Raw genomic sequence first — 72,089 nt, 5'->3', positions numbered from 1 at the left:
GTTTTTCCATCCGAGCTATGGATTTTTTTACATGAATTTCCAAAGTTTTATTGCATTTACTGAATTTATTAACAAATTGGAAATAATAGCAAAAAGCTAGATGCACCCATTGGGTACACAGCTAGAGAGGCTGACAGGTGGGTCTGGTAAACTGTTGACTCAGCAGTCAATAGTTGACCAGTCAACAGTCAACAGAACATGGTGGATCCCGCATGTCATAGGCCCGGTCTTTAGTTAGAGTTAACTTAAACATATTAGTTAGACCCGGGGCCACTGTCATTTTCTATTTGATCTAATCTAACAGTTTAATTAATTAAATAGTAGGTTAATTAGTGTTAAGTTAATTAAGAAAACATAATTAAGTTAATTAATTCATTTTTAATTAATTACTATTTGTTATTTATTTCTAATTCTATTTTGTTTGTTCTTATCCAGAGAAAGGGGCGTGGGGCCCGATCGTCATCGGCCCATCTGGCCATCGGTGTGGCCATGCACGCACGCGCGCACACGGTGGGGTGTCAAGGCCGTGGCCGTGCCTGGGGCATGCACGGGCACGCTCCGGCGCCGGCGGCCCAGTCACAACCCGCAGCGGCGGCGGCTGGACGACGACACCGGGCGGCGGGAGGCAGGGGCGTAGGTGGCGCGGGGCCGCAGAGGAGGAAGCGAGGCGGAGCTGGTGTGGCGTGCGGCGGAGCGAGGAGGCGCGGTAGCGGGGCGGTCGGGAGCAGGAGGGCGCAGGCAAGGAGCAGCTGCGCGGCGGGGAGCGGGCCTAGCGCGGTCCCGGCAGAGCGGCACGATGGCATGGGTGAGGAGGGGCGTGAAGTGCGGGGCTAGTGCTAGCAGGGGCGCGATGGGGCATGGTTGAAGGCGGCGCCCAGGGCGAGCGCGAGCACGGCGGGCGCAGGCACACACGCGCGCAGGCGATGGCACTTGCGCTGGGCGAGGCCATAGCGGCCCGGGGCGTCTGCCGAACGTGAGTGGGAAGGAAGGGGGGTGTTGCTCACCCCCGCTGTAGATGTTCGCCGGTGTCCAGCGGGGTGGAGGTCGGGGAAGCGAGCATCGGCGACGAGGGTCACGGATACGAGGAAGCGATGGTGTAGATGTGGTGGCGTCGGGGAGGCTCCGACGAGGGGGGGGGGCTCCGGGCGATAGTGGCATCGGGGCCGAACCCCAGTTCAATATTGGGCGGAGGGGACGGTCCTCGGGCGCGGGGCGCACGACATGCGGCGACGTCGGGGCGGCGCTGCGCCCAGATCGGGCCGTGGTGAACAGGGGGGTCGAGGGGGAGAAGAGACGAGGGAGTGGGGAATCGTGGGGAGTGGGGAGTGGGGGTCGAGCGTGGGGCTCTCACCTGGCGGCGCGGTAGGGAGAGGGTGGGGGTTCGGGGCGTCTAGGGTTAGGCCGCGGGCTGGGGGAGTTATATGGGGCGGTTGGGCTGGTTAGATCGGGGTGGGCCGGTTGGCCCAGCGCGAGGGGAGGGGTTGTTTTTTGTCCTTTCCCTTTTCTTATTTTCCTCTTCTGTTTTGCAATTAGTTAGAGCACAAAAATGGAAGTTCCCAAGATTGAAACTTGGCACATAATTCATGCACCAAATTGTCGTGTTGCACAAAAGTTTTAGAGCCAATGGATTGTTCAAGCATTTTTTTGGAGATTGAAAAGGCCAATTAATATGATGTTGGACCACTAAATAATTTCCAGTGGCACTTTCGGAATCCAAAAGAGGTTGGTTCCAACATGATAAATACCCGGGGATTATATGTCACACTTTGAACATTTTAGTTTTCAGGTTTGGCAAAATTTGAATTTTTGACTTTAAATTTGAGTTTGAATATGAACAGTGATTTGGATCAAGTGAGGATCGGCAACAGTAACATGATGACAAGGCACCATTAACAGGGGGTTACTGTAGCATGACACTAGGGGTGTTACAAATCTCCTCCACTACAAGAAATCTCGTCCCGAGATTTAAGTGGGGAAATAAAGAGTAACTTCGGGAGAACTGACCCATATAGGGTTAATTGTCTGGTGAACAATTCAGGGAATGAGGCAGAAGTATCTCTCGAGTTGAAACTTAATTAACATCGAGAGCAAGTATGAAGGTACCATAGGAAGTTTCAAGCGAATAGACAAACGATTGATACCTGAACAATGGGTGAGGAAGGGGTTCAGAGCATCGGGGACAGATCATCTCTTGAAAGGTGGCTCGTGACAAGATACTAAGCCAAATGCAAGAATATTTCGGAATCAAAGATATACAGGAGAGTCAGGTTTCGATCGTGTGGACCTGTGGGTTATGGGCCCACCATGTGGGTTAAAATAGGAGGAGCGATGACATCTTGCACGGTCATGATAGCAAGGCATGTCAATGGGTAGCCTATCAGTTATGTCGGTTAACAACGTCGGTACCAAGGGCGAGGGACGAAGAGAACCATTTTCCTGCTCGTTGAACGAGGCGGACCATTAGGCAAAGTTCTCGTCCATCAATGGCTATCGGAATGTCATCAACAATAGTAACATGGTCTTACTGACAGAGTGATACAACAAGGTGTTTACATAAGCAGGGAAATATTACTGCTTATATAATATAGATCATAATAAGGTTTAAACAAACCAATGGAAAGGAAAATGTAATTGTCACATTAAACAGAACAATGGAAAGGAAAATGTAATTGTCACATTAAACAGAACAATGGAAAGGAAAATGTGTTTGAACACATATTTCAGGGGTATATCCTCCCCAAGGATAAGCAGACCATGATATCCATGACAGGATAGAAGTATAAAACCATTTAGGTAAGGGGAAAGGAATTTCATGACATTACCCATACAATAATGTTTGGATAACTGATAAAGAAAATTTTAGTATCGTGATTCAAATGTTCTTATTGGAGATCGGATTACCACAGACATGCTTCGAGATAGCATTGACATGGTTTCAAGCAAAGGTCAGACTTTGGATACACCAAGAATCCATCGGATACAACTTAGAAAATAAGTCATACAATTTTAGCAGTGAAAATATGAGGGTGTGGCCGACGGGCTCAGCCACAATCTATCAACATGCCAAAAACGATGTATTTCCAAAATTATATGAACAAGTTTGTGTCGGGGAAGGCAAGAATGTTGTCGATGATGATATAAATCATCGAGGGGAAGGATTGTATTTCTCACCATGAATCCGATTGATATCCTGGCCAAAACTCAGAATGTTGATGATGATCACGACACATTTGTCGAGAGATTTCATGAAGATGTCACCGAGCAGAAAAGGAAGGATGAAGTGAAAGGCTATGAGAACCACGGATTCGACACAAGCTCAAAGTCAAGCTTGTTGTTCGAGGTGAAATGATAAGATGAGGAAAATCGACAGAAGCTTAGCTCATCGTCGGAAGTTGCTCCGGGCATAAGGACCAGGTAGCACAGTTAAAAAGTTGTCATGATAAAAATATAGCTGATCAGGCTAGGAATGATGTGATGGGGTATAAAGCTTCCTAGTATCCAGTACTAGGTGTAATGCCAGAAGGTAAATCGGAGTGGAGGTTGGACAGGGGAATGATTTACAGAGGATAAGTAATTGTACTTACCCAGTAAATGGGATCAAGGAGGAAATATGGTCGGGACCATAACTGCAAGGGATCCAATTTACGATACTGGAAGAATATTCAAAAGATTAAATATCCTTGCAAGAAGCTTTCATGATAAGTCCCACACCGTGTCCGTGGGCATGAACACAAGGTTCAGGGTCGACTCCCACTTCTACAATGCATAACCTTTCATTTTACTTCTCGCTCTTGATGAAGCTGTAGTATTGAAATTTTATCTGACGAAGATCCAGTAGGGTATAACCCGCATAACTTTTGAGTTCACACAGATTAGGGAAGGCATAGTTCCAACCCATCGGGGCATCTTAGGAACATATGTCATAAATTTCAAGAATAAATAACACAAACTCGGTAGTAGAGCATGCTTGAGAAAGCGGAGGATACAATTTACCAAAAGCATTATGTATCCGAGAAAAGGCTCACAAGCTTATTGAATATGAAGAACGTTGTTGGATAAAATCCGAAAAGGGGGTCTGGTGGTCCACAAGGGATCTAATGTGAGCATCAATATTCAACCAGAGGAAGAAACAATGCAAGGAGATCAGATTATAGAAACAACTGACTAACTCAAAGCTCAAATGCAAAGTAATTATGAATTCCAAGACAAGGGATCAGAAGCAATGCTCTGATTAGGGATAGATAGGTAGAATAGCCTTAGGAGTACAATCGATGGCGATTTGATTGGTCGAGATCCAACTCATGTTAAAAATGACGTCTGAGCCGGAAGGATGAATTCTAGGATCTGATTGAGGATTGCGAGCAATTCGCAACATATTGTATCAACGGACTCAAAATGATAAAGACAAAGGATGAGAACATGGTATTAACCAGAATGCAAGCCAGCAAGAAATTCAAGAACAATAGGCTGTTGAGGATTTTCACAAGAATGAATGGTATTACAAAGACTTTTGTGAAGTATATGAATCAACTGAGGATGAGCGGATACTCGATAGGTGCACAAAGTTATCCGTAGGGGTATTCAGATGACAAGGAACTGCAAGGCAGTAAGCTCAGGGATTCTCGGAAAAAGGGGAGCAGTTCAGGGCATCTTGTAATAACAAGATCAATGGGATAGAATGTAAGATTGGCAAGTGTGCGTAGTTATTCATAAGGATATTTCGGTGGTAGGGAATTGCAAAGGCATCAGGCAGAAAGTCTCGAGAGAATATCATAGAGTATCTTCGGAATCTTCTGATGCAGCAGGCGATCATATGAAATAAGGGGCTCTCCGGGCGGATGTGATCACGAGATCCTAATGTTTGAGTTAGTAAAACCATTTAACCCGAATAGAAGAGAGATCAGAGTCCCACAGTATAGACGAGAAATAAAAGATCCTAATACCACCCATATGGCGACGTGGGCCCGTAAGCCACACAGCCATGTTAGTAAAAGTTTTTTAGTGACTAGACTCAACTTCGACCAAGGAGATGGAAAGGGGGCTACCCACAGGCAGTCGGCTCTGATACCAACTTGTGACGCCCTCAATTCAATCATACAATAATCATACACGCAAATGTGTACGATCAAGATCAAGGACTAACGGGAAGATATCACAACACAACTCTAGACACAAATTAAAATAATACAAGCTTTATATTACAAGCCAGGGGCCTCGAGGGCTCGAATACATAAGCTCGAATACACAAGAGTCGGCGGAAGCAACAATATCTGAGTACAGACATAAGTTAAACAAGTTTGCCTTAAGAAGGCTAGCACAAAAGCAACAATGATCGAAAAGGCAAGGCCTCCTGCCTGGGAGCCTCCTAACTACTCCAAGTCGTCAGCGGTCTTCACGTAGTAGTAGGAATCCTCCGGGTAGTAGTAGTCATCAGTGGCGTCGTCTGGCTCCTGGGATCCATCATCTGGTCGCAACAATCGGGTATGGGGGAAAAGAAGTAGCAAAGCAACCGTGAGTACTCATCCAAAGTACTCGCAAGACTTACATCAGATCTAAACTAAGTATGCATCTGTATCAAAGGAATGGGTTGTATATGTGGACTAAACTGCAGAATGCCAGAAGGGAAGGGGAAAGCCTAGCCTATCAAAGACTAGCATCTTCTGGAAACCACCATCTTGCAGCAACAGGAGGGAGTAGAGTAACATAAAGTAAAGTAGCAGTAGTGTTATCAACCTCGGCCAGAGATCCTTTCTCGACTCCCTGCGATAAAGCAATCCCAGAGCCATACTATCCAGTTATCATCTCATAACCAAGTCTCATCTCCATGTCTCATCTCAAGTATCCAGTTCTAGTTGTATCGATCGGGATACAACTCCAAGTGTCCGTTACCGTAGGACAGGCTATCGATAGATGTTTTCTTCCCTGCAGGGGTGCACCAACTTACCCACCACGCTCGATTAACTCCGTCCGGACACACTTTCCTGGGTCATGCCCGGCCTCGGCCAAACAATACGTCGCAACCCGACCTAGGCTTAATAGAGAGGCCAGCACGCCGGACTAAACCTATGCCCCCAGGGGTCATGGGACATCTCCCCGGGAACTCCTGCACGTTACATGGGCGGCCGGTGAGCAGACCTAGCTACCTCCTTCAACAAGGCAGGAGCTTACGCAGTCCAACCCGGCGCGCGCCGCTTAGTTGCTGACGTCTATTAAGATTCGGCTGATGTATACGACGCAGAACGCCCATACTATGCCCACGTGATGGTTAGTGCTATCAGGCCAGAGGCCCCTCGGATCAAATATCCAAATCGTAGTGGATTAGGAACGCGCGGTAACGAGCAGAGACTCACGATCGATGTGACCCCGTCGCCCCGTCTCGAGTACTTGCGGCAAGGGCTAAGAATGCCCGGCCACGCCTCGTAAGTATCTCGCGGGCACCCTCCAGGTCAACCCGACTCCACATCACTCACTATTAAGCTCGCGCGGGTACCCCTCAGGGTCGAGCCGTCTTTAGTAACATGGCTCAGTGCAAAGTCATAGTAACCATAGTAACCGGGTGTCTAACACCAAGGGGAAAACCCGAGGAATCACCCCCAGTGAATTCCGCTCGATGTTCTCATCAAGGTGAACGTAAGAGGATTCACCCTTGAGGTTCACACTTGAGGGGTTGCACGACAGAGCGGTAACGGAAGTGGTTAAGGAGGAAATCACCCTTGATGACCTCGACCGTATAGCTACACTACAGAGATCTCATCAGGAGTGATGTAAGAGGTTCCACCCTCGGCACTCGATGGTAACTCTGCAGAGTTGTACAACTAGGGGGAGTGATGGGCGGTGTCGGGGCCTGGTCTTTGATCCCGTTGATCGGGTCTTCAATGATGAAGCAGGGGCAACAAGGACAAGGCGGGGGTCACTGGTGGATCTCTAACCAACCTATACTAAGCAGTTTAGGATAAGCAGGTAAGGTATGAAAGCAGGTAACAAAAGCAGGCTATGCATCAGACTAGGATCATACATAAAGCAGTAGCAGTTCTAATGCAAGCATGAGAGGGAAAGAAATGGGCGATATCGGAATGCTCAAGGGGGGTTTGCTTGCCTGGTTGCTTAGACAAGAAGGAGGGGTCGTCGGTGCTGTAGTCGATCACAGGGGCATCAGCATCGTCACGGGGTCTACCGAAGAGAGGGAGGAGAAACAGTAAATACTTAGCAAGCAAGTGCATAATAGGACAACAGGCAGAGCTAGAAGTGTTCTAGCGCGGTGCTACATGATACCGGAGAAGGGGAGAACATCCGGGAATGTTTCCCCGAAGTTTGGCATTTTTGGACAGTCGAACCGGAGGGGAGACGGTTGCAGGTTCGCTATGCTAGGGATGTGTGGCGGACAAACGGACTGCGTATTCAGATTCGTCTCGTCGTTCTGAGCAACTTTCATGTACAAAGTTTTTCCATCCGAGCTACGGATTTTTTTACATGAATTTCCAAAGTTTTATTGCATTTACTGAATTTATCAACAAATTGGAAATAATAGCAAAAAGCTAGATGCACCCATTGGGTACACAGCTAGAGAGGCTGACAGGTGGGTCTGGTAAACTGTTGACTCAGCAGTCAACAGTTGACCAGTCAACAGTCAACAGAACATGGTGGATCCCGCATGTCATAGGCCCGGTCTTTAGTTAGAGTTAACTTAAACGTATTAGTTAGACCCGGGGCCACTTTCATTTTCTATTTGATCTAATCTAACAGTTTAATTAATTAAATAGTAGGTTAACTAGTGTTAAGTTAATTAAGAAAACATAATTAAGTTAATTAATTCATTTTTAATTAATTACTATTTGTTATTTATTTCTAATTCTTTTTTTTGTTCTTATCCAGAGAAAGGGGCGTGGGGCCCGATCGTCATCGGCCCATCTGGCCATCGGTGTGGCCATGCACGCACGCGCGCACACGGTGGGGTGTCGAGGCCGTGGCCGTGCCTGGGGCACGCACGGGCGCGCTCTGGCGCCGGCGGCCCAGTCACAACCCGCAGCGGCGGCGGCTGGACGACGACATCGGGCGGCGGGAGGCAGGGGCGTAGGTGGTGCGGGGCCGCAGAGGAGGAAGCGAGGCGGAGCTGGTGTGGCGTGCGGCGGAGCGAGGAGGCGCGGTAGCGGGGCGGTCGGGAGCAGGAGGGCGCAGGCAAGGAGCAGCTGCGCGGCGGGGAGCGGGCCTAGCGCGGTCCCGGCAGAGCAGCACGATGGCATGGGTGAGGAGGGGCGTGAAGTGCGGGGCTAGTGCTAGCAGGGGCGCGAGGGGGCGTGGTTGAAGGCGGCGCCCAGGGCGAGCGCGAGCACGGCGGGCGCAGGCACACGCGCGCGCAGGCGATGGCACTTGCGCTGGGCGAGGCCATAGCGGCCCGGGGCGTCGGCCGAACGTGAGTGGGAAGGAAGGGGGGTGTTGCTCACCCCCGCTGTAGATGTTCGCCGGCGTCCAGCGGGGTGGAGGTCGGGGAAGCGAGCATCGGCGACGAGGGTCACGGATACGAGGAAGCGATGGTGTAGATGTGGTGGCGTCGGGGAGGCTCCGACGAGGGGGGGGGGCTCCGGGCGATAGTGGCATCGGGGCCGAACCCCAGTTCCAAATCGGGCGGAGGGGACGGTCCTCGGGCGCGGGGCGCACGACATGCGATGACGTCGGGGCGGCGCTGCGCCCAGATCGGGCCGTGGTGAACTGGAGGGTCGAGGGGGAGAAGAGACGAGGGAGAGGGGAATCGTGGGGAGTGGGGAGTGGGGGGTCGAGCGTGGGGCTCTCACCTGGTGGCGCAGTAGGGAGAGGGTGGGGGTTCGGGGCAGTCTAGGGTTAGGCCGCGGGCTGGGGGAGTTATATGGGGCGGCTGGGCTGGTTAGATCGGGGTGGGCCGGTTGGCCCAGCACGAGGGGAGGGGTTGTTTTTTTTGTCCTTTCCCTTTTCTTATTTTCCTCTTCTGTTTTGCAATTAGTTAGAGCACAAAAATGGAAGTTCCCAAGATTGAAACTTGGCACATAATTCATGCACCAAATTTTGGTGTTGCACAAAAGTTTTAGAGCCAACGGAATTGTTCAAGCATTTTTTTGGAAATTGAAAAGGCCAGTTAATATGATGTTGGAGCACTAAATAATTTCCAGGGGCACTTTCAGAATCCAAAAGAGGTTGGTTCCAACATGATAAATACCCGGGGATTATATGCCACACTTTGAACATTTTAGTTTTCAGGTTTGGCAAAATTTGAATTTTTGACTTTAAATTTGAGTTTGAATATGAACAGTGATTTGGATCAAGTGAGGATTAGCAACAGTAACATGATGACAAGGCACCATTAACAGGAGGTTACTGTAGCATGACACTAGGGGTGTTACACTGTGCACCGTTGCGAAGGTTCGTTGTTTCGAAGCACCACGTGATGATCGGGTGTGATAGATTCTAACGTTCGAATACAACGGGTGTAAGCCAGATTTACACACGCAATACACTTAGGTTGACTTGACGAGCCTAGCATGTACAGACATGGCCTCGAAACACGGAAGACCGAAAGGTCGAGCATGAGTCGTATAGAAGATACGATCAACATGAAGATGTTCACCGATGTTGACTAGTCCGTCTCACGTGATGATCGGACACGGCCTAATTGACTCGGATCATGTTTCACTTAGATGACTAGAGGGATGTCTATCTGAGTGGGAGTTCATTGAATAATTTGATTAGATGAACTTAATTATCATGAACTTAGTCTAAAATCTTTACACTATGTCTTGTAGATCAAATGGCCCACGCTAATGTTGCCCTCAACTTCAACGCATTCCTAGAGAAAACCAAGCTGAAAGACGATGGCAGCAACTATACGGACTGGGTCCGGAACCTGAGGATCATCCTCATAGCTGCCAAGAAAGATTATGTCCTAGAAGCACCGCTAGGTGTCGCACCCATCCCAGAGAACCAAGACGTTATGAACGCTTGGCAGTCACGTGCTGATGATTACTCCCTCGTTCAGTGCGGCATGCTTTACAGCTTAGAACCGGGGCTCCAAAAGCGTTTTGAGAGACACAGAGCATATGAGATGTTCAAAGAGCTGAAAATGGTTTTCCAAGATCATGCCCGGGTCGAGAGATATAAAGTCTCCGACAAGTTCTTCAGTTGTAAGATGGAGGAAAATAGTTCTGTGAGTGAGCACATACTCAAAATGTCTGGGTTGCATAACCGCTTGACTCAGCTGGGAGTTAATCTCCCGGATGATGCGGTCATTGACAAAATCCTTCAGTTGCTTCCACCGAGCTACAAGAGCTTTGTGATGAACTTCAATATGCAGGGGATGGAAAAGACCATTCCTGAGGTATATTCAATGCTGAAATCAGCGGAGGTGGAGATCAAAAAGGAACATCAAGTGTTGATGGTTAATAAAACCACTAAGTTTAAGAAAGGCAAGGGTAAGAAGAACTTCAAGAAGGACGGCAAGGGGGTTGCCGCGCCCGGTAAGCAAGCTGCCGGGAAGAATTCAAAGAATGAACTCAAGCCTGAGACTGAGTGTTTTTATTGCAAGGGAAGTTGTCACTGGAAGCAGAACTGCCCCAAATACTTAGCGGACAAGAAGGCCAGCAACACTAAAGGTATATGTGATATACATGTAATTGATGTGTACCTTACCAGTACTCGTAGTAGCTCCTGAGTATTTGATACCGGTGCGGTTGCTCACATTTGTAACTCAAAGCAGGAGCTGCGGAATAAGCGGAGACTGGCGAAGGACGAGGTGACGATGCGCGTCGGGAATGGTTCCAAGGTCGATGTGATCGCCGTCGGCACGCTACCTCTACATTTACCTACGGGATTAGTTTTAAACCTCAATAATTTTTATTTAGTGCCAGCTTTGAGCATGAACATTGTATCAGGATCTCGTTTAATTCGAGATGGCTACTCATTTAAATCCGAGAATAATGGTTGTTCTATTTATATGAGAGATATGTTTTATGGTCATGCTCCACTGGTGAATGGTTTATTCTTAATGAATCTCGAGCGTAATGTTACACATATTCATAGTGTGAATACCAAAAGATGTAAGGTTGATAATGATAGTCCCACATACTTGTGGCACTGCCGCCTTGGTCACATAGGTGTCAAACGCATGAAGAAGCTCCATGCAGATGGACTTTTGGAGTCTCTTGATTACGAATCATTTGAGACGTGCGAACCATGCCTCATGGGTAAAATGACCAAGACTCCGTTCTCAGGAACAATGGAGCGAGCAACCAACTTATTGGAAATCATACATACTGATGTGTGTGGTCCAATGAGTGTTGAGGCTCGCGGTGGCTATCGTTATGTTCTCACCCTCATTGATGACTTGAGTAGATATGGGTATGTCTACTTAACGAAACACAAGTCTGAGACCTTTGAAAAGTTCAAGGAATTTCAGAGTGAGGTTGAGAATCAACGTGATAGAAAAATCAAGTTATTGCGATCAGATCGTGGGGGAGAATACTTGAGTCACGAATTTGGCACGCACTTAAGGAAATGTGGAATAGTTTCACAACTCACGCCGCCTGGAACACCTCAGCGTAATGGTGTGTCCGAACATCGTAATCGCACTCTATTGGATATGGTGCGATCTATGATGTCGCTTACCGATCTACCGCTGTCATTTTAGGGCTATGCTTTAGAGACTGCCGCATTCACTTTAAATAGGGCTCCGTCGAAATCTGTTGAGACGACACCGTATGAATTATGGTTTGAGAAGAAACCTAAGCTGTCGTTTCTAAAAGTTTGGGGATGCGATGCTTATGTCAAGAAACTTCATCCTGAAAAGCTCGAACCCAAATCGGAAAAATGCGTCTTCATAGGATACCCTAAAGAAACTATTGGGTATACCTTCTACCTCAGATCCGAAGGCAAGATCTTTGTTGCCAAGAATGGATCCTTTCTAGAGAAAGAGTTTCTCTCGAAAGAAGTAAGTGGGAGGAAAGTAGAACTTGATGAAGTATTGCCTCTTGAACCGGAGAGTGGCGCAGCTCAGGAAATTGTTCCTGAGGTGCCTGCACCAACTAGAGAGGAAGCTAATGATGATGATCATGAAACTTCAGATCAAGTTGCTACTGAACTTCGTAGGTCCACAAGGACACGTTCCGCACCAGAGTGGTACGGCAACCATGTCTTGGAAATCATGTTGTTAGACAACGGTGAACCTTCGAACTATGAAGAATCGATGGCGGGCCCAGATTCCGACAAATGGCTGGAAGCCATGAAATCCGAGATAGGATCCATGTATGAAAACGAAGTATGGACTTTGACTGACTTGCCCGATGATCAACGAGCCATAGAAAATAAATGGATCTTTAAGAAGAAGACAGACGCGGATGGTAATGTAACCATCTATAAAGCTCGGCTTGTCGCTAAGGGTTATCGACAAGTTCAAGGGGTTGACTACGATGAGACTTTCTCACCCGTAGCGAAGCTGACATGTTAGCAATTGCCGCATTCTATGATTATGAGATATGGCAAATGGACGTCAAAACGGCATTCCTTAATGGTTTCCTTAAGGAAGAATTGTATATGATGCAGCCGGAAGGTTTTGTCGATCCTAAGAATGCTGACAAGGTGTGCAAGCTCCAACGCTCGATCTATGGGCTAGTGCAAGCATCTCGGAGTTGGAACATTCATTTTGATGAGATGATCAAAGCGTTTGGGTTTACGCAGACTTATGGAGAAGTCTGTATTTACAAGAAAGTGAGTGGGAGCTCTGTAGCATTTCTCATATTGTATGTGGATGACATACTGTTGATGGAAAATGATATAGAATTCTTGGAAAGCATAAAGGCCTACTTGAACAAGTGTTTTTCAATGAAGGATCTTGGAGAAGCTGCTTACATATTAGGCATCAAGATCTATAGAGATAGATCGAGACGCCTCATTGGTCTTTCACAAAGTACGTACCTTGACAAGATATTGAAGAAGTTTAATATGGATCAGTCAAAGAAGGGGTTCTTGCCTGTATTGCAAGGTACGAGATTGAGCACGGCTAAATGCCCAACCACGGCAGAAGATAGAGAAAAGATGAGTGTCGTCCCTATGCCTCGGCCATAGGGTCTATCATCTATGCTATGCTGTGTACCAGACCTGATGTAAACCTTGCCGTAAGTTTGGTAGGAAGGTACCAAAGTAATCCCGGCATGGAACACTGGACAGCGGTGAAGAATATCCTGAAGTACCTGAAGAGGACTAAGGATATGTTTCTCGTTTATGGAGGTGACGAAGAGCTCTTCGTAAAGGGTTACGTCGATGCTAGCTTCGACACAGATCTGGATGACTCTAAGTCACAAACCGGATACGTGTATATTTTGAATGGTGGGGCAGTAAGCTGGTCCAGTTGCAAGCAAAGCATTGTGGCGGGATCTACATGTGAAGCGGAGTACATGGCAGCCTCGGAGGCAGCACAAGAAGCAATCTGGGTGAAGGAGTTCATTACCGACCTAGGAGTCATTCCCAATGCGTCAGGCCCGATGACTCTTTTCTGTGACAACACTGGAGCTATTGCCCTTGCCAAGGAGCCCAGGTTTCACAGGAAGACCAGGCATATCAAGCGTCGCTTCAACTCCATTCGTGAAAGTGTTCAAAATGGAGACATAGATATTTGTAAAGTACATACGGACCTGAATGTGGTAGATCCGTTGACTAAACCTCTCCCTAGAGCAAAACATGATCAACACCAGAACTCTATGGGTGTTCGATTCATCACAATATAACTAGATTATTGACTCTAGTGCAAGTGGGGGACTGTTGGAAATATGCCCTAGAGGCAATAATAAAATAGTTACTATTATATTTCTTTGTTCATGATAATTGTCTATTGTTCATGCTATAATTGTGTTATCCGGAAATCGTAATACATGTGTGAATACATAGACCACAACAAGTCCCTAGTGAGCCTCTAGTTGACTAGCTCGTTGATCAAAAGATAGTCATGGTTTCCTGGCTATGGACATTGGATGTCATTGATAACGGGATCACATCATTAGGAGAATGATGTGATGGATAAGACCCAATCCTAAGCATAGCTCAAAGATCGTGTAGTTCGTTTGCTAGAGCTTTTCCGAATGTCAAGTATCATTTCCTTAGACCATGAGATTGTGCAACTCCCGGATACCGTAGGAGTGTTTTGGGTGTGCCAAACGTCACAACGTAACTGGGTGACTATAAAGGTACACTACGGGTATCTCCGAAAGTGTCTGTTGGGTTGGCACGAATCGAGACTGGGATTTGTCACTCCGTATGACGGAGAGGTATCTCTGGGCCCACTCGGTAATGCATCATCATAATGAGCTCAATGTGACCAAGTGGTTGATCACGGGATCATGCATTACGGTACGAGTAAAGTGACTTGCCGGCAACGAGATTGAACGAGGTATTGGGATACCGACGATCGAGTCTCGGGCAAGTAACGTACCGATTGACAAAGGGAATTGTATACGGGATTGATTGAATCCTCGACATCGTGGTTCATCCGATGAGATCATCGAGGAGCATGTGGGAGCCAACATGGGTATCCAGATCCCGCTGTTGGTTATTGACCGGAGAGTCGTCTCGGTCATGTCTGCGTGTCTCCCGAACCCGTAGGGTCTACACACTTAAGGTTCGGTGACGCTAGGGTTGTTGAGATATTAGTATACGGTAACCCGAAAGTTGTTCGGAGTTCCGGATGAGATCCCAGACGTCACGAGGAGTTCCAGAATGGTCCGGAGGTGAAGATTTATATATAGGAAGTCAAGTTTCGGCCATCGGGAAAGTTTCAGGGGTAATCGGTATTGTACCGGGACCACCGGAAGGGTCCCGGGGGTCCACCGGGCGGGGCCACCTATCCCGGAGGGCCCCATGGGCTGAAGTGGGAGGGGAACCAGCCCCTAGTGGGCTGGTGCGCCCCCATGGGCCTCCCCCTGCGCCTAGGGTTGGAAAGCCTAGGGGTGGGGGGCACCCCACTTGGCTTGGGGGGCACTCCATCGCCCTTGGCCGCCGCCCCCCTTGGAGATTGCATCTCCTAGGGCCGGCGCCCCCTAGGGGTCCTATATATAGCGGGGGGAGGGAGGGCAGCCGCACCTAGCCCCTGGCGCCTCCCTCTCCCTCCCGTGACACTTCTCCCTTTCCCTGAGCTTGGCGAAGCCCTGCCGAGATCACTGTTGCTTCCACCACCACGTCGTCGTGCTGCTGGATCTCCATCAACCTCTCCTTCCTCCTTGCTGGATCAAGTTGGAGGAGACGTCTTCCCAACCGTACGTGTGTTGAACGCGGAGGTGCCATCCGTTCGGCGCTAGGTCATCGGTGATTTGGATCACGGCGAGTACGACTCCATCAACCCCGTTCTCTTGAACGCTTCCGCTCGCGATCTACAAGGGTATGTAGATGCACTCCCCTCTCCCTCGTTGCTAGATGACTCCATAGATTGATCTTGGTGATGCGTAGAAAATTTTAAAATTCTGCTGCGTTCCCCAACACGCGGGAGGTTTTTTTTTGCTTTGTGCCACCGACATGCGGACCAGGGGAGGAAAAGTGCGCGCGTCCCGCCCGTCCGCGCGCTGTCCGTTTGACCCCAAAATCGGCGCAAATTTGGGCTGGGGATGGGTCGAAAGCGGACAGAAAACGGACAAAAAATATGTTTGCCCCTGCGCGCTGGGCCGTCTAATTCGTCCGTTTTACTCCAAACGAACGCGCCAGACAGAATGGGGTCGCGCGATGGAGTTGGCCTCAAAGGTGCACATGTGCATTTTATGACAAAGTTTACGTTTCATGGTCGTTTATTAATGATCTGTCAGTTCATCAAATTATGGAAAACGAATCCAAAAAATTATGCTCATCGCATTTTAAATGCACACTATAATATAATAATAAAAAAGAAACTTCTCATTTTTGGTCCCACACCAACTGATTGAATCAATTCTGCTCCTTGAACTCTGAACCAAACAAACTCGACCCTTTGACTTTCAGAGCCCATACAAATTAGGGTAATCCTCCATCCAAATATATATATATATATATATATATATATATATATATATAGGCCCTACTACGTATTTTAAGATTTACCTTGATCACCAGTTAGACAAATAATATATGATGTGCGTGTTACAAAAAATATACCGCCGTGTTTAGCGTAATTTTTGTACTCCCTCTATTCCCTTATACAAGGCCAGAAACAGTAATCGAGGCAAAAATTAATAATGTTTTCTTATACATACTACTAGCAATTTGTTTATAATACTTGCATGCATGTGGTCATAATGACACTCTAACTACTTCCTTCCTATTTCTTCCTTGCATGCGAGTGAGACGTATTAATGATCTGGATAACGAAAAGAAAAGTTGGCTTGCAAAACAGCCATTAAATTTTATCTCGATACTTGTAATCTGAGTTTGTGGCCTTATATAAGGGAATTGAGGGAGTATCATGCATCTCATATATTGTTGACCTTGTAAACCTTAAAATATGTATTAGGCCCTATATATATGGATATAGGGAGTACAAATCAGGTCTCTCACCTCACTCAAAATGGTTTGATGGACACAGACATTTTTCAATACCAAGTGTTTCCCTTTTTTTAATTTCCGGAAAGTGGATGCCTATATAATGAAACCGTTTTTTTGAACATTTACAATAAACCAAGGAAAAAATATTTCTGAAGAAAATCGAGAATGTTTTTGAATACGTACGAACAAGGAAATTAGGAACTTTAAAAAAGAATACAGGAATCATGATAGTTCATGTGTTATTTGACAAACTACTCAAGTTCCCTCGATTTCAACCTTACTTCTAATTTTATTTTATTTTATTAATTTTGTGAAATTTTCTCATTCCAAATTTTCTCACTATTTTTGGTATAGTTTATGTATTTTTACTTTTTGTAGTTTCATGGCCGTATCAGCTTGTAAATATATTTCTGCTCTTACTAAAATATTTTTAAATTATTGTTAATTCTTTCATTCTTTACTAACACATGTGTGCAAAATCACAATCACATGTATTGCACAAACTAATTTGAATAGGACAAAAAGAGAAATTTGTTGTGGCATGAATGTTAAGGGCCAAATTTCTCTCGTTATAATACTTTTAGAGACTTCTTCATTTCTTCATGGGTCATGAATGAGAGTAATTTCCTTTTTTTTACAAAGGTATTTTTTCTGTACTTAAAAAATGACTAATTCATGTACTTCAGTTAAACGAATGAACATGCAACACTCTGCAAATTCGGGACAGAAAATGTCTATGTCGTGGAAGTTTTTCTTTTGTTTTGAGGAATCACTAGGCAGAGAGGATCCCCACATAAGGGACAGTTCTTTTGACAGCGTCTTTCATAACCGCCCCCTCCAAGCTTCTATCAGGGCATCTACAATGCGGGCGCTTAGCCCGGGCGCCAGCCCGTTCCGCTCAATTCCTGGGCGATCCCAAGATTTCCTTTGGCGTCGATGCCGCTCCTGTCGTCGGACGTTGGGGCCTTTTTTTCGCATGCATCTGTTTTGAGGTGAGTCAGGCGCTAGAACGAGCGCTAAAATAATCCTACAGCCTCAACAAACTCAAGAGATTTTGGCGGGTTAAAAAACACTGTTCATTATTTAGCATTGGCGCTTCGGTGCGTGCGTTCGAGGAACTGTATGCTTCACATTTTCGTACAAAAAGAAAAAGTCATCTAAGCGCTCAACCTGGCGCTCCTAAGTTGGAAGGGAAGACTCCTCCACCGGTGCTTCTTGATTAATCTTTATTTTCTGGTGCAAGTGCCCAAACAGGCGCCTCGGCATTGAAAATGCCCTCATAAGCTATTTTCATGAATTACCTTAGAAGCCCAAACAAATGAGGAGCCTTAAGAGAAGCTGGTTAGAAGACCGAAAGTGTTCTTGTGAGCTCGAGCTCACACGCATCCTTTGCTACAGTAAAATTCATTTTTTAAAAAAGTTTAAAAAGAATATGTTTTTTTGCCAACAAACATTGATGTGTTTTTCACATGTGTGCAGAATTTCGTGACAAAATGACATTCATGCAGGTCATAGAAAAAAAACAAAATCGATGCTTCAAAATGCTTTCAAAAACAGTTTTTTTGAAGCATGATTTTGTTTCTTTATAGAAACCTTCACAAATGTCATTCCATCATGAAAATTGGCACGCATGTGAAACACACATCAATGTTTGTTTCCAAAAAAATACTAGATTTTTTGAATTTTTAAAATATTTTTTCGTAAAGGGTACATGTGAGCTCGAGCTCACATACTCCATGCCCGAAAAAACACAGCTTATGAAAAAAGCCGTAAAAGAAAACTACTCCCTCCGTCCCATAATGTAAGACACCTGTTGGCACTATGGGACGGAGGAAGTATATTTCTGTGACCCTGATATCGAACTCCCTCCGTTTCTGAAACGAAGGCCTAAACTAGTCGAGAGCTGGAGGCAACCACGTGAAAAGAAAAATCTGTGAGAACGAACTCACTATCTCCGTCGGCGAGCTGTTATAGCAAGTAACATTGCCGAACAATCAATCAAGCCATCGGTTGGATGGTTACGATGTTGACTAGTTCAGGCCTCAGGGTCAAACACCCGGAAAACGAAGTCTGAACTTCCTCCATAAAGTGATACTGTATGAAATACTCCAGTTCATAGCATCGCGCTTTGTTCAGTTTCCTCTCTTTGTTCAAAATAACTGTCAACATCAAAAACAAAGTAGTACTGATAATGCGTGTGTACTGCATCAGCAGTGACGAAACAAGCCTACAGATAGCAAGAGCGCGATATGGAGCACGGCGAGGTCATATGCACTTCGATTCTCCAGACGCAATGACCAAATATACTTGGAAATGGATGTTCAGCTATGTAAACTTGAGGTCCTCGCTGGCGCACATGTGAACAGTGGTCGTGGAACATGCTCTGCCTGATGCCGTTCGTTTTGCCCAGAAGTCTTATAGAACTATGGATCTCTTGGCCCGCCGACAATGGCTCCAAGCAGGGGCTGTCTGGGACAGGCTGTGTGCCTCTGTTGAAGTATCAAATTTGCACTAGTACGGTTCCTGTCAAATGTCAATATACGCTTTTAGGTATGTGGTGAGTGACACAAAATTTCTGACCGTAGTCAAAGCTGATCTATGTAAGGTTAAAATAAGGAGCACCTGGACGGCTGAACTGCACTTGTGCATTTGGCAAAGTTTCCACAGTGAAGTTTTCATGGTTGTCTATTCATTATTTGCCAGTACATAAAATTGTGAAAACAACTTAAAAAACTGCACTGGCCGGGTTTTAAATGCACGCACGCAACAAGTGATTTTTTTGGGTTGAGCTGCCACGGAAATTTGAAACCCTAGCCATCGTGTTTCCTCTCCTCCCCTCCTCCACTACCGCCGCTGGAGGACGCCGGCGGGCAAAGCCTGCTCTGTCGACCGTGACGGCGCGATGCCTTCTTGTGAGACGATCTATTACGCTGGGAGCTCCCCTTTCGTGTGACGCGGTGGCCATAAATGGCATGACACAATTGATGGAGCTCGGATGTTGTTACGGCATATCTTTCTCAAGATAGTTTTGGTGATTGATAACAACATGTTTGCGGACTAATCTTGTGCGTTGAATTACTCACAGATTCTCCCCTGGCACGAGACGCTTTCTTCCTCTCGGAGTGTATTTCAAGACGGTGTAGCTCTTTCGTTTCTTTCTCGGTGGACTAGTTGCGTAGAGGGCACCGTACTATCAAGAGGGGGTCCGCTGGGATTTTGCTTGGGTGGAATCATCACGTACACATCAGCTTCTCACCCTCCGAGCTTTTCCTGTCCATTGAAGAGATCTCTCCTCTCTTCCTTGTTCTGTCTAGGTCTAAGCGGCAGTACCGCGCACCCAGCGGTAGTACCGCTGAGAAGCCACAAGCGGCAGTACCGCTTCGCAGCGGTAGTATCGCCGTGGCTCCATAGCAGTAGTACCACTGGGGGCCTGGCACCTCCGCCTGGTCCTCAGCTTCCTTGAGAGATCCCTTCTCCCTCTCTCTCGCGCCCCAGCAGTAGTACCGCACTGCTTGTGGTACTACGGCCGAAGGGTCACAAGCGGCAGTACCGCTCCACAGCGGTACTACCGCCCTTGACCCCTCTGCCGTAGTACCGCTGGGTAGTCTGGCTCCTACCGCCTCGATTCGAGAGGTCTTTTTCTCGTGTCGGGTTTTGCGGCACTAGTCACGGTTGTAGTGGCGGTAGTACCGTTCTAGGAGCGGTAGTACCGCCCTACCACCGCGGTAGTACCGCATTTGGGTCCGTTCCCTACTAAGTCTCCTCAGCGCGGCAGTACCGCTGGTTGGCGCGGCAGTACCGTCGCCTGGCGGTAGTACCGCCCCCTCTCAGCGGTAGTACCGCCCTGTGTGGGGGTGGTTGGTGGGGGGCAACAGGATTGTTGCCCCCACTATAAAAGGGAGTCCCCTTCCTCCTTCTCACCCACCTCTTCCTCCTCCAAGCTCCATTTATTGCTCAAGCTCCATTAAATACTCTAAGCTTCATTTCCGCCCGATCTATCTCTCTAGCCAATCAAATTTGTTGATTTGCTCGGGAGTGGTTGAGAAGGCCCCGATCTACACTTCCACCAAGGGATTTTCGATTCCCCCACTTATCCCTAGCGGATCTTGTTACTCTTGGGTGTTTGAGCACCCTAGACGGTTGAGGTCACCTCGGAGCCATATTCCATTGTGGTGAAGCTTCGTGGTCTTGTTGGGAGCCTCCGATTAAGTTGTGGAGATTGCCCCAACCTTGTTTGTAAAGGTTCGGTCGCCGCCTTCAAGGCCACCAATAGTGGAATCACGGCATCTCGCATTGTGTGAGGGCGTGAGGAGAATACGGTGGCCCTAGTGGCTTCTTGGGGAGCATTGTGCCTCCACACCGCTCCAACGGAGACGTACTTCCCCTCAAAAGGAAGGAACTTCAGTAACACATCCTCGTCTCCACCGGATCCACTCTTGGTTATCTCTTACCTTTACTTGTGCAAGCTCTTTATTTTTTCTACCCTTGCTTGCTTGTATGCTTGTTGTTATTGCATCATATAGGTTGCCCACCTAGTTGCACATCTAGACAACCTACTTTAATGCAAAGTTTAATTTGGTAAACAAAAGCTAAAAATTGGTAGTTGCCTATTCACCCCCCCCTCTAGTCAACCATATTGATCCTTTCAATTGGTATCAGAGCCTCGTCTCTTTATTAAGGACTTTACCGTCCAAAGAGTATGGTTGATACCGTAGACGGTGTGGAGGAACACTCCGGTGTGAATCCGATCTCGTCTACGGGAGATGGGGGAACTTCGGTCTCTCGTGAGGAGTTCAATGTGGCCTTGGAGACATTGAAAACCTCCATGACGACCGAAGTTGAAAGCATGTTTACTAAATTTCTTGAGGGGCTTAAACTTTCCAACGCACCGTTGAAAGTGGGTGATCCCGCCAACAAGGTGTCGGATGATATCCCCGACAAGGGGGAAGCTAGTAGTGAAAAGGCTCCTTCTTCTAGTGGCAAGAATGGCACCGGCATCTTTGCCCATGTGGAACCACCACTTGTTTATGGTGGACCGGTTCCTTCCACTCATTTGAATCATGCCGGTCCTCCCCCTAAGATTGTGAAAAATGAGGATTTTGATTCTTGGGTTTACCGCTTTAAACGTCATTTAAATCATGTGAACACTAACCTTTGGAGAATCATTGAAGAAGGTTTCTATCCACATGATCCAAGCAACTTCACTCCTCGAGAAGCCGCGGACAATCAATTCAATGAAAATGCTCTCTTCATCATTCAAGATGCAATTCCACCCGAAGACCTACCTCATCTTCGTCCCTTCGCCTTGGCCAAAGATGCATGGCATTGTGTCGTGTCTCTCAACCGGGGAAGCGCAAGAATTCAACGCTCCAACTATGAAGTGGTACAAGATGAGGCCGATGAGTTTGCAATGAAGGAAGATGAAGAACCTCGTGAGCTTTATTGGAGAGTAACCAAACTCGCGGTCTCACTACGAGATCACGGGAGCAAGGACATGGATGACAATTGGATCAAGCGCAAATTCCTCAAGGCAATGATGCCCTACCACAAGGCCATGTCCTCCGTCATTCGTCAAAGACCGTACTTCCACACTTTGACCTCAAGCGAAGTGTTGGATGAGTTTGTGGCCATGAACATTTTGGACAAGACCGCCGACAATGCGGTGCCCCGTTCTCAACGGGCAAAGAAGCCTAACCTTGCTTTGAAGGCCAAGCTCACCGTGGAAGAAGAAGAAGAGGAAGAAGAGGAGAGCAACCCCGAAGATACGAAGTATGCATATCATGAACACATGGCACTTGCTTCAAGGCAATTTTGGAGTAAGAAAAACTCGAGGCCCAACTTTAGCAAAAACAACTCGAGTGGCACAAGGGGCAAGCAACGTGTAAGGACTTGCTACAACTGCGGCAATGTGAGTCATTTCATTGCGGAATGCCCGTATGAGAAGAGGGAAGACAATGGTGGCAAACTCATCCGAAAGGACAAGGTCAAGTCGTTCCCCAACAAGAACAACTTCACCAAGAAGACTCCTCCCAAGGCTTTAGTTGTGCAAAAAGAGTACAATGAGGATGATGACGATGATGAAGATGATGAGTCGGTTGCCATGGCCTCCGTTGCCATTGCAACAACGTCACGGGTGTCTCTCTTCGACTCACCCAACGAGAGCATCACCGCCAAATGCCTCATGGCCAAAGCCACCAACAAGGTAACCTCCAACATCAAAACTACCATCATTAATCATCCTTCCCAACCGGATAGCATTAATGAACTTGAGGGAGCTAATGTGGAGGCTAACGAGTTTGAGGCCTTTATGGGCAAACTCAAGGGAAAATCCAAGAAGCACTTTGTTGCTCTCTTGAAACAACTTGGTGAGGCCAATGACATGATCGAGGCTCACGAAGACACCATCTCTAAGATGGAAGGGCATAGTCGTGACTATGCCGATGAGATTTCGGGTCTTTCCAATGCTCTTGAGGAAGTGCGTGGTCTTCGTTTGGCTCTTGAGGAGTCACACAACGTTGATCATGCTAAGTTAAAGAAAGATTATGATCATGCCCTCATTGTTTCTCGTGTGCTAAATTCCAACAAGGTCAAACTCGGAGTTGATCTTGCTAGACTCAAAGAGGAGTTTGATATACTTGACAAGGCCCACAAGGCCTTGAAGGGTATTCACGCTAGTCTCAAGGAGTCTCATGATCAACTCCAAGTGAAGCTAACTAAGGAGAAAGTAACTTTTCCTCATATGGTTTTAATTGATAATGCAAATGCTACTAACCCGTGTTGTGAGCATATACATCTTGTTGAGTAAAATGCTAAGTTGAAGGAGCAACTTGAGAGAGGTCTTGCGACTTGCATACAAGGCAAGAAGAACCTCAACGATCTCTTGATCAACCAAAAGGGAGGTGTGGCCAAGGAAGGGGTTGGGTACGTGCCCGACTCCAAGAACAAGAAGAAGAATGACAAGACCAAACGACCTCCTCCCCTCATGCAAACCTTTGTGAGGGAGGGAGAGAGTGTCCCCGAGGAGAAGAAGAAGAACAATGTCAAGAAGGGCAATGTCACCCCTCCTAACAAAGCCGGCGATTTTAATCCTTCTTATGTGTTATGCCGTGCAAGTGATGGGCATGTTTATGCCAAATTTGTTGGTTCTCTTCATGAGTATATTGAATGGTCTATTTGGGTTCCTAAGACCCTTGTTACTAACATCAAAGGACCCATCACAAAATAGGTACCTAAAACCAAGCATTGATCTCTTGTAGGTGTTTGCTTCCGGTGGTGGATCATGGTTGCTCGATAGCGGAGCTACAAATCATATGACCGGAAGCAAGGACTTGGTGGTGGACGTGCACAAAGTTCCATCTATGCCCACCAATGTCGAGTGGGGTGACGCCTCATCCTCTAAGGTATTGAGACTTGGCAAGGTGGTCATCTCTCATGATCTCACGATCGAGAAGGTCATGCTTGTTGAGTCCCTTGCATAAAATTTACTTTCCGTTCGTCAACTTGCAATCATGGGCTTTGCCACTTTATTTGATATCGATACCGTGGCCCTCTTGTGGAGCAAGACTCTTAAAGTAGCTTTTGTTGGGCATGTCAAGAACGGTCTATATGTGATTAACTTTTCGGAGCGACCCACTAAGACCGTGACATGCCTAATGGCTAAAGTTGATGTGGGATGGCTTTGGCATCGCCGTTTAGCCCATGTCAATATGAGATCTTTGCAAAGTCTTCTCGAGGGGGACCATGTCCGTGGATTAACGAATGTTAGTTTTGTTAAAGATCGTGCTTGCAGTGCCTGTATCGAAGGAAAGCTACATGAGAAGGCTCACCCTCCCACGACTATCATTTATTCAAAGAGGCCCTTGGAGCTCCTTCACATGGATCTTTTTGGGCCCCCATCCTTCAATAGTCTTGGAGGTAGGAAGTATTGCTTGGTGATTGTGGATGACTACTCAAGGTACACATGGGTGTATTTCTTCAAGAGGAAGAGCGAGACCCAACAAACCGTCATTGACTTTGCAAATGAAGCACAACGTCAACACAATGCAAAGATCTTGACAATAAGAAGTGACAACGGCACCGAGTTCAAGAACTACACCTTGGATGAATTTCTTAGTGATGAGGGAATCAAGCATCAATATTCCGCACCATACACCCCTCAACAAAACGGTGTTACAGAGAGGAAGAACTGGACGTTTATGGATGCGGCAAGGACCATGATGGCGGAGTTCAAGTCTCCATACAACTTTTGGGCCGAAGCCATCAACACCGCGTGTCATGCATCCAATCGGCTCTACCTCCGCAAGGGCTTGAACAAGACCCCATATGAGATACTCACCGGTAACAAGCCCAACCTCAAGTACTTCCGGGTATTCGGGTGTAAGTGTTTCATTCTCAAGAAAGGTGTTCGGTTGTCTAAATTTGAGGCTAGAGCTTATGAGGGCATATTCGTTGGTTATGCTACAAACTCTCATGCTTACCGTGTCCTCAATAAATCCACGGGACTTATTGAGGAGACGTGTAGCGTGGAGTTTGATGAGAATAACGGCTCCCAAGTGGAGCAAAGTGGCACTTGTGATGTAGGTGATGAAATTCCTCCTCAAGCCATAAGAAGAATGGGTGTTGGTTTCATCCTACCCATTGAGGAACCCCTTGTGGCCGAGGGAGAAGGACAATGCTCCACTCAAGTGGAGCCATCACCAACCCAAGGCCCACACGCTTCCGAAGAACAAAGTGAAGGCCCACAACCTCAGGAACAAGACCAAGGGCAAGATCATACTCAAGACGGTGTTGACACACCAAGTGATGCCCAAGGTCAAGTTCTCTCCCCCGAGCAAGTTCAAGATCAAGAAAAAGCTCATGACGGCGCTCAAGATGATCAAGTAACCGCTCCTCAACTCACCACCGAGGAGGAATTAGAGCGTCGTGCCGCCAAGGTTGCTTCCAAGCTCTTCACCAAGGATCATCTCATGATGAATGTGCTTGGAAGCTTAAGAAAGGGGGTAAGCACTCGTAGACAATTAGCAAATTATTGTGAGCATCACGCGTTTGTCTCTTGTGTGGAACCCCACAAGGTCTATGAGGCGCTAGAAGATCCGGATTGGCTCAATGCCATGCACGAAGAACTCAACAACTTCGAGCACAACAAAGTGTGGAGATTGGTGCCAAGGCCAACGGGGAACCATAATGTCATTGGAACCATGTGGATATTCAAGAACAAGCAAGATGCCCATGGGATTATCATTCGCAACAAGGCTCGTTTGGTAGCACAAGGCTACTCCCAAGTCGAGGGTATCGACTACGGTGAAACCTTTGCTCCCGTTGCTCGTCTTGAATCCATTCGCATGTTGATTGCATATGCTTCTCATCATAACTTTAAGTTACAACAAATGGATGTGAAGAGTGCTTTTCTTAATGGTCCCATAAATGAATTGGTTTACGTCAAGCAACCCCCCGGGTTCGAGGATCCCTACTTTCTCGATCATGTGTATCAACTCGATAAGGCACCATATGGCCTTAAACAAGCCCCACGTGCGTGGTATGACCACCTTACCGAGTTGTTACAAGACCGTGGTTTTGAAGTTGGGCTAATCGACCCCACTCTTTTTACTAAGAAGGTCAAAGGGGAGTTGTTTGTGTGCCAATTATATGTTGATGATATTATCTTTGGTTCTCCTAACAAAGCTTTCAATGATGAATTTGCCGCTCTCATGACCTCAAAGTTTGAGATGTCCTCCATGGGAGAGTTGAAGTTCTTTCTAGGGTTCGAAGTGAAGCAAAGAAGAGAAGGAACCTTCATCAATCAATCCAAATACACCCAAGACATGCTCAAGAGATTCAAGCTAAGTGATGTCAAGCCGGCCTCCACTCCAATGCCCACCAAGTGCCAACTTGACTTAGATCCCAATGGTAAAGTGGTGGATCAAAAGGTATATCATTCCATGATTGGTTCTTTGCTTTATCTTTGTGCATCTAGACCGGACATCATGTTGAGTGTGGGAATTTGTGCACGGTTTCAAGCCGCACCTAAGGAAAGTCACTTTGTGGCGGTCAAACGAATCTTTTGATATTTGGCTCATACCCCAAACTTTGGCTTATGGTACCCAAGAGGATCAAACTTCAAGCTTGTAGGGTACTCGGATTCCGATTGGGCGGGAGACAAAGTGGATAGTGTTGGGGAACGTAGTAATTTCAAAAAATTTCCTACGCACACGCAAGATCATGGTGATGCATAGCAACGAGAGGGGAGAGTATGATCTACGTACCTTGTAGATCGACAACGGAAGCGTTTTGTTGATGTAGTCGTACGTCTTCACGGTCCGACCGATCAAGCACCGAAACTACTGCACCTCCGAGTTTTGGCACACGTTCAGCTCGATGACGATCCCCGGACTCCGATCCAGCAAAGTGTCGGGGAAGAGTTCCGTCAGCACGACGGCGTGGTGACGATCTTGATGTACTACTACAGCAGGACTTCGCCTAAACTCTGCTACAATATTATCGAGGACTATGGTGGAAGGGGGCACCGCACACGGCTAAGAATATGATCACGTGGATCAACTTGTGTCTTTGGGGTGCCCCTTGCCTCAGTATATAAAGGATGGAGGAGGAGGAGGCCGGCCAAGGCAATTGGTGCGGCCAGGATGTGGAGTCCTACTAGGACTCCAAGTCCTAGTAGGAGTCCACCAAGAGGGGAGGAAGGGAGAAGGAAGTGGAGGAGAAGGAGAGGTGGCCGGCCCCCTTTTCCCTAGTCCAATTTGGACTAGAGGGGAGGGGGGTGCAGCAGCCCCTTGGCCCTTTCTCCTCTTCCCACTAAAGCCCATCAAGGCCCATTGCTTCTCCCGTAACTACCCGGTACTCCGAAAAATACCCGAATCACTCGGAACCTTTCCAATGTCCGATTATAGTTGTCCAATATATCAATCTTTACGTCTCGACCATTTCGAGACTCCTCGTCATGTCCCCGATCTCATCCGGGACTCCGAACTCCTTCGGTACATCAAAACTCATAAACTCATAATATAACTGTCATCGAAACCTTAAGCGTGCGGACCCTACGGGTTCAAGAACAATGTAGACATGACCGAGACACGTCTCCAGTCAATAAGCAATAGCGGGACCTGGATGCCCATATTGGCTCCTACATATTCTACGAAGATCTTTATCGGTCAGACCGCATAACAACATACGTTGTTCCCTTTGTCATTGGTATGTTACTTGCCAGAGATTCGATCATCGGTATCCAATACCTAGTTCAATCTCGTTACCAGCAAGTCTCTTTACTCGTTCTGTAATACATCATCCCGCAACTAACTCATTAGTTGCAATGCTTGCAAGGCTTAAGTGATGTGCATTACCGAGAGGGCCCAGAGATACCTCTCGGACAATCGGAGTGACAAATCCTAATCTCGAAATACGCCAACCCAACATGTACCTTTGGAGACACCTATAGAGCTCCTTTATAATCACCCAGTTACGTTGTGACGTTTGGTAGCACACAAAGTGTTCCTCCGGCAAACGGGAGTTGCATAATCTCATAGTCATAGGAACATGTATAAGTCATGAAGAAAGTAATAGCAACATACTAAACGATCGGGTGCTAAGATAATGGAATAGGTCATGTCAATCAGATCATTCACCTAATGATATGATCCCATTAATCAAATGACAACTCATGTCTATGGTTAGGAAACATAACCATCTTTGATCAACGAGCTAGTCAAGTAGAGGCATACTAGTGACACTCTGTTTGTCTATGTATTCACACATGTATTATGTTTCCGGTTAATACAATTCTAGCATGAATAATAAACATTTATCATGAAATAAGGAAATAAATAATAACTTTATTATTGCCTCTAGGGCATATTTCCTTCAGTCTCCCACTTGCACTAGAGTCAATAATCTAGTTCACATCGCCATGTGATTTAACAGTAATAGTTCACATCAGCATGTGATTAACACCCATAGTCCACATCGATATGTGACCAACACCCAAAGGGTTTACTAGAGTCAGTAATCTAGTTCACATCGCTGTGTGATTAACACCCAAAGAGTACTAAGGTGTGATCATGTTTTGCTTTATGAGATAATTTTAGTCACCGGGTCTGTTATATTCAGATCCGTAAGTATTTTGTGAATTCTATGTCTACAATGCTCTGCACGGAGCTACACTAGCTAATTGCTCCCACTTTCAATATGTATCTAGATCGAGACTTAGAGTCATCCAGATTTGTGTCAAAACTTGCATCGACGTAACTTTTTACGATGAACCTTTTGTCACCTCCATAATCGAGAAATATTTCCTTATTCCACTAAGGATAATTTTGACCAATGTCCAGTGATCTACTCTTAGATCACTATTGTACTCCCTTGCTTAACACAGTGTAGGGTATACAATAGATCTGGTACACATCATGGCATACTTTATAGAACCTATGGCTGAGGCATAGGGAATGACTTTCATTCTCTTTCTATCTTCTGCCGTGGTCGGGCTTTGAGTCTTACTCAATTTCATACCTTGTAACACAGCCAAGAACTCTTTCTTTGACTGTTCCATTTTTGAACTACTTCAAAATATTGTCAAGGTATGTACTCATTGAAAAAACTTATCAAGCGTCTTGATCTATCTCTATAGATTTTTATGCTTAATATGTAAGCAGCTTCACCGAGGTCTTTTTCTGGAAAATTCCTTTCAAACACTCCTTTATGCTTTGCAGAATAATTCTACATTATTTCCGATCAACAATATGCCATTCACATATACTTATCAGAAATTTTGTAGTGCTCCCACTCACTTTCTTGTAAATACAGGCTTCATCGCAAGTCTGTATAAAACTATATGCTTTGATCAACTTATCAAAGCGTATATTCCAACTCCGAGATGCTTGCACCAGTCCATAGATGGATCGCTGGAGCTTGCATATTTTGTTAGCACCTTTAGGATTAACAAAACCTTCTGGTTGTATCATATACAACTCTTCTTTAATAAATCTATTAAGGAATGCAGTTTTGTTTATCCATTTCCCAGATTTCATAAAATGCGGCAATTGCTAACATGATTCAGACAGACTTAAGCATAGATATGAGTGAGAAACTCTCATCGTAGTCAACACCTTGAACTTGTCGAAAACCTTTTGCGACGATTCTAGCTTTGTAGATAGTAACACTATTATCAGCGTCCGTCTTCCTCTTGAAAATCCATTTTTTTTTCTATGGCTTGCCGATCATCTGGCAAGTCAACCAAAGTCCATACTTTCTTCTTATACATGGATCTCATCTCAGATTTCATGGCCTCAAGCCATTTTGCGGAATCTGGGCTCACCATCGCTTCTTCATAGTTCGCAAGTTCGTCATGGTCTAGTAACATGACTTCCAGAATAGGATTACCGTACCACTCTGGTGCGGATCTCACTCTGGTTTACCTACGAAATTCGGTAGTAACTTGATCTGAAGTTACATGATCATCATCATTAGCTTCCTCACTAATTGGTATAGTAGTCACAGAAACAGATTTCTGTGATGAACTACTTTCCAATAAGGGAGAAGGTACAATTACCTTATCAAGTTCTACTTTCCTCCCACTCACTTCTTTCGAGAGAACCTCCTTCTCTAGAAAGGATCCATTCTTAGCAACGAATGTCTTGCCTTTGGATCTGTGATAGAAGGTGTACCCAACAGTAACCTTTTGGGTATCCTATGAAGACACACTTTTCCGATTTGGGTTTGAGCTTATCAGGATGAAACTTTTTCACATAAGCATTGCAACCCCAAACTTTAAGAAACGACAACTTTGGTTTCTTGCCAAACCACAGTTCATATGGTGTCATCTCAACAGATTTAGATGGTGCCCTTTTAACGTGAATGCAGCTATCTCTAATGCATAACCCCAAAACGATAGTGGTAGATCGGTAAGAGACATCATAGATTGCACTATATCCAATAAAGTACGGTTATGACATTCGGACACACCATTATGCTATGGTGTTCCATGTGGCGTGAGTAGTGAAACTATTTCACATTGTTTTAACTGAAGACCAAACTCGTAACTCAAATATTTGTCTCCGCGATCAGATCGTAGAAACTTTATTTTCTTGTCACGATGATTTTCCACTTCACTCTGAAATTATTTCCAAATGTTTCAGACTTATGTTTCATCAAGTAGATATACCCATATCTGCTCAAATCATCTATGAAGTTCAAAAAATAACGATACTTGCCGTGAGCCTTAACACTCATCGGACCGCATACATCAGTATGTATTATTTCCAATAAGTCAGTTGCTCGCTCCGGAGAACGGAGTCTTAGTCATCTTGCCCATGAGGCATGGTTCGCAAGCATCAAGTGATTCCAAAAATCCCATCAGCATGGAGTTTCTTCATGCGCTTTACACCAATATGACCTAAACGGCAGTGCTACAAATAAGTTGCACTATCATTATTAACTTTGCATCTTTTGATTTCAATATTATGATTATGTGTATCACTACGATCGAGATCCAACGAACTATTTTCATTGCGTGGGTAACCATATAAGGTTTTATTCATGTAAACAGAACAACAATTTATTCTCTTACTTAAATGAATAACCGTATTACAATAAACATGATCAAATCATATTCATGCTTAACGCAAACACCAAATAACACTTATTCAAGTTCAACACTAATCCCGAAAGTATAGGGAGTGTGCGATGATGATCATATCAATCTTGGAACTACTTCCAACACACATCGTCACTTCACCCTTAACTAGTCTCTGTTTATTCTGCAACTCCCGTTTCGAGTTACTAATCTTAGCAACTGAACTAGTATCAAATACTGAGGGGTTGCTATAAACACTAGTAAAGTACACATCAATAACATGTATATCAAATATACTTATGTTCACTTTGCCATCCTTCTTATCTGCCAATCACTTGGGGTAGTTCCGCTTCCAGTGACCAGTCCCTTTGCAGTAGAAACACTTAGTCTCAGGATTAGGACCAGACTTGGGCTTCTTCACTTGAGTAGCAACTTGCTTGCTGTTTTTCTTGAAGTTCCCCTTCTTCCCTCTGCCCTTTTCTTGAAAGCAGTGGTCTTGTCTACCATCAACACTTGATATTTTTCTCGATTTCTACCTTCGTCAATTTACGCATTACGAAGAGCTTGGGAATCGTTTCCGTTATCCCTTGCATATCATAGTTCATCACGAAGTTCTACTAACTTGGTGATGGTGACTAGAGAATTCTGTCAATCACTATCTTATCTGGAAGATTAACTCCCACTTGATTCAAGCGATTGTAGTACTCAGACAATCTGGGCACATGCTCACTAGTTGAGCGATTCTCCTCCATCTTTTAGCTATAGAACTTGTTGGAGACTTCATATCTCTCAACTCGGGTATTTGCTTGAAATATTAACTTCAACTCCTGGAACATCTCATATGCTCCATGACGTTCAAAACGTCTTTGAAGTCCCGATTCTAAGCCATTAAGCATGGTGCACTAAACTATCAAGTAGTCATCATATTGAGCTAGCCAAACGTTCATAACGTCTGCATCTGCTCCTGCAATAGGTCAGTCACCTAGAGGTGCATCAAGGACATAATTCTTCTGTGCAGCAATGAGGATAAACCTCAGATCACGGATCCTATCCGCATCATTGCTACTAACATCTTTCAATACAATTTTCTCTAGGAACATATCAAAATAAACACAGGGAAGCAACGACGCGAGCTATTGATCTACAACATAATTTGCAAAATACTACCAGGACTAAGTTCATGATAAATTTAAGTTCAATTAATCATATTACTTAAGAACTCCCACTTAGATAGACATCCCTCTAATCCTCTAAGTGATCACGTGATCCAAATCAACTAAACTATGTCCGATCATCACGTGAGATGGAGTAGTTTCATTGGTGAACATCGCTATGTTGATCATATCTACTATATGATTCACGCTCGACCTTTCGGTCTCCGTGTTCCGAGGCCATATCTGTATATGCTTGGCTCGTCAAGTATAACCTGAGTATTCCGCGTGTGCAACTGTTTTGCACCCGTTGTATTTGAACGTAGAGCCTATCACACCCGATCATCACGTGGTGTCTCAGCACGAAGAACTTTCGCAACGGTGCATACTCAGGGAGAACACTTCTTGATAATTTAGTGAGAGATCATCTTATAATGCTACCGTCAATCAAAGCAAGATAAGATGCATAAAAGATAAACATCACATGCAATCAATATATGTGACATGATATGGCCATCATCATCTTGCTTCTTTGATCTCCATCTCCAAAGTACTGTCATGATCTATATCGTCACCAGCATGACACCATGATCTCCATCATCTTGATCTATATCAATGTGTCGTCACGTGGTCGTCTCGCCAACAATTTCTCTTGCAACTATTGCTATCGCATAGCGATAAAGTAAAGCAATTATTGGACGCTTGCATCTTATGCAATAGAGAGACAACCATAAGGATTTTGCCAGTTGCTGATAACTTTAACACAACATGATCATCTCATACAACAACTTATATCTCATCACGTCTTGACCATATCACATCACAACATGCCCTGCAAAAACAAGTCAGACGTCCTCTATTTTGTTGTTGCAAGTTTTACGTGGCTGCTAAGGGCTTAGCAAGAACCGTTCTTACCTACGCATCAAAAACCACAACGATAGTTTGTCAAGTTGGTGCTGTTTTAACCTTTGCAAGGACCGGGCGTAGCCACACTTGGTTCAACTAAAGTTGGAGAAACTGTCACCCGCAAGCCACCTATGTGCAAAGCACGTCGGGAGAACCGGTCTCGCGTAAGTGTACGCGTAATGTCGGTCCGGGCCGCTTCATCCAACAATACCGCCGAACCAAAGTATGACATGCTGGTAAGCAGTATGACTTATATCGTCCACAACTCACTTGTGTTCTACTCGTGCATATAACATCAAACCATAAAAACCTAGGCTCGGATGCCACTGTTGGGGAACGTAGTAATTTCAAAAAAATTCCTACGCACACGCAAGATCATGGTGATGCATAGCAACGAGAGGGGAGAGTATGATCTACGTACCTTGTAGATCGACAATGGAAGCGTTTTGTTGATGTAGTCGTACGTCTCCACGGTCCGACCGATCAAGCACCGAAACTACGGCACCTCCGAGTTTTAGCACACGTTCAGCTCGATGACGATCCCCGGACTCCGATCCAGCAAAGTGTCGGGGAAGAGTTCTGTCAGCACGATGGCGTGGTGACGATCTTGATGTACTACTGCAGTAGGGCTTCGCCTAAACTCCGCTACAATATTATCGAGGACTATGGTGGAAGGGGGCACCGCACACGGCTAAGAATATGATCACGTGGATCAACTTGTGTCTTTGGGGTGCCCCTTGCCTCAGTATATAAAGGATGGAGGAGGAGGAGGCCGGCCAAGGCAATTGGTGCGGCCAGGATGTGGAGTCCTACTAGGACTCCAAATCCTAGTAGGAGTCCACCAAGAGAGGAGGAAGGGAGAAGGAAGTGGAGGAGAAGGAGAGGTGGCCGGCCCCCTTTTCCCTAGTCCAATTCGGACTAGAGGGGAGGGGGGGCGCAGCAGCTCCTTGGCCCTTTCTCCTCTTCCCACTAAAGCCCATCAAGGCCCATTGCTTCTCCCGTAACTACTCGGTACTCCGAAAAATACCCGAATCACTCGGAACCTTTCCGATGTCCGAATATAGTCGTCCAATATATCAATCTTTACGTCTCGACCATTTCGAGACTCCTCGTCATGTCCCCGATCTCATCCGGGACTCCGAACTCCTTCGGTACATCAAAACTCATAAACTCATAATATAACTGTCATCGAAACCTTAAGCGTGCGGACCCTACGGGTTCGAGAACAATGTAGACATGACCGAGACACGTCTCCGGTCAATAACCAATAGCGGGACCTGGATGCCCATATTGGCTCCTACATATTCTACGAAGATCTTTATCGGTCAGACCGCATAACAACATACGTTGTTCCCTTTGTCATCGGTATGTTACTTGCCCGAGATTCGATCGTCGGTATCCAATACCTAGTTCAATCTCGTTACCGGCAAGTCTCTTTACTTGTTCTGTAATACATCATCCCGCAACTAACTCATTAGTTGCAATGCTTGCAAGGCTTAAGTGATGTGCATTACCGAGAGGGCCCAGAGATACCTCTCCGACAATCGGAGTGACAAATCCTAATATCGAAATATGCCAACCCAACATGTACCTTTGGAGACACCTGTAGAGCTCCTTTATAATCACCCAGTTACGTTGTGACGTTTGATAGCACACAAAGTGTTCCTCCGGCAAACGGGAGTTGCATAATCTCATAGTCATATGAACATGTATAAGTCATGAAGAAAGTAATAGCAACATACTAAACGATCGGGTGCTAAGCTAATGGAATGGGTCATGTCAATCAGATCATTCACCTAATGATGTGATCCCATTAATCAAATGACAACTCATGTCTATGGTTAGGAAACATAACCATCTTTGATCAACGAGCTAGTCAAGTAGAGGCATACTAGTGACACTCTGTTTGTCTATGTATTCACACATGTATTATGTTTCCGGTTAATACAATTCTAGCATGAATAATAAACATTTATCATGAAATAAGGAAATAAATACTAACTTTATTATTGCCTCTAGGTCATATTTCCTTCAGATAGGAAGTCCACTTCTGGAGGGTGCCAATTCCTTGGTTGCTCTTTGGTAAGTTGGTCTTCCAAAAAGCAAAGTTGTGTGTCTCTCTCATCCACTGAGGCGGAGTATGTTGCCGCCGGTAGTTGTTGTGCACAACTTCTATGGATGAGGCAAACTTTAAAGGATTACGGTGTCACTTGTGACAAAGTGCCTCTTTGGTGTGACAATGAAATTGACATCAAGATTTCTCTCAACCCAGTGCAACACTTCAAGACGAAGCATATTGAGATTCGGTATCACTTCATCCGGGATCACATTAGACGAGGAGAGATCGAGCTCAACTATGTCAACACTCATGACAACCTTGCAGATATTTTCACGAAGCCCTTGGATGAAGCAAGATTTCGCGAGTTAAGGCATGAGCTAAATATCATTGATTCGAGCAATGTTGCTTGAACCCGTGCACACCCTATCACGCTCAACTTGTTGTCTAGTTTAGGTGTAGGCATGGACATAGGGGGAGTGTTGTTCTCTCAATGAACTCTCCCTCCCCCCATTATGCATAAATTGATCAAGTCTTTCACTTTAGCCATTGTTGATGGCACTTGTGCTTAAAAGACGAGTTTTGGTCATGGGCCCAAGGTTAAAATCTTCGCGGTGCCATACCTTTTGACTCAAATATAGGTGGCCTCGGCCAGCGCCCTCTTTTGAAGAGGTGTGTCTTGGTCTTTCGCTGGTGTGTTTCTTCTTCTCTTGCCATTCTTGTCGTTTCGTCGAGCTAAAGCCATGTCTGTTTAGTTGCCGTGGCGTGCTGGGCGGTACTACCGCTGGTGGTGCGCGGTACTACCGCTTATAAGCGGTACTACCACCCCCAGCGCGGTACTACCGCTGAGGGACGGGACCAGGGGGTTAAGTCGGGGCAGGGGGAGGTTTCTTCTCCCCTATACCCATTCACTTCGTCCCTCTTGTCTCTTCCTCTCTCCAGCCTCCTCTCGCCGCGGGAGGGCTCCAGCGGATCTCCGTCTCTGGGGCGTCCCTCTCCATTTCCTTTGGTGGAGTCGATCCCCACCTCGTCCTCTTGCCATGGATGCCGGTATTGCCCCCGTTCTTTCTTTCGTTTTGTCTCCTTTTAGTTCTTGTTTCTTAGGGGCAATGGTGGTTGCATCTCTAGATTTTTGGCGAAATCTAGGCTTGAGTTGGTTGGAGAAGGCAACTAGACTATCTAGATTAGAGTTTGGTAGGATTATTTTTGAATTTGGTAGGCCGGTAGTGCCGGATCTGACTGCGGTAGTAAGAACCCGCTGTTTCACCGCCTCGTGCTATATGAAACTGTTGTTTCTCCGCCTCAAGCAGTACTACCGCTCCTCTTGGAGCGGTACTACCGCTTGACCTAGAGCGGTACTACCGCTCCCTTCGGGGCGGTACTACCGCTCGGGGCGGTACTACCGCGGGCAGGTCACGGTACTACCGCTAAATGCCAATTTCCATCATTTTCCTGCCTTACCTTGATCCTTTTGTTGTGTTTGTTGGCTTATGCTCGTTCTTTCTGGTTGTTTCGCGTTGTTCTTGTGTTTGGCTCCAGGTGATGACCGTTCCGAGCAGCAAGGTCATCGTATCAACCCCGGGCGTGCCACATCAAAACGCTACCGCACCTCAGAGCCTGTCGGTGGTTCCTTGAGCACCCAACCGCCTCCAGCAAGTGCTTCTGCAAGTGTTCCTCCACCTCCTCAGCAATCGAAGCGAGCAGCCAACAGGCCAAAAGGGAAGACTGTGACTGAGATGACCAACAAGGAGTTTTGGGAGAAGCGTCGCCGCAACCCCTATGCGGTGGACCAAGAACCCACTTTGGTCAACCGCCCGTTCTGGAACCGTTTTCAGTTTGCCATCTACTTTGATGTGATCAAGGCCAAGAAGAATCTTTTTGTTGATGTTCGCTCCATTGACACTGATGCTATGGAGAAGGACCCGGAGTACTTTGGCGAAGCTCTTCAGATGTGCACTCAGCTGAACATTCTCAGGATCATGCAATTCAACAAGGATTTTGATGCAGATTTGGTGGCTCAATTCTATGCCACCGTCCATCTTGGGACGGATGTCGACAGGACTCTGACATGGATGACCAATGGCAAGCTGCTTTCTGTCAAGTGGAAGGCTTTCATGGAGTTACTTGATGTGGTGGATACCGGGCTTGAGACTCCTGTCGGTTTCCGTCCTCACCGCAATGCTACATCCACCCACAAGCAAGACCTTTGGCCCTACTGCACTGTGAAGATTCACCCAGTAACTGAGAAGAAGACCTATGAGCTGTCTCCGTATCTGGACATTCTTCATCGCATATTCTGTGAGACTCTCTTCCCTCGGATCGGGAATCTGGATATGGTCCACTCTTACCTCGTGGACATGCTCCTTTTCTGTCAGCATGAGAAGGAAGCAAGCACTGGAGAGAGCCTGGATATCTCTCATGTCATGTGGTCTGAACTTCTATCTGCCGTGTCTGAGCGCAAGTGTCCTATCTATGGTCCATTCATCATGAGGCTCATTGAGAGGGCCTGGGCACAGACTTATCCCAGAGTGCTGCTAGAGACTGGAGACTTGGTGTCTCATGAGATCAAGCATCTGAGGAAGAAGGACAACTGGACAGCGCCTCACACAGGGGGTCCATCTGCTACTGCTGCCACAGGGGGTCCGTCTGCTGATGCTGCTGCTACTGCTGCCATGGGGACCGAGGGTGAGGCTGCTACTGATGATCATGAGGAGAACTTTGGCCCCTCTAGTGCAGAACCGTCGTGGGCACAGAAGCTTAAGCGCAAGATGAAGAAGCTTTTCTGCATTGAGTCTCATGGTCAGTACATGACTCATGTGGCGGAGAAGCATGCCAGGACGCGCCACAAGGATCTCATGCGTCAGATGGGAGCAACTGTTGTTAGTGGGTCTGAGGGTCAAATCACTGAAGAGGAGGACAGGATTCATCAGAATTGCCACTGGACCGACTCCGATGCCGAGCAGTTTTCGACCCACGATGAAGATGCAGAGATGTGATGTTCGAGCTTTTCCTCCTCCCATCACCTGGAGTCGTAGTGTCACTCTATGCCCTTTTTGGTGTCTCGCTGCCAAAGGGGGAGAGAGTGTAGGGATTTGCTTCTTGTGTCGTGCTTTGAGTCGTCTTGTGTTTTCTTATGTGTTCCTTCTTTGGTTTGGTTTGGTGTGAGACCTAAGTCCTAGTCATATGGTGTAAGACATATGCTCCCTATCGCTACCTTATTACTTATGTCATTTCAGAGTACTGTAGTTTATTGTGAGATGCATGCTTGTCCTGTTTATTCACTTCTCTCATATATATATTGTGCTTAGTATTGTTGGACTATAAAATATAGGGGGAGTGTTGATCTGAATGTGTGTGTCGTGCCATCTCTAGGTGCACACATTCTGGGGGAGCCCGTCTATATTTTTTAGTTCTTAGTTTTCTTTGTTTCATCTCTTTTCCTTGTGCAAATCCCTAGTTGTCATCAATCCACCAAAAAGGGGGAGATTGTTACGGCATATCTCTCTCAAGGTAGTTTTGGTGATTGATGACAACATGTTTGCGGACTAATCTTGTGCGTCGAATTATTCACAGATTCTCCCCTGGCACGAGACGCTTTCTTCCCCTCGGAGTGTATTTCAAGACGGTGTAGCTCTTTCGTTTCTTTCTTGGTGGACTAGTTGCATAGAGGGCACCGTACTATCAAGAGGGGGTCCGCTGGGGTTTTGCTTGGGTGGAATCATCACGTACACATCAGCTTCTCACCCTCCGAGCTTTTCCTGTCCATTGAAGAGATCTCTCCTCTCTTCCTTGTTCTGTCTAGGTCTAAGCGGCAGTACCGCGCACCCAGCGGTAGTACCGCTGAGAAGCCACAAGCGGCAGTACCGCTTTGCAGCGGTAGTACCGCCGTGGCTCCACAGCAGTAGTACCGCTGGGGGCCTCGCACCTCCACCTGGTCCTCAGCTTCCTTGAGAGATCCCTTCTCCCTCTCTCTCGCGCCCCAGCGGTAGTACCGCACTGCCTGCAGTACTACGGCCGAAGGGTCACAAGCGGCAGTACCGCTCCACAGTGGTACTACCGCCCTTGACCCCTCTGCCGTAGTACCGTTGGGTAGTCTGGCTCCTACCGCCTCGATTCGAGAGGTCTTTTTCTCGTGTCGGGTTTTGCGGCACTAGTCACGGTTGTAGTGGCGGTAGTACCGTTCCAGGAGCGGTAGTACCGCCCTACCACCGCGGTAGTACCGCATTTGGGTCCGTTCCCTACTAAGTCTCCTCAGCGCGGCAGTACCGCTGGTTGGCGCGGCAGTACCGTCGCCTGGCGGTAGTACCGCCCCCTCTTAGCGGTAGTACCGCCCTGTGCGGGGGTGGTTGGTGGGGGGCAACGAGATTGTTGCCCCCACTATAAAAGGGAGTCCCCTTCCTCCTTCTCACCCACCTCTTCCTCCTCCAAGCTCCATTTATTGCTCAAGCTCCATTAAATACTCCAAGCTTCATTTCCGCCCGATCTATCTCTCTAGCCAATCAAATTTGTTGATTTGCTCAGGAGTGGTTGAGAAGGCCCCGATCTACACTTCCACCAAGGGATTTTCGATTCCCCCACTTATCCCTAGCGGATCTTGTTACTCTTGGGTGTTTGAGCACCCTAGACGGTTGAGGTCACCTCGGAGCCATATTCCATTGTGGTGAAGCTTCGTGGTCTTGTTGGGAGCCTCCGATTAAGTTGTGGAGATTGCCCCAACCTTGTTTGTAAAGGTTCGGTCGCCGCCTTCAAGGCCACCAATAGTGGAATCACGGCATCTCGCATTGTGTGAGGGCGTGAGGAGAATACGGTGGCCCTAGTGGCTTCTTGGGGAGCATTGTGCCTCCACACCGCTCCAACGGAGACGTACTTCCCCTCAAAAGGAAGGAACTTCGGTAACACATCCTCGTCTCCACCGGATCCACTCTTGGTTATCTCTTAACTTTACTTGTGCAAGCTCTTTATTGTTTCTATCCTTGCTTGCTTGTATGCTTGTTGTTATTGCATCATATAGGTTGCCCACCTAGTTGCACATCTAGACAACCTACTTTGATGCAAAGTTTAATTTGGTAAAGAAAAGCTAAAAATTGGTAGTTGCCTATTCACCCCCCCTCTAGTCAACCATATCAATCCTTTCAGATGTCGGGCCGACCGTCCCGGGTGCCCTGGGTGGTGGTTGTGTTCTTGTGATGCAAGGGCAGTGGAGGTCGGAGTGGGCATCTGGTGTGGTGATGGGCCTTGGAAGTCCAGATTTGGCAGCGGCAGCTTCTGGGCTAGTCGACAGTGGTAGTGGCGACGCAATAACGACATGGCGACACCAAGGCGTGCAACAGCGGGACGGGAATGGTGTGGTTGCGGTTTGCGGTGGTCACATAGTTGTTGTCGTGTCTCAACGCTATTGTTGTTGCCGACCCCTGCAACAAGGTTTCTGGAGCACGTGCGCATGAGATGGCTCTCGACGGCGTTCAACTCTCCGTGTTATGTGACAATTATGTGCTCGCAGGCATAGGTTTGATCGCGGGGTTGTATATGCCAAGGATGCGCACGAAAGTGGCCGTCTCCGTACGTGAATGCCATATAATGGTTCCGATTCTAATTCAACATTACCATGGTGTTTGTATGCCTTTCCATGCAGCTTCGTCTTCCTCGGCAAAGGGTGGCGGCAATGCATGGTCTCTTCGGATTGGTAGTGCTCTTTGAGTACTAGGTCTAGGACTCCGCGGTGAAAACCCTAGGTCTGATTGGTTGCATGTGGCAATGGTGGTGTTTTATGCACCATGTTCTAGTTGATGGCGTTGCTTTGGAGTCTAATCAGACGAGCTCTCCAGGTTGTAAATCTAAGATTTTACATAAGATGGTTGGACCCTGCGATTGCGACTATTGAGTGTCGTTACCTTCAGGGAGACCTTGCTTTAGGAGAACCTTTCTCGAAGTTCGTATCTTCTCAAGGATGGTGAATGCCGTTGCTGCTGGTTTGTTGCAAATCGTGTGTTGTGGACTTTCTTTTGTTTCTTCTGTTTCTTCTTATTATCCTTGTTGGTTGTGTGCATCCTCGATGTCTCGATTAGGTCGCGATATTACGTTGGTGTAGAGACCGAGTGTAATTGATATTATCTTGATATTAATATGTCACCCTTTCTTCAGAAAAAAACAACTGACTTAATCTAGTTTGCTCCTTGAACTCTAAACCAAACAAAATCAATTCAAAGCCCATACAAATGAGGTCCCTCGCCTCATTTAAAGTGGTTTGATGGATGACAAACAATTTTGTTCTCACAATGGGTGCCTATTTGACGAAACAATGTTCAAAACATTTAGAATAAGCCAGGAAATATGAAATTTTATTTGTAAAAAAACCAAGAGTGTTTGTAGTACTAAGAAGGGAAAAGATTTAGGAACTTTAAAAAATACAAAAAAATAATTATGAAAATGTCCTAATTTTTCATTAATTATTTGACAAACTACTCCAGTTGCCTTGGTTTGTACTAGACTTGTAGGTTTCATTTAGTTTGTGGTTTTGTGGTTTTTTTTTCATTCTTGATATTCTTAATTTTTTTAATTATTTTTGGAATAGTTTTATATTGTTATTTTCATGTTCTAAATAGATTCCTATTCTTAATAAAATATTTTAAATCTATTTTTACATTTTTTTATAAACCCATGTGTGCAAGAGGCCAAGAGCACCATTACATTTTTTGACAAACTATTTTTTTGTGGGGAATTTAAACAAACTAATTTGAATAGGATAAAAAGTAAAATTTGTTGCATCTTGAGTGTTAAGGGTAGAATTTCTCTTATTTTATAGTGCAAAAAGTACACTTGAAAACCATTTAAAAAGGAATTTTACAAAAGTACGATCAATTTTAAACTTGTGACGTCAGTTGTTGTGAAGGAAGTACAAAAACATAGGTCCAAAATGTTAATATTTGAAATGAGAGAACATGGTAGACGCCACAAATTCATGACAAAAAGCCTTCTAAGTCCCGACTCCACCGCATTTCTTCAAATTCAGTGATCCTAGTGACGTACAACGTTTCTGCCCTCTTCACTTCTCCAAATTCAGTGACTCCACCGCATTTGAACTGACCAATGTCATCGGAAAATAATACTCCCTCGGTGGAAGCATCCAGTTCTCATCTCTCAATGGAAAATAATGCTCCCTCGGTAGGAGTATTCCATTTTATCAGAAAATGTTGAAACTTTCAGGTTTCATTCGCATTGTAACTGACCAATGATCTGAAAACTCCAGTAGCCCGCGAGGCACAAAGGCGTGATAAGATTCAGGTTCATTTCACACACTTGATCTCTGGAAAAATTCCTAAGAAATCGGACGCAGCATCAGGCCAGGCAAACGCTCGGGTGTTAAATTGGTACAACGCACCAACCGAACGTGTGCACAGCAGCAGCATGATTGTGCCGCTCCTCCTAAATTAATCAACACCATCAACAACTAGTGGCACAACGACACATCCTCCATTTAACTACAGGTTTGGTTGTAAAGTAATCGACTTTTGCAGCCACTCAGCCCGACGCATCTTTTCCTCTTCTGACATGAAAGATAAACTAACTACTCCTACTTAAGATATTTTCAAGACGCGACAAGGCTGGGCATCCTTTGATTATGGTTGCAGGACGATGCTGAAAACACACTTGATCGGCAGCAGCAGCCGGGAAACGGACAAACCAGGCTACAGCAGCGACTATTTCTAATAAAATCTGTAAACAAATTCCAGTACTAGTGCAGCAAGAAAGCGATCGATAATTAGTTAGTTGATGATACACATGTGGCGCTGTAATGTAATGGATGGCTGCTTACACCGGGTGAGTGAGTGAGTGAGTGGTCTTGTGCTGTGGAAAGTAATGGCTGCTTGCATTCGGATCACATGGGGTTAAGTTGTGCTGCTTCGTGGTCCAAATCAAGCCATCATTTCGGCCCTGCTTGCAGTTGCAGGCCAGCCGTGCCTGCATGCACATGTGGTGCTGTCACCACATCGCATTTATTTATCGCTGTGAAACTTTATTTTAGTTCCCATTTGGGGAAATGGAAATGTAGTTATTAGACATGCTAAGGCCCCTTCCAATACTCCATCTTGTACGGGTGTTAAGCATGCCATGTAGACGAAAAATCTAATGTGGCAAGGCAATTAAGAGGAGAGAGATGGGTTTGATAACCTCAGGAAGAACCAATGCCAAGCGCGCAAACCTAGGCAAAACATTTAGATGAAGCAAACTCACCAATGCATGAGAGAGTTTAGTAGCCAAATCATTAAATGAAGGGAGCTTGGCTACAAGAAGCTAAGCATCTATGCATTGGGGAGTTTGGTTGCTAAATTATCTAATATGCTTAGCACCCCATCTAAGTACCAGTCCATTGGGAGCAGCCTAAGGTGAATGAATTTGCATTTAGGGTTCAGGAGAAATCCTCAACGTACTGCACATCATGTTTGAACATGGGCATCTGAAAATTGCCGCAAACGTATGATCAAAATTTCTGTCTTTAGAAAAGTCCGCGCCTGCAATGTTGAAAGCAATAAGTCAAACATTATGTATTTTTCTTCCTGCAAAACGAACGATGTCTTTTTTTTGTGCAGATTGTATCTGATAATACTTCTGCATAAATTTTGGTATTCTCTCATGTTGTAACGTTGATGCACGTCTGTGAATTATATAAGACGCACAAGTACCTGAACCTTAACCTCAAGCACCCTAAACCTTAGCAAGTTAGCATTACAAAACCCACTTGCTTCTTTTCACAAGCTTCATTGCATCTTCTCTAACATGGATATATGAGTGAACACCGGTTGCAGGCCTGCATATGATACTTTAATTCCTGGCCTCTAATTAATTACTCCCTCCGTTCCGAATTACTTTTCCCTCCGTTCCATTTCTACGACGAGTAATTTGGAACGGAGGGAGTACCTTTCGAGGTCTTCTGTCTTGACTTGTTAACCTGATGACAGATATTCCTCCAAGATTTTGCTGGTGGAGTTGGTCCAATCAAGGTAGAAATTTGCACACCATACTTTTGACTTCAAAAAAAAGCCGAGATAACATAACCAAATCTCCATCACTATTCTTTCCCGCATGCGTTTACTCTAAACGCCGATCTTCGAGCACACCGCTGCCCTTCATAATCATGCACAAAAAAGCTTGTGAACCCTTTATGTCCACATAATAACATGGTTTAAGTTAACAAAGGCCAAACCTAGTTGTGGGTGGCAACTAGGAGGAGAAAAATATTTCATACTCATACTATATTGAGGCACAGAAAAGGCCTATGATTGAGGTCGTAGCAGCCACCACCTCCACTAGCACTGTGAGCAGTTGGGTGCTGTCTGCTGGAAATAGAATCTGGAAAGGTGGGATGAACCTCATCTATCCATCCATCCATCCACGGCCATTTCTTAATCTAAATTCTAATCGTCCTATTTACACAGATAATCAGGGGACGTAGCCGAGACCAGGTCGCTGGCTAGCAAAAGGACAATTGGTGATCTATACTGACGCCTATGCTGCTTTTCAGATTCCATCACGAGTGTGAATTTGCAAGGGGTTCGGGAGCAGGAAAATCATGCGCATCCGTTGAAGAAATTTGGTGGGTGCAATGAACCACGAGGGAGGAGAAGAGAAAACCGGCACAAAGGAGCACATGCGCAAAGAACAATTCCAAAATTCAACAGTTGCTGGCGGCGCTAGGGCTAGCATAGCTTGGCCGCACCTGATTGGGCCGCGGCGTATCGTCTTGCTTCAGCTGCAGAGTTTGATTGGCACTTAGAAAATTCAGAAATGGAATTATTGCAGTAACTCTGAAGCTTGTAGGAGTGGTATGTAAACCAAGTGACGGTTTCAGGCTTTGCAACCTCAGTCGCTTTGGGGGTACTTTGTTCCTGCTTTTCTGCAAGCTGATTACCATTTGGTCAGAGATTTTTCACCCCATGCGAGTTGGACTTCGTCGTCGCATTGGAAAAAACAAACTGGGAAAAGCACATCAGAATGCTGATCCAGTTTGTGATCCTGAAAATAAACAATATAAGAGCTGATCAAATTGCTGCGCGGGTCCATTATGCAACGTGTGATCAGTTCAATGGTTAAGATAGGAGATACGTCACGTTGATGCTTACGGGCACCATGAAGCATTTCGATCAGATAGTAGTATGTTTTCTGCACACAAATTTCTCGGTCTAGGGTACAGCTTCTTCTTTATGCCTTCAGAATGTTCTCGAGGCTTGCACGGAATAATGCTTTATGCCTTCCGAAAACCTGAACCTTTGACTTTGACAGCCGCACAAAAGTGTTCACAAGTCCATTTGGGAAAATCGGCATTTGCTTGCTACTATAACAGAGTAGAAACAAAAGCATAGTTTGCAGGATTTGTTCAAGGACAGAGTGTCGTGATGGCCATGAAACTGTCGGTGATGATGAGCAGTGTGTTGCTCTAGCCATATCGGACAGCTGAAAAGATAGGGTCCTCCAACGATACAGTATCTGAATTCCTCAGAGTGGTTGAATTGAATACTGTCTGCACAGCCTCAACATAATTGGCACTGGTCGGAATACAAAACTGCCATGCTACATAACTTTCACTAACATATCTGTGCGAAAAGCTGAATATTATACTGTTTGCAGGGCCTGAACATACATAATTGGCACAAGTTGGAATAGAAAACTGCCATGCCACGAAACTCTCACTAACATATTCGTGTGTGAATCTAGAAAAAATGCTGAGTACTAGAATACTGTTTGCACAGCCTGAAGAACATAATTGGCACAAGTTGGAATAGAAAACCGATATGCTAACGTTTTAGTAGTACTATATATAACTGTGCGTGAATCTGTATGGCACATGTTGTTCGTTTACTTTTTGCAGATCAAACAGAGGTGATACAGGATCCATGACAAGACGGCCAGATCTGTCCGTGTCATTATTTAGCTCTCGCCACTGGAGAAAAGGGAACTTTCCTCCGGGTTTTCCCAGTCCCAACGCATGTTTTTCAGGCTTGTTTTTCCTGGCGACAAGCGTGCACACACCGGAAAAGAACAGATAGCAGGACAAAAGCCCGTACTGATACATACACTGGTTTAATCCTCACACTTCTCCAAAACATCACATGATGTGATTCGGTAACTGAGCACACATGCAGTGAGGAATGATCGGTTTTGATCAGCCAAATGAGAAAAGCAGACTCCATTTCAGATAGTAATCTCCATGGTGGTACAGAAACTGATATTTGCACCCTGTGCGGAAGAACAGATAATCTCTAACTCAGAATGCATCGGTTCCGATCACTGATCTCTCATCTTTCTATACAGCAAGGTGAACAAACAAGATGGATCAAAGAAATCTACCGACCGGGCATGATCCGCGTTCTTGCTGGCTACTAATTTTCCTCCACGGTGCAGCGCACTCTTCTCTGTTAGCAATCCCTCCGGTGCAGCAAGGTGGCGCGGGTAGAGAGAAAAAAGAACGATCAATCAGGAGCCAAGTCTCCCTCCCTAAATCTGCGGTAAGTCTAGCGCGCCGTCGTTGTTGTCGTCGCCGCCGCCCTCCATGAACACCTTGAGCCAGTAGTCCATGTCGCCGTCGGCGGGCTTGCCGAACGCGTCGTGGGGCTCCATGCAGACGTCGTTGATGTCGTCCAGCGGCATGGACAGCGTCTCCGACCAGAAGCTCTCGTCGATCTGGAACTCCTCCGACTCCTCGGACGAGGTGAAGCACTCCTCCTTGACGGACGCCGAGGCGGAGGCGGAGCTGCCCGAGTTGCCGTGCTGCTCCGCCGCCGCCGAGGCCGTGGACGTGGACTCGGTGAGCGTGGACGAGACGGAGCGGTCGGGCGAGGACAGCACGGGCGCCGCCTTGGCGGTCAGCGCGTCGAGCTTCCTCATCTTGATCTTGCCCTCGCGCTTCCGCGCCGCCGCCGCCGGCTTCTTGCGCTTCTTGGCGGCGCTGGCCTCCTCGAGCTGCTCCTGCGCGCCGGGGTCGAGCCGCTTCTTGAGGTGGGTGTGCCACACGTTCTTGATCTCGTTGTCCGTCCTCCCCGGCAGCCGGGCGGCAATCGCGGACCATCTGCGCGCACGCAAGCAAACAACACACGGATCGAATCCAATCAGCGCACAGTCCAGACAGAGATGACAAGGCAAAGATGAATTCGTGTTCGTTTGTTTGTTTTAATCTGATGATGATCACGACGTGATCTGATTCCCCGACGGAGCCGCGACGCCGTCCGTAGTTTAATGCCAAAGTAGCCGTGGTGGCGGCACTGAAATCAAGAGGGCGCGGCTCGCCCGTGGCCGGAGCGGCCAAACAAGATGGAATCTTTCAAGATCTCGCGCATCACCGGCGCTGCAATTAGCCGTAAACAAATCCGCACTTGCGATTATTCTTTACTTCGGGTGGGGCCCGCGATGGATGGTAGTAACATAATGTATTTTTCTTTTGCCCCCGCGAAGAAAAGGGAAAAAAGGGGAATAATATATAATAATAATAATAAACCTCTCCTCTGTTTTGCGATTGAAGCAAGCAGCGGCAATGATTGCCCCCGTTTTAGCAGGAGGGGAACGGTGGAGATGTGATGGAGGAGGAGGAGGAGGAAGGAGGCGAGGAGGAGTGGTAGGCACCTGTTGCCGAGCAGCTGGTGCAGCTGGATGATTGACTGCTCCTCCTCGTCGGTGAAGTTGCCGCGCTTGATGTCCGGCCGCAGGTAGTTGATCCACCGGAGCCGGCAGCTCTTGCCGCACCGCAGCAGGCCTGCGAAACAGCACGGACAACGGAGGTCAGGGACGGATCTCGGTGCAGCCGCACGCCGCCGCGCGAGAGAGGGAGAGAGAAGACGGCGGAGATGCGTTTGTGAGGCGGAAGGACGGAGGGAGGGAGGGAGGGAGGGAGGGGCTCACCGGCTTGCTTGGGCAGCGCGCGCCAGTTGCCGTGGCCGTGGCTGTGGATGTGGGCGACCAGGATCTTGTCCTCCTCCGGCGTCCAGGGGCCCCTCTTGAGGCCCATCTTCTCGCAGCACGGAGCCCTCCCCATTACCGCCCCTCTCCCTCCCGAATTCGCGCGCGCGGAGGAGGCCGGATGCAGATGCGCTGTGTCTTTGACCTCCTTGGGGGAGAGAAGAGAAGACAAGAGAAGAGATGGGAGGGAGCACGGCTAGCCTGCCTGATGCCGCGGAGTAATGGCGGAGTCGCGGGGATGCCCCGGGTATTTATGCCCGGCGTGGGGGCGCTCTGCAGAAACGTTTTTCAGAGGGCCAATTCCGCAACTTCGCCGAAGGACCCAAACCCAAAGCCAAAGCCAAAGGTGGCTGCCATGCCAAATCGTTTCTCCCCCGTTTACTACTGTATTTTTCTATCTCTCTCTCTCTTTTGAGACAACGTTTGTACTGTATTTTTAAGAGATAGGAAGGTTGTGATGGTTCATCAATTATCTCCCCGGACAACGTGATGATGGCTTATCTATCGATTAAGGCATGTACAATGGTTGATAAAATAGTCTTATCTTAAGTTTTGCATGTAATTTAAAGATAACAAAGAAAAATGTCTACAATGGATCATCTCTTAGCCTTATCTTCAATAACTAGCAATTTCTAAAAATATGGTGAGACATATTGTGCTACGAGATCATTTCTTGTCTTATCTTAAATAAGAGAAGACAAGCCTTCTCTTATGAGTTCCCTCTCCTCCACCTCATCATTTATCCTACCTGGCATTTCTAAAATAACATCATTGTACATGCCCTTAGACAAGGCCGTGCTCGATCAGTACCGAGTATTTTCCTCCGCGGGTCACAAGATTTGAGTCCCTGCTAATGCTGGTGGTGGAAATCTGCAAGATTTTTTGAAAAAGATTTACTTGCTCCATGGATGGTCAAGATGGCGGAGGTACATATCGGTAAATCGGTTTCGTGATGCGGCGGATACGGTCATATTTAGTGGGGGATTTGACCGGTGGTAAATGCATATATAGTATATCGATCCTCAGGCGTGGATTATCATGTTGTTAGTAGTAGTAGTAGTACTCCTGATGGTGACTTCGTGAATCGCGAGGCATGACCGTACCATTACGAGGGTGTAACAGAGGATGATCTCTCACGCGTTGACTGTTGTTGGCTCCTCACCACTATGTGTGTCGAGCACACTAGCAGTTGTAGTGCTACGCATCTTGCGCAGGTGTGGTATAAAAGTACTTCATTCGTTTCAAAATAGATGATCTAACTTTGTACTAACTTTAATATAAAGTTGAATCATTTGTTTTGAAACAGAGCAGGTAAAAGTAGAAGTCTCATTTCACCCGCAAAAAAGTACACATGTTTTTTGTGTTTGAATGAAATACACATGGTTCTTTCACTGCAATGGTGTGTCAAACATGATATATGCGCGTGTATGCATAGGCATGGGCATGTGTGCATGTTTTATGCGCAAATTTTACATTGGCCCAAGGTAACTGTGATAAACTTCATTTTTCAAGTATAATGTGTTTTTATTTGTTGACAACAATGGAAACACAAAACCCCTATTGTTGCATCCTTATCTTGAAGACGAGATCACCTTCACGGGAATCATCCTTTGCATCAAAAGGGGGTCGCTAAGAAGAAAAATTATCCTCCTCCTGATTTGTCGGTAATTTTAGTAAACCATTTACTAGCAAAGTACGCGTGCGCTCGTACAGATTTACGCATTTGCAGAAGATATTCAAAAACTGGATATACGTGCGCTTTTAAGTTGTCCGTGCACAACTTTCATGCGATGAGGGCATATATGCATATCATTAGCAACTAAGATTTGGCATTCCGGGGATGATGTAAATATGGCAGTATTAATGACTATGATTCATAAAGATAGGACAATCACTTGATTACTAATTTGAAAACCATAGAAATGATATAGTATAATTAAAAAAATACTTGCTAATTCAGCACAAATGTTATCACTTCTAACATGTGGAGAGGAAACATTGGGAGCAAAAGCTTCCAGTTAGAACTTATAACTACAGGGAGGATCAAATTGAAACAAAGTTCAATTATTTCTAGAACATACATTGTAGACTAATATGAGAATTTGCATGCTTTTGTTTCATCACTTCACCATTATCTATATAGATAGGAGATCTGAACCTATACCATACTCGTGTTGAATGTACTGCAAGTGTCTTGTGCTCAGACTACCATAACCTGCCATTGGGTCGGCAGAGACCTAGGCTGACATCTCGACGTTGGATTTCTCATTGGATTCTTAGATGTTGATGAGATTGAAATAGCAATGCATTATCATCGAAGTGACATCTTTGATATTATGAATTTTGTCCTTGGTCCTTGTTATCACCTCGTTCCACCTGGTTCTCAACACTAAGTGTGGAGATGGACAAGAAGGTGACAGCATGTCTACATAAGGAAATCAAGGTGGATGACATGTTGTGACATCTAGACTACAATGGTAGATTAGATGGGAAAGTTAATGGGAGGTTAGGAACTGCAACGCGACAAGATGAGAAATAGACTTGGAGACAAGACGAGGCGAGATTCCAGAAAACATGGTTGGTTGTTTCTGACAATTCTCACATGTTTGGCTGAAACTGTCTTTTAATAGCGATGATTTATTAGGGTTACTAACGTTTGGAGTTCTCTAGCTAAATTGAAAGACACATATTTTTGACTGAGCGGCAAGCAAGGATGACCTTGACACGGTTCATTGACGTTGTAAGATTCACAATTAATATATCAATTAAGTGAATATGTATGTGATACTAAATGATAAAAATTGCATATACATATTGGATACACGAGCTAGGTGGGCCAACATTAACTTCCTATCATAGGATACTCTCGATCCAGCTTGACAAATAACGGCCCTGGAGTAAATTCATATATGCCCAATGTGGACACATACAACTCCATACCGCTAACCCTCCCAACCCTATTGTGCATTGTAGCCCTTCATTGAGCTCTCATGCGCAGATATGAGAAAGTCAAGGGAACCATGCAATCACGTGTGTGTCGCATAGATGTTAGTGCATGAGAACTCACCTTGCTGCCTTTGCTCTTTTGTTATCCTGTAACCGTGGACTCAGTTCAATGACTATTATTCTAGGGATGCAGTGTGCTACTTGTGAGTTGCGTTAGAATTTTCTCGAAGAGGATAGGATGACGTAGTACAGTAGAGATAAGTATTTCCCTCAGTTAAGAACCAAGGTTATCAATCCAGTAGGAGAACCACGCAAGACCTCATGAATAACACCTACACACAAAAGAACAAATACTTGCACCCAACACGATCAAGGGGGTTGTCAGTCCCCTCGGCGGTTAATTGCAAGGATCAAGTCTGCTGGTGATAGATAGATAAACAAAAACACAAAATAAAAGAACGTTAAATAAATTGCAGCAAGGTATTTTTGGATTTTAATATATGATAAATGTAGATCCAGGGGCCATAGTTTTCACTAGAGGCTTCTCTCTTGAACAAAAAGCATATGGTGCATAAATAAATTACCGTTGGGCAATTGATAGAAAAGTGCATGGTTATGACGATATCTAAGACAATGACATATATATAGGCATCAGGTTCGAGACAAGTAAATCGACTCCTGCCTGCATCTACTACTATTACTCCACACACTGACCGCTATCCAGCATGCATCTAGAGTATTAAGTTCATAAAGAACGGAGTAACGCCTTAAGCAAGATGACATGATGTAGACAAAGTAAATCCAACCAATATGAACAAACCTCATAGTTTTATCCTTAATGGAAACAATAAAAATACATGTCAGGTCCCCTTCTGTCACCGGGTTTGAGCACTGCAAGATTGAACCCATTACAAAGCACCTCTCCTGTTGAAAGATAAATCAATCTAGTTGGCCAAACTTAAGGTTAGATCAAAGAGAAATACAAAGCTATAATAATCATGTATATAAGAATTCAGAAAATACACAAATAATATTCATGGATAATCTGATCATAAACCCACAATTCATCGGATACCAATAAACACACCGCAAAAGAAGATTACACCGAATATATCTCCAAGAACATCGAGGAGAACATTGTATTGAAGATCAAAGAGAGAGAAGAAGCCATCTAGCTACTAGCTATGGACACGTAGGTCTATGGTAAACTACTCACACATCATCGGAAGGGCAGCAAGGTTGATGTAGAGGGCCTCCGTGATCAATTCCCCCTTCGGCATAGTACTGGAAAATGCCTCCAGATGGGCTCTCTAAAGAACAGAAACTCGCGGGGCCGGAAAAAGTGTTTTTGGGTGGCTCTCTGATGTATTGGGAATATTTGAGAATTTATAAAGGTGGAATTAGGTTAAGAGGTGCCACGAGGGGGCCACAAGGCACCAAGGCGCGCCTACCCCCTGGGGCGTGCCTCCCGAGCTCGCTCCCTTGTGACTCTTCAGGTCTTCTACGAACTTCAAGGGTCCCTTCTATTCCATAAAAAATGGTCAAAAAGTTCCGTAGCATTTGGACTCCATTTTGTAACACCCCGGATGTAACTTTCCAATTTGTACTCCAACTCTTGCCGTTTCCGGCGTTAAGTTATATTTATTTTCTCGGGTTCGGGTTTTTGTCTCCGTGTGTTGTTGTCGTTGTCATGCATCTCATATCATGTCATCATGTGCATTGCATTTGCATACGTGTTTGTCTCATGCATTCGAGCATTTTCCCCGTTGTTCGTTTTGCATTCCGGCGCTTTGTTCTCCTCCGGTGGTCATTTCTAGCTTTCTTTCGTGTGTGGGGATTAAACATTTTCTGATTGGACCGAGACTTGCCAAGCGGCCTTGGTTTACTACCGGTAGACCGCCTGTCAAGTTTCGTATCATTTGGACTTCGTTTGATACTCCAACGGTTAACCGAGGGACCAAAAAGGCCTCGTGTGTGTTGCAGCCCAACACCCCTTCAATTTGGCCCAAAACCCACCTAACTCTGCTCCATCATCTAGAGCGTTCGATCACGATCGCGTGGCCGAAAACCGCACCTCATTTGGACTCTCCTAGCTCCTCCTATGCCTATTTAAAGGCCCCCCGATTTTCCGATCTCCTCCTACCTCCGAAACCCTAAAAATCATCTCCGCGCGCCGGACATTGTCCGACCCGGCCGGACATAGCCGCCGCCCCACTCCGAAGCCGCCACGTGGCGCCCGCCGCCTGCCACCGCGCCGGCTCGGGAGGCCCGCAGCCGGCCCCCAAGGCCCGAAGCCACCGCGCCGCCGCTCGAAGCCCCGCGCCTCCTCTGCCCGCGCGCCGCCCGGGAGCCTCGCCGCCGCCGCGCGCCATCGCCGCTGCCACCACGCGCCATCGCCGGCGCCGCCGCATCCATGCGCCGCCGCCGCCGCGGCTCCACCGCCCGCCAACGCCGCCCTCCGCCGCCGTCTCGCCGTCCTCTCCCTCCTCCGACCATCTCCCCCTCGGCTCCAGCCTTCTCCGGCAAGTCCGGCGACGAAGCCGGCCAACATAGGGAACCGCGCCACCGCTATAGTGCTCGGGCTGGATCTAGATCCGGAGTGACTCGGGTTGACTTTTTTGCCCAAACCCTAGCTCATGTGCTCATCTTCATCATGTCGTATCTCCTCATCCATAGCTCCGTTTTTGGCATATAGCTTATCAAAATGTTCATCTCAGAGAGTACATCATTTCATTCTATTGCATCATTTTCATTTGAGCTCATCTTGATGCCCGAAATGCTGTTAGAAGAGGGCTACTTGAGTTAATTGTCAGATCTGCTACTCCATTTAGGTTTTTGTCATTTTTGCCATGATTAATGTGTGCATGCTATGCCCATGAGTTCTACATATGTTTTGTTAAGGGTTTTGTCATCTTTCCAGAGGTGCAACCCATGTATTTTTGTGATGTGTGTGGTGACTAGTGCAAGCTTGCAAAGTGGTGCACTTGCTAATTCTGTTTTCAGGGACTTAGCAATTCCACTAAGTCCTTGATCTGTTTATCTCATGTTGCCATATGTTCATGTTGTTTCCTAGTGATCCGTGCCTTTTTTTAGGATGATCAGTAAGGATGTCTTGTTAATATTGTAGTTCTCTATCCATCCATGTCTTTGTTTGCAATTATGGAGCACCCTAGCTTGAGTCAATCGAGCTTTACTTTTGCTACTTTGTGAATCTGGGCAGATTGTCAACTTGTTTGTAATTTTGCCGATGATGTTGTAGTTGATCCGTGCATGCTATGCTATTGTTCTTGCCATGTCTAGCTTGAATTTTGTGCCTTATTTATGGGTGTATGCTTGTCTTGCCATGACTTGCACCATAGTGAGTGCATCGAGCTCGTAAACATGCCTACTTGAGTTATGTTTCAGCATGCTCCAGTTTTCACTAAGTCTGTGATCTGATTATGCTTTTGCTATGTTCACGTGCTTGCAATTGTATTTTCTGATCCCTTTTGGCTCAAGGTCACTAAGGGACTTTTGTTAAGCTCTTTGAGTAGCTCCATGCCATGCTTTACTTTGCCATGTTCAGATCCTGTAGCATGTAGTTTTATGGCTCCGAAGAGGGCTACCTGATCTGAAATTCCAGACAAGTGTTAATTTCACTAAGTCTGAAATCTGTTTGCCATATGCATTTTTGCCATGCTTGTTTGAACCTGTTAATGGATGAATTGGCCGTAGCTCAGTGCTAGACTTTTGTTAAGCATCTTGAATGCATCCCTGCCATGTATTTTGTTGTCATGTTTGGTTGCTGTAGCATGTTCATCTCATTGCATTTAGTTGGCTACTTGCTGTAAATCGTAGACCGGTGCCATATTTGAATCGCGTGCCATTTCCAAACCGTAACTCCGATTCCGGCGTTCTTTATATCGTTTTCAAGCGATTTCATCTCATCTTTCCAGTGGCACACTTGGATTTCTAAGTTGAGGCCAGGTTCTTGCATTTCCTGTCATATCTTGCATTTTGCATCCCGCATCGCATCCCGCATAGCATATCATCTTTGCATTGTATTGCTTGATCCTTGCACGTGGTTGATTGTATCCTTATTGCTTGTTTGTCTTGTTTGGGTAGAGCCGGGAGACGAGTTCGCTAACGAGGAGCCCGTTGAGTTTGCTTTCGAGGATCCAGTCAACTCTGACAACTGTGCAGGCAAGATGATCATACCCTCGAAATCACTACTATCTTTGCTATGCTAGTTTGATCGCTCTTTTGCTATGCCATTGCTATGATGCCTACCACTTGATTTCAAGCCTCCCAAATTTCCATGTCAAACCTCTAACCCACCATTGTCCTAGCAAACCGTTGATTGGCTATGTTACCGCTTTGCTCAGCCCCTCTTATAGCGTTGTTAGTTGCAGGTGAAGATTGGAGGCCGTTCCTTGTTGGAACATTTATTTACTTGTTGTGATATCATTATACTGCTATGTTATCTTAATGCATCTATATACTTGGTAAAGGGTGGAAGGCTCAGCCTCTCGCCTAGTGTTTTGTTCCACTCTTGCTGCCCTAGTTTCCGTCATATCGGTGTTATGTTCCCGGATTTTGCGTTCCTTACGCGGTTGGGTTATAATGGGAACCCCTTGATATTTCGCCTTGATTAAAGCTTTTCCAGCAATGCCCAACCTTGGTTTTACCATTCGCCACCTAGCCTCTTTTTCCCTTGGGTTTCCGGAGCCCGAGGGTCATCTTATTTTAAACCCCCCTGGGCCAGTGCTCCTCTAAGTGTTGGTCCAAACTAGAGTCCTGTGCAGTGCCCCCTCGGGGAAACTCAAGGTTTGGTTTTATTTGTATGGAGCGCTCATTTGAGTGTGCCCTGAGAAAGAGATATGTGCAGCTCCTATCGGGATTTGTCGGCATATTTGGGCGGTGTTGCTGGTCTTGTTTTAACCTGTCGAAGTGTCTTGAATTACCGAGATACCGAGTCTGATCGGAACGTCTTGGGAGGAGGTCTATTCCTTCGTTGACCGTGAGAGCTTGTCATGGGCTAAGTTGGGACTCCCCTGTAGGGATTTGAACTTTCGAAAGCCGTGCCCGCGGTTATGGGCAGATGGGAATTTGTTAATGTCCGGTTGTAGATAACTTGAACCTTAATTATTTAAAATGAATCAACTGAGTGTGTTACCGTGATGGCCTCTTCTCGGCGGAGTCCGGGAAGTGGACACGGTGTTGGAGTAATGTTTGCGCAGGTTGCTCTTTAGTTTCTCGCTCGCGCTTTGCCTCCTCTTCTCGCTCTCTTTTGCGAATAAGTTAGCCACCATATTTGCTAGTCGCGTGCTGCAGCTCCACATATTTACCTTGCCATACCTATAAGTTTAAATAGTCTTGATCGCGAGGGTGCGAGATTGCTGAGTCCCTATGGCTCACAGATTACTGTTACACCAAATGCAGGGCCTGATGATTCCGCTCCAGGAGACACGTATGAGCTCAAGTGGGAGTTCGACGAAGACTCTCAACGTTACTTGTTTCCTTTCCCGATGATCAGTAGTGGTGCCCAGTTGGGGGTGAACGAGACCGTTGTCGCATGTTGGGTTATCTTTTATTTTGGCGCCGTAGTCGGGCCATGAGTGTTTGGATGATGTAATGTTATTTATGTACTTGATTGACGTAGCGAGTGTAAGCCAACTATGTTATCTCCCCTTTATTATTCATATTACATGGGATGTTGTGAAGATTGCCTAACTTGCGACATATGCCTTCAATGCGATTATGCCTCTAAGTCGTGCCTCGACACGTGGGAGATATAGTCGCATCGAGGGTGTTACACATTTAGTACTAATTTTCTTAAAATCTAAAAACAAGAAAAAAAACAACCACGGGAAATGGGCACTAGGTTAATAGGTTGGTCCCAAAAAATGACATATAAATGCATATAATTGCATATAAAACATCCAAGATTGATACTATAATATCATGGAACAATAAAAAATTATAGATACATTGGAGACGTATCACGGTGGCACATAACCATGGTGTAGATCCTTCAGGAGAAGAAGTGGTATCACGGTAGCAAGGCCTGACGAAAGTTCAACAAGAATTGGAATTTGTGACCCCGCTCTCGAGATCGTGATTAGGGTTTCATAGGTTGGGAAACATAACAGTTGTGACACCTAGGGTTGGTATGATGTTTGACTCTCATGTCGAAGCTTATGAATCCGGGCCTAAGAGATTCAGACTTACAACCTCCCACATAGATTGAGATTATAAGAGAATCAGATGAACATGCATGAGACTTCCACGAGAGATGCATGTGCTTACATGATACAATAAAGATCATCGTAGAACAAATTACCCTTGAAGCTCACACCTATAATTAAAACTGCCCCCGTGGATTAAATGTTGGAATTGATCTGATGGTTTTAAGAACCAAGAGAGAGAAACAGGCGAGACAAAGTCTCATCTCCTCATGTTTGTGCATTGATGGGGTGTGCACAAACCCATGATTGGTTGTGGTCCATGTCCCCTAAGCACCGAATATAAAAGAGGAGGTAATGTCCCTTGCGAGAAATTTACACGTACGGGCTAACCCTAAACTCCTAACTAACGACCCTAAAAGTGTGCTAGAGGGGATCGGAAAGCCACTACCATCGTCATCCACCATACGGTAGTGCCAGCAGCGCTGCTGCTGCTACCAACTACATCATGTTGCTCCTGCCCATTGCCCGACCATCTACCTATTGCTGGCGACCGTAAGGTGCAACCATGAGGTACACAAAGTCTGAATTGAATGGGAATGAGACTTCATCGAGCACCTGTAAGTTCTCATGCTTTTCGCACATGTATTGGTGTTTTAATCTAGAGAAGCGGATCCTAATTATGTTAAGCCCAAAGTTAAATCTAACATTAAGAACTGTGCCTAAAACAAACCACATAAACATATCCATCATTGCATTTGGGACATCTGATTTGGGGGAGTAAAGGGAGATCGTTCCCTAGAAGGGCTAAAAGGGTAGAGGGACTTGATTGTGACATTTATGATACATGAGGGGAGATGGATGAGAGGGGTGAAAACAAAGCGAGAGGGTGTATGAGAGTAGAGGAGATGTTGGGTGGAGATGGGTGATACATCTACAACCTATCTATAATTTATGAAATATTCATGCTATTATATTATCCATCTTAGATGTTTTATATGCATTTATATGCTATTTTATATGATTTTTGGGACTAACCTATTAACCTAGAGCCTAGTGCCAGTTTCTGTTTTTCCTTGTTTTTGAGTTTTACAGAAAAGGAATACCAAACGGAGTCCAATTGACGTGCCAATTTTGACGATTTTTTATGGACCAAAAGAAGCCCCTGGAGTAAAAGAGTTGGGCCAGAATAGTCCCTGGTTGTCCACGACGGTGGGGGGCGCGCCCTACCCCCCTAGGCGTGGGCCCCTATCTCGTGGAAGATTCGGAGACCCCCTGACGTGAAACCGACGCCAAAAATTCCTATAAATATAGAAACCCCCAAAAAATAACCTAGATCGGAAGTTCCGCTGCCGCAAGCCTCTGTAGCCACGAGAAATCAATCTAGGCCCTCTCTAGCACCCTGCCGGAGGGGGGCATCATCACCGGAGGCTATGGAGGAGGATCCCGGAGGGGCCATCATCACCATGAAGGCTAAGGACCAGAGGGAGAACCTCTCCCCATCTAGGGGGGAGGCCATGGAGGAGGTAGCACAAGGGGGAGAACCTCTCCTCCTCTCTCTCGGTGGTGCCGGAGTGCCATAGGGAGGGCAATCATCGCCACAGTGATCGTCTTCATCAACATCACCATCCTCATCTCTTTTACGCGGTCCACTCTCCCGTACCCCGCTGTAATCCCTACTTGAACATGGTGCTTTATGCCACATATTATGATCCAATGATGTGTTGCCATCCTATGATGTTTTGAGTAGATATCCTTTGTCTTTGGGTTGATTGATGATCTAGATTGGTATGAGTTGTATGTTTTTTTTGGTGCTGCCCTATTGTGCCCTCCGTGTCGCGCAAGCATGAGGGATTCCCGCTATAGGGTGTTGCAATACGTTCATGATTCACTTATAGTGGGTTGCTTGAGTGACAGAAGCATAAACACGAGTAAGGGGGTTGTTGCGTATGGGATAAAGGGGACTTGATGCTTTAATGCTATGGTTGGGTTTTACCTTAATGATCTTTAGTAGTTGCGGATGCTTGCTAGAGTTCCAATCATAAGTGCATATGATCCAAGAAGAGAAAGTATGTTAGCTTATGACTCTCCCTCATATGAAATTGCAATGACGACTATCGGTCTTGTTAACAATTGCCTAGGACAATTCCGCACACCGACCCATCATTATTCCACACTTGGTATTTATAATATTTAGTAATATATTGTAACTTTATGATAACATCACCTACTTTTATATTTTAGCTCTCTGATATCATGCAAAGTTATCCTCTTCATACCCACAATGTAGTTTTATTTCCCATTTCTAGTTGGAAGCAAACTTTCGGTGTACGTAGAGTCGTATCAGTGGCATATAGGACTTGAGAGAATATCAATCTTACCTTTAGCTCCTTGTGGGTTAGACACTCCATACTTATCACTTCCACCTTTGGGAATTGCTACGATGATTCCCGGCACTTGGGGATTATCAATGGGGTGCGAAAAAATGCACATGGGGTGAGCAGAGTGTCGTTGGCTAACTAATCAATAAAACTGGGATGGGTGTTCTGTTTTCCAATCGTGTGGGCCCACTACATTAACTGTCGTGTACCATACAATCCTAAATACTAACATTCTAAGAAGTTGGCCCAAGTTATACACGTCTTACAGTACCGATACACCACCAATCATAGAGAAACAAGTGTTCAGATTCCATCCTCGCTTCGAACCATGTCCCAAACCACATTTTCACAAAATATGCTCCCTTCTTTCTTATTCTCCTTCCATGCATTTTCCATTGCTCTCGATATTCTCTTCCAATCCTCCTCTTATGTGATAACTACCGCCCTAGTTGGCCGAACGAAATATGCCCTAGAGGCAATAATAAAGTTGTTATTTTATATTTCCTTATGTCATGATAAATGTTTATTATTCATGCTAGAATTGTATTAACCGGAAACTTGATACATGTGTGGATACATAGACAAAACACCGTGTCCCTAGTGAGCCTCTACTAGACTAGCTCGATAATCAAAGATGGTTAAGTTTCCTAACCATAGACATGTGTTTGCATTTGATGAACGTGATCACATAATTAGGAGAATGATCTGATGGACAAGACCCATCCGTTAGCTTAGCATATTGATCGTTTAGTTTTATTGCTATTGCTTTCTTCATGTCATATACATATGACTATGAGATTATGCATCTCCCGGATACCGAAGGAATACCTTGTGTGATATCAAATGTCACAACGTAACTGGGTGATTATAAAGATGCTCTACAGGTATCTCCGAAGGTGTTTGTTGGGTTGGCATCGACCGAGATTAGGATTTGTCACTCTGAGTATCGAAGAGGTATTTCTGGGCCCTCTCGGTAATACACATCATGATAAGCCTTGCAAGCCATGTGACTAATGAGTTAGTTACGGGATGATGTATTACGGAACGAGTAAAGAGACTTGCCAGTAACGAGATTGAACAAGGTATGAAGATACCGACGATCGAATCTCGGGCAAGTAACATACCGATGACAAAGGGAGTAACGTATGTTGTCATTACGGTACGACCAATAAAGATCTTCGTAGAATATGTGGGAACCAATATGAGCATCCAGGTTTCGCTTTTGGTTATTGACCAGAGAGGTGTCTCAGTCATGTCTACATAGTTCTCGAACCCGTAGGGTCGGCATGCTTAACGTTCGATGATGATTTTGTATTATATGAGTTATGTGATTTGGGGACCGAATGTTGTTCGGAGTCCCGGATGAGATCACGGACATGACGAGGAGTCTCGAAATGGTCAAGAGGTAAAGATTCATATATATGACGATAGTATTCGGACACGGGAATGGTTCTGAAGTGTTTCGGGTTTTTAACGGAGCACCGGGGGGAGGGGGTTACCGGAACCCCCGGGGGAAAGATATGGGCCATATGGGCCATAGAGGGGAGGGGAGGCAGCCCACAAGGTGTGGCGCCCCCATGGGGAGTCCGAATTGGACAAGGGGAGGGGCGCGGCCCCCCTTTCCTTCTCCTCTTCCTACTCCTTCCCCCTTTCCCTTTCCGGTAAAAGGAAGGGGGGGCAAATTGGACTAGGGGTCCAAGTGGGACTCCTCCCACTTGGCGTGCCCCCTAGGCTGGCCTCATCCCCTCTCATCCTTTATATACGGGGGTAGGAGGGCACCCCAAAGGACATCAATTGTTTCTTAGCCGTGTGCGGTGCCCCCCTCGACAGTTTACTCCTTCGATCATATTGTCTTAGTGCTTAGGCAAAGCCCCGCGTGGATCACATCACCATCACCGTCACAACACCGTCGTGCTGACGAAACTCTCCATCGACGCTTTGCTGGATCAAGAGTTCAAGGGACGTCATCGAGCTGAACGTGTGCAGAACTCGGAGGTGCCGTACGTTCGGTGCTTGATCGGTTGAATCGAGAAGACGCTCGACTACATCAACCGCGTTAAGCTAATGCTTCCACTTTCGGTCTACGAGGGTACGTGGACATACTCTCCCCCTCTCATTGCTATGCATCTCCTAGATAGATCTTGCATGATCGTAGGAAATTTTCGAAATTGCATGCTACATTCCCCAACAGTGGCATCCGAGATGATATGCACGAGTAGAACACAAAGAGTTGTGGGTGGTGATCGTCATACTGCTTACCACCAATGTCTTATTTTGATTCGGCAGTATTATTGGATGAAGCGGCCCAGACCAACCTTACATGACAACGTTCATGAGACCGGTTCCACTGTCAGACATGCAACTAGTTTTGCATAAAGGTGTCTGGCGGGTGTCTGTTTCTCCAACTTTAGTTGAATCAAATTTGACTGCGGCCGATCCTTGTTGAAGGTTAAAACAGCAAACTTGATAAATCACCGTTGTGGTTTTGACGCGTAGGTAAGAAATGTTCTTGCTAGAAGCCCGTAGCAGCCACGTAAAACTTGCAACAACAAAGTAGAGGACATCTAACTTGTTTTTGCAGGGCATGTTGTGATGTGATATGGTCAAGACATGATGTGATATACATTATTGTATGAGATGATCATGTTTTGTAAAAGTTATCGGCAACTGGCAGGAGCCTTATGGTTGTCGCTTTATTTTATGAAATGCAATCACCATGTAATTTCTTTACTTTATCTCTATGTGTTAGCGATAGTTGTAGAAGCAATAGTTGGCGAGACGACAACGACGGTACGATGGAGATCAAGGTGTCAAGCCGATGACGATGTAAATCATGAAGGTGCTTTGGAGATGGAGATCAAAGGCACAAGATGATGATGGCCATATCATGTCACATATTTTGATTGCATGTGATCTTTATATTTTATGCATCTTATTTTTCTTAGTAAAGCAGTAGCATTATAAGATGATCCCTCACTAAAATTTCAAGGTATAAGTGTTCTCCCTGAGAATGCACCGTTGCGACAGTTCATCGTGCCAAGACACCACGTGATGATCGGGTGTGATAAGCTCTACGTTCACATACAACGGGTGCAAGACAATTTTGCACATGCGGAATACTCGGGTTAAACTTGACGAGCCTAGCATGTACATACATGGCCTCGGAACACTGGAGACCAAAAGGTCGAGCGTGAATCATTAGTAGATATGATCAACATAGAGATGTTCACCATTGAAGACTACTCCATCTCACGTGATGATCGGACATGGTTTGGTTGATATGGATCACGTGATCATTTAGATGACTCGAGGGATGTCTAAGTGGGAGTTCTTAAGTAATATGATTAATTGAACTTAATTTATCATGAACTTAGTCCTGATAGTATTTGCATATCTATGTTGTAGATCAATAGCTCGCATACAACTCTGATATGTTCCTAGAGAAAACTAAGTTGAAAGATGATAGTAGCAATGATGCGTACTGGGTCCGTGATCTGAGGATTATCCTCATTGCTGCATAGAAGAATTATGTCCTTGATGCACCACTAGATGACGAACCTGTTGTAGGAGCAGATGCAGACGTTATGAACATTTTGCAAGCTCGGTATGATGACTACTTGATATTTTAGTGCACCATGATTTATGTCTTAGAATTGGCACTTCAAAAATGTTTTGAACGCCATGGACCATATGAGATGTTCCAAGAACTGAAATTGGTATTTCAGACTCATGCCCGCGTCGAGAGGTATGAGACCTCTGACAAGTACTTTTCCTACAAAATGGAGGAGAATAGCTCAGCTAGTGAGCATGTGCTCAGAATGTCTGGGTACTACAATCACTTGAATCAAGTGGGAGTTAATCTTCCAGATAAGATAGTAGTTGAAAGAATTCTCTAGTCACTATCACCAAGTTACTAGAACTTCGTGATGAACTATAATATGCAAGGGATGACGAAAATGATTCCCAAGCTCTTCGCCATGCTGAAATCAGCGAAGGTAGAAATCAAGAAATAGCATCAAGTGTTGATGGTTAACAAGACCACTATTTTCAAGAAAAAGGGCAAGGGAAAGAAAGAGAACTTCAAATGGAAAGCAAGTTGCCACAACCGTGAAGAAGACCAAAGCTGGACCTAAGCCTGAAACTGAGTGCTTCTACTACAAAGGAAATGGTCACTAGAAGCAGAACTGCCCCAAATACTTAGCGGATAAGAAGGATGACAAAGTGAAAAAAGGTATATTTGATATACATGTTATTGATGTGTACTTTACTAGTGTTCATAGTAGCCCATGGGTATTTGATACCGGTTCAGTTGCTAAGATTAGTAACTCAAAAGAGGATTTGCAAATTGAACAGAGACTAGTTAAGGGCGAGGTGATGATGTGTGTTGGAAGTGATTCGAAGGTTGATAAGATCACCATCACACACTCCCTCTGCCTTAGGGATTAGTGTTGGACCTAAATAAATGTTATTTGGTGTTTGCGTTGAGCATGAATATGATTGGATCGTGTTTATTTCAATACGGTTATTCATTTAAGTCAGAGAATAATTGTTGTTCTGTTTACATGAATAAAACCTTCTATGGTCATACACCCAATGTAAATGGTTTATTGAATCTCGATCATAGTGATACACATATTCATAATATTGATGCCAAAATATGCAAAGTTGATAATGATAGTGCAACATATTTATGGCACTGCTGTTTAGGTCATATTGGTGTAAAGCGCATGAAGAAACTCCATGCAGATGGGCTTTTGGAATCACATGATTATGAATCATTTGATACTTGCAAACCATGCCTCATGGGCAAGATGACTAAAACTCTGTTCTTCGGAACAATGGAGCGAGCCACTGACTTACTGGAAATAACACATACCAATGTATGCGGTCCGATGAGTGTTGAGGCTCGCGGCAGGTATCGTTATTTTCTGACCTTCACAGATGATTTGAGCAGATATGGGTATATCTACTTAATGAAACACAAGTGTGAAGCATTTGAAAAGTTCAAAGAATTTCAAAGTAAAGTGGAGAATCATCGTAACAAGAAAATAAAGTTTCTATGATCTGATCGTGAAGCCGAATAGTTGAGTTACGAGTTTGGTCTTCATTTAAAATGTGGAATAGTTTCACAACTCACGCCACCTGGAACACCACAGCGTAATGGTATGCCCGAACATCGTAACCGTACTTTATTAGATATGGTGCAATCTATGATGTCTCTTACCGATTTACCACTATCGTTTTGGGGTTATGCATTAGAGACAAGCTGCATTCATGTTAAATAGGGCACCATCTAAATCCGTTGAGACGACACCGTATGAACTATGGTTTGGCAAGAAACCTAAGCGGTCGTTTCTTAAAGTTTGGGGTTGCGATGCTTATGTGAAAAAGCTTCAACCTGATAAGCTCGAACCCAAATCGGAGAAGTGCGTCTTCATAGGATACCCAAAAGAAACTGTTGGGGTACACCTTCTATCACATATCCGAAGGCAAGATCTTTGTTGCTAAGAATGGATCCTTTCTAGAGAAGGAGTTTCTCTCGAAAGAAGTGAGTGGGAGGAAAGTAGAACTTGATGAGGTAATTGTACCTTCTCTCGAATCGGAAAGTAGCTCATCACAAAAATCAGTTCCGGTGATGCCTACACCAACTAGAGAGGAAGCTAATGATTATGATCATGAAACTTCAGATCAAGTTACTACCGAACCTCATAGGTTAACTAGAGCACGTTCCGCACCAGAGTGGTATGGTAATCCTGTTCTGGAAGTCATGTTACTAGACCATTACGAACCTACAAACTATGAGGAAGCGATGATGAGCCCAGATTCCGATAAGTGGCTTGAGGCCATGAAATCTGAGATAGGATCCATGTATGAGAACAAAGTGTGGACTTTGGTTGACTATCTACAAAGCTCGAATTGTCGCAAAAAGTTTTTCGACAAGCTTAAGGTGTTGACTACAATGAGATTTTCTCACTCGTATCGATGCTTAAGTCTGTCTGAATCATGTTGGCAATTGCCGCATTTTATGAAATCTGGTAAATGGATATCAAAACTACATTCCTTTATGGATTTGTTAAAGAAGAGTTGTATATGATGCAACCAGAATGTTTTGTCAATCCTAAAGGTGCTAACAAAATGTGCAAGCTCCAGCGATCCATGTATGGACGGGTGCAAACATCTCGGAGTTGGAATATACGCTTTGATGAGTTGATCAAAGCATATAGTTTTATGCAGACTTGCGGTGAAGCGTGTATTTACAAGAAAGTGAGTGGGAGCACTACAACCTTTCTGATAAGTATATGTGAATGACATATTGTTGATCGGAAATGATGTAGAATTTTCTGGAAAGCATAAAGGAGTGTTTGAAAGGAGTTTTTTTCAAAAAAGACCTTGGTGAAGCTGCTTACATATTGGGCATCAAGATCTATAGAGATAGGTCAAGACGCTTGATAAGATTTTTCAATGAGTACATACCTTGACAAGATTTTGATGTAGCTCAAAATGGAACAGTCAAAGAAGGAGTTCTTTCCTGTATTGCAAGGTGTAAGGTTGAGTAAGACTCAAAACACGACCACGGTAGAAAATAGAAAGAAAATGAAAGTCATTCCCTATGCCTCAGCCATAGGTTCTATAAAGTATGCTATCCTGTGTGCCAGACCTATTGTGTACCTTGCCATGAGTTTGGCAAGGGGGTACTATAGTGATCCAGGAGTGCATCACTGGACAACGGTCAAAGTTATCCTTAGTTACCTAAGAGGACTAAGGAAATATTTCTCGGTTATGGATGTGATAAAGAGTTCGTCGTAAAGAGTTACATTGATGCAAGCTTTTACACCGATCCGGATGACTCTGAGTCTCAGTCTGGGTACATATTGAAAGTGGGAGCAATTAGCTAGAGTAGCTCCACGCAGAGCATTGTAGACATAGAAAATTTGCGAAATACATATGACTCTGAATGTGGCAGACCCGTTGACTAAACTTCTCTCACAAGCAAAACATGAAAACACCTTAGTACTCTTTGGGTGTTAATCACATCATGATGTGAACTATATTATTGACTCCAATAAACCCTTTGGGTGTTAATCACATGGCGATGTGAACTAATCACATAAAGATGTGAACTATTGGTGTTAAATCACATGACGATGTGAACTAGATTATTGACTCTAGTGCAAGTGGGAAACTGAAGGAAATATGCCCTAGAGGCAATAATAAAGTTGTTAATCTTCTATTTCCTTATATCATGATAAATGTTTATTATTCATTCTAGAATTGTATTAACCAGAAACTTGATACATGTGTGGATACATAAACAAAACACCGTGTCCCTAGTGAGCCTCTACTAGAATAGCTCGTTAATCAAAGATGGTTAAGTTTCCTAACCATAGACATGTGTTGTCATTTGATGAACGGGATCACATCATTAGGAGAATGATGTGGTGGACAAGACCCATCCGTTAGCTTAGCATATTGATCGTTCTGCTTTATTGCTATTGCTTTCTTCATGTCATATACATATTCCTTTGACTATGAGATTATGCAACTACCAAATACCGGAGGAATACCTTGTGTGCTATCAAACGTCACAACGTAACTGGGTGATTATAAAGATTCTCTACAGGTATCTCTAACGGTGTTTGTTGGGTTGGCATAGATCGAGATTAGGATTTGTCACTCCGTGTATCGGAGAGGTATCTCTGGGCTCTCCCGGTAATACACATCATGATAAGCCTTGCAAGCAATGTGACTAATGAGTTAGTTACAAGATGATGTATTACGAAACGAGTAAAGATACTTGCCGGTAACGAGATTGAACTAGGTATGAAGATACCGACGATCGAATCTCGGGCAGGTAACATACCGATGACAAAGGGAATAACGTATGTTGTCACTATGGTACGACCGATAACGATCTTCGTAGAATATGTGGGAACCAATATGAGCATCCAGGTTCCGTTGTTGGTTATTGACCGGAGAGGTGTCTCGGTCATGTCTACATAGTTCTCGAACCCGTAGGGTCCGCATGCTTAATGTTCGATGACGATTTTGTATTATATGAGTTATGTGATTTTGTGACTGAATGTTGTTAGGAGTCCCAGATGAGATCACGGACATGACAAGGAGTCTCGAAATGGTCGAGAGGTGAATATTCATATATAGGACGATAGTATTCGGACACCGGAATGGTTCCGAAGTGTTTCGGGTTTTTATCGGAGTACCTGGGGGGTTACCGGAACCCCCCGGGGAAAGATATGGGCCATAGAGGGGAGGGGAGGCAACCCACAAGGGGTGGTGCATGCCCCCCCCATGGGGAGTCTGAATTGGACAAGGGGAGGGGGCGCGCCCCCCCTTTCCTTCTCGTCCTCATACTCGTTCCTCCTTTCCCTTTCCGGTAAAAGGAAAGGGGGGCCGAATTGGACTAGGGGTCTAAGTGGGTCTCCTCCCACTTAGCGCGCCCCCTAGGCCGGCCTCCTCCCCTCTCCTCCTTTATATACGGGGGCAAGGGGGCACCCCAAAGGACATCAATTGTTTCTTAGCCGTGTGCGTGCCCCCTCCACAGTTTACTCCTCCGGTCATATTGTCGTAGTGCTTAAGCAAAGCCCTACGCGGATCACATCACCATCACCATCACCACGCCGTCATGTTGATGAAACTCTCCCTCGACACTTTGCTGGATCAAGAGTTTGAGGGACGTCATCGAGCTGAACGTGTGCAGAACTCGGGGGTGCCATACGTTCGGTGCTTGATCGGTTGAATCGACAAGACATTTGACTACATCAACCGCGTTAAGCTAACACTTTCGCTTTCGGTCTACAAGGGTACGTGGACATACTCTCCCCCTCTCATTGCTATGCATCTCCTAGATAGATCTTGCGTGATCGTAGGAAATTTTTGAAATTGCATGCTACGTTCCCCAACATTGGCATGGTCTAGAGGCTCGATTCATAACCTTTGTCTCCAATGATTATTTCTTCACTCGCGGCTACTCATGGTGTGATGGTTGCACAATTGTACGACCATAATCACCGAGATACACATGCATGATAATGTTCTCAACATCACAGGGCACATAAATACCAACACATACTCAGATGCCACTGGATAGAGATGAAAGTGGGTCGGGTTTGTCAGCCTATTCACCCATCCTAGTTCATTTGCTTTAAATAAATTAATAGCACACAAAAGAACTAAGAGTCGAAGACATTAAGTTAGAAAAACCTTTGGGTCAATGACATGACCCAATGGACCGAGGCAGTTATGTTTTACTATTGCTAAAATGGTCAAAAATTGTGTGACATGGCACATGCTACCTTTGCGTGCCTCTCAACCACTAGTGCATTAGCATCTATATGTCGAATATTGTTGAATCCGACGATGGTGATGAAGAGGAAAGATGACACTGCACAATCTCCTTCCTAAGACGACCCCGTCTCAAGGTCCCCGCATCACGGTATAGCATTTTTCACTAGAAAAGTGAAGATTCAAAAGATGGTCGACAAGTGGCCTTCAAAATTCAAATGATCAAAAGATGCATGTCTATTCAAATTTTGTCCCACATTTTTCCGATTTTGGCTGATTATCAAGGCATAGTTGGTCGATCCAAGTTCTACGGTGGGATAAAAATGTTTAAGGGATGCGAATCGGCGACAGGATCGAGCATTGCTACGACGAATACTAGAAAAACAGCAGAGAAAGATAGAGCAAGAGGCATTCGCAATCGCAGCCAGCGCAGGACAGGTGGAGCAAGTCCAACACATCTAGCCAGTAGAGGTCACTATCTAACCATAAAGCATGCTGATCAGATCACGTAAGCAACTTGTCCCCGGGGAAACTAGTCAAGTTGGAAGCTTGAGGGGGACGTGGTCAGGGCAAATCAGGTAGGATTGTGAGAAGCAATGGATGAAATTGATGGAGGCTCTAAATGATGCTCTACGCAAGTGTATGAATGATTGCTTGTATCTACGTTGGTATTTCCCTCAGTTATGACACCAAGGTTATCAATCCAGTAGGAGAATGAAGCAACACTATGTAAATAGTACCTGCACACAAAAAACAAATACTTGCAACCCAACGCGTAAGAGGGGTTGTCAATCCCTCCTCGGTATTGAGATAGATTAAATTGTATGAGATTGGATAAATAGATCTAGCAAAAATGAGAAATAAAATAAATAAAGAGAAAGTGCATAAAGGTATTTTGGGTTTTTGGAATAATAGATCTAAAAACAATATGATAGAAAATAGACCCGGGGGCCGTAGATTTTACTAGTGTCTTCTCTCGAGAAAATAACATACGGTGGGTAAACAAATTACTGTTTGGCAATTGATAGAAGAGAAGATAATTATGACGATATCCAAGGCAATGATCATGTATATAGGCATCACGTCCAAGATTAGTAGACCAAAACGATTCTGCATCTACTACTATTACTCCACACATCGACCGCTATCCAACATGCATCTAGTGTATTAAGTTCATGGAGAAACGGAGTAATGCAATAAGAATGATGACATGATGTAGACAAGATATATTCATGTAGGAATAGACCCAATCTTTTTATCCTTAATGGCAATGATACATGTGTGTCACTTCTCCTTCTGTCACTGAGATTGAGCACCGCAAGATCGAAACCATCACAAAGCACCTCTTCCCACTGCAAGAAAAATCAATCTAGTTTGACAAACCAAACCAAAGTTTCTAAGAAGAAATACAAGGCTATAATAATCATACATATAAGAGATCAAAGAAGACTCAAATAATATTGATAGATAGAACTGACCATAAACTCGCAATTCATCGGATCCCAACACACCGTAAAAAGTGATTACATCAAATAGGTCTCCAAGAACATCAAGGAGAACATTGTATTGAGAATCAAAAAGAGAGAATAAGACAACTAGATACTGCCGATGGACCCATAGGTCTGTGGTAAACTACTCACACATCATCGGAGGAGCACCAATGAGGATAATGAACCCCTCCGTGATTGTTGATACGTCCATTTTGCATCATGTTTTCCTACTGTTATTTAAGATGTTTTTATGCATAATAATGCTTTTTGGAGTAATTCGAATGCCTTTTCTCTGATAATATGCAAGGTATACACAAAGAGGGAGAATTTCGGCAGCTGGAAATCTGGACCTGGAAAAGCTACACCAGGCCACCTATTTTGCACAACTCCAAACAAGCTGAAACTTTACGGAGATTTTTTATGGAATATATGAGGAATATTGGAGCCAATAAGTACCAGAGGGGTCCACCAGGTGGGCACAACCCACCTGGGCGTGCCCTGGTGGGTTGTGCTCCCCTCGGCCCACCTCCAGTGCCCATCTTATGGTATATAAGTCATTTTGACCTAGAAAAAATAAAGAGAGGACTTTTGGGATGGAGCGCCGCCGTCTCGAGGCAAAACTTGGGCAGGAGCACTTTTCCCCTCTGGCGGAGCGATTCTGCCAGGGGAACTTCCCTCCCGGAGGGGGAAGTCAACGTCATCATCATCACCAACAACTATCTCATCTTGGGGAGGGTAATCTCCATCAACATCTCCTCTCAAACCCTAGTTCATCTCTTGTGTTCAATCTTTGTACAGAACTATAGATTGGTGCTTGTGGGTGACTAGTAGTGTTGATTACATCTTGTAGTTGATTTTATATGGTTTATTTGGTGGAAGATTATATGTTTAGATCCATTATGCTATTTAATACCCCTTTGATCTTGAGCATGTTTATCACTTATAGTAGTTACTTTTGTTCTTGAGGTCACGGGAGAAATCATGTTGCAAGTAATCATGTGAACTTGGTATGTGTTCGATATTTTGATAGTATGTATGTTGTGATTCCCTTAGTGGTGTCATGTGAACATCGACTACATGACACTTCACCATATTTGGGCCTAAGGGAATGCATTGTGGAGTAGTTATTAGATGATGGGTTGCGAAAGTGACAGAAGCTTAAACCCTAGTTTATGCGCTATTCCGTAAGGGACCATTTGGATCCAAAAGTTTAGTGCCATGGTTAGAATTTATTCTTAATACTTTTCTCGTAATTGCAGATGCTTGCGAGGGGGTTAATCATAAGTAGGAGGTTTGTTCAAGTAAGAACAACACATAAGCACCAGTCCACCCACATATCAAATTATCAAAGTAGCGAACACTAATCGAATCAACATGATGAAAGTGACTAGATGAAATTCCCGTGTACCATCAAGAACGCTTTGCGTATTATAAGAGACCGTTTTGGCATGTCCTTTGCCTCAAAAGGATTGGGCAACCTTGCTGCACTTTTGTTACTATTATCATTACTTTCTCGTTACAAAATATCTTGCTATCAAACTACTCTATACTTACAATTTCAGCACTTGCAGACATTACCTTGCTAAAAACCACTTGTCATTTCCTTCTGCTCCTCATTGGGTTCGACACTCTTACTTATCGAAAAGAGCTACAATTG

At 45.3% G+C, this 72,089-nt stretch overlaps 1 protein-coding gene across 1 annotated transcript; it reads right to left on the bottom strand.

Moving 5' to 3' along the window:
* Positions 1 to 46,373: 46,373 nt before the first annotated feature.
* On the bottom strand, positions 46,374 to 48,382 carry LOC125539145 (transcription factor MYB4-like). The gene is made up of 3 exons (XM_048702514.1): positions 48,095 to 48,382; positions 47,819 to 47,948; positions 46,374 to 47,267 (listed from the first exon to the last, which is right to left on the bottom strand). Exons 1-3 carry the CDS (start codon positions 48,225 to 48,227, stop codon positions 46,697 to 46,699), a joined length of 834 nt encoding a protein of 277 aa, XP_048558471.1. The 5' UTR covers positions 48,228 to 48,382; the 3' UTR covers positions 46,374 to 46,696.
* Between the last annotated feature and the right edge of the window lie 23,707 nt (positions 48,383 to 72,089).

The sequence above is a fragment of the Triticum urartu genome, chromosome 2 (assembly GCF_003073215.2).
Source record: "Triticum urartu cultivar G1812 chromosome 2, Tu2.1, whole genome shotgun sequence".
In the NCBI taxonomy this organism is placed as follows: domain Eukaryota; kingdom Viridiplantae; phylum Streptophyta; class Magnoliopsida; order Poales; family Poaceae; genus Triticum; species Triticum urartu.
This window is presented reverse-complemented; position numbering and strand designations above follow the sequence as displayed.

Bases quoted from the DNA above. Each gene is read 5' to 3' on its own strand.
- LOC125539145 (XM_048702514.1), bottom strand. From the start codon at position 48,227: ATGGGGAGGGCTCCGTGCTGCGAGAAGATGGGCCTCAAGAGGGGCCCC. The intron at 47,949-48,094 runs GTGAGCCCCTCC...GCTGTTTCGCAG, and splicing joins CGCGCTGCCCAAGCAAGCCG to GCCTGCTGCGGTGCGGCAAG. The intron at 47,268-47,818 runs GTGCCTACCACT...GCGTGCGCGCAG, and splicing joins CACCAGCTGCTCGGCAACAG to ATGGTCCGCGATTGCCGCCC.